Source organism: Gracilinanus agilis, chromosome 1 (genome assembly GCF_016433145.1).
Source record: "Gracilinanus agilis isolate LMUSP501 chromosome 1, AgileGrace, whole genome shotgun sequence".
Taxonomy (NCBI): Eukaryota; Metazoa; Chordata; class Mammalia; order Didelphimorphia; family Didelphidae; genus Gracilinanus; species Gracilinanus agilis.
In genome coordinates, this window is record NC_058130.1 from 754643439 (window position 1) to 754715527 (window position 72089).

At 42.0% G+C, this 72089-nt stretch overlaps 2 protein-coding genes across 2 annotated transcripts in view; both read right to left on the reverse strand.

Annotated features, from left to right (window-relative positions):
* Nucleotides 1–4930: 4930 nt before the first annotated feature.
* P2RX4 (purinergic receptor P2X 4) lies at nt 4931–39409 on the reverse strand. The gene is made up of 12 exons (XM_044673416.1): nt 39238–39409; nt 28957–29104; nt 20818–20889; nt 20589–20661; nt 19939–20035; nt 11971–12051; nt 11428–11569; nt 10360–10496; nt 7490–7583; nt 7284–7349; nt 6034–6129; nt 4931–5207 (listed from the first exon to the last, which is right to left on the reverse strand). Exons 1-12 carry the CDS (start codon nt 39369–39371, stop codon nt 5178–5180), a joined length of 1170 nt encoding a protein of 389 aa, XP_044529351.1. The 5' UTR covers nt 39372–39409; the 3' UTR covers nt 4931–5177.
* Nucleotides 39410–62813: 23404 nt separating this feature from the next.
* P2RX7 (purinergic receptor P2X 7) overlaps nt 62814–72089 on the reverse strand; it is a 43298-nt gene continuing 34022 nt past the window's right edge. Inside the window, exons 9-13 of the mRNA XM_044658776.1 lie at nt 70144–70234; nt 67337–67402; nt 67100–67249; nt 64066–64167; nt 62814–63368 (exon numbers count right to left, since the gene is read on the reverse strand). Coding sequence (XP_044514711.1) covers nt 62814–63368; nt 64066–64167; nt 67100–67249; nt 67337–67402; nt 70144–70234 — 964 coding nt within the window. The remainder of the gene's footprint in view (nt 63369–64065; nt 64168–67099; nt 67250–67336; nt 67403–70143; nt 70235–72089) is intronic.

The window sequence follows — 72089 nt, forward strand, 5'->3', positions numbered from 1 at the left end:
GAGCAAATCAAGGTGGGGATTAACAGAAGTGCAGAAATCGGGGGCTCTTCTGCCTTGCAGTAAGAAATCCTCCCTCTTCCCCCAAGACAATCCTGGCCACGCTTTCATAAGGCCACAGATTTGGAGCTGGAGGAACTGAAAGGCCACTCGGTTCATTTTTACAGATGAGGAAACAGGTCTGGAAAGACTTATCTAAGGTCACACAGATAGTACATGACGGGCAGGATTAGAACTCTGACACTTTGATTCTCCATCCAGTCCTTTTTTGGGCACTGTATCGTGTTGAACCAGAATAAGAAAGGAGAGGTAGAGCCAAGATGGCAGCATAGTAGGAGTGAAAGCTTAGAATTGCTCTGAGAATCCTCCCAGAATGATAAGAAAGCGGCTTTATAATCAGTCTACAAGCATTTGTTGAGCACCTACTATGTGCTAAGGGTTGGGAACTCAAAAGGCAAAAAAACTAGTCCCTAAATGATATGCAAATAATCATGTATATACAAGGGTAAATTAGAGGGAATATTAAAATATTTTCAGATGAATCTAGAATGGGGTGCTTCATCTTTGTGTTCTGGACCCCTTCGGTGGTTTGGTGAAGCCTATGGACCCCTTCTCAGAATCACTAAAATAAAATGTATAAGATTGCAAAGGAAATCAATTATATTGAAATGCAGTTAACAAAATTATTATTTTTTAAAAGTTCATAGTCCTTCCCCCTCAATTAAGAATCTTTGGGGGAGGGAGTACAGCTAGGTGGGTCAGTAGATTGAGGTCCTGGGTTCAAATCTGGCCTCAGACACTTCCAGCTGTGTGATCCTGGGTAAGTCACCTAACCCCCATTGCCTAGCCCTTACCACTCTTCTGCCTTGGAACCAATGCATACTATTGACTCTAAGACGGAAGGTAAGAGTTTTAAAAAAAGAATCTCTTGGGGGCAGCTGGGTAGCTCAGTGGATTGAGAGTCAGGCCTAGAGATGGGAGGTCCTAGGTTCAAATCCAACCTCAGACACTTCCCAGCTGTGTGACCCTGGGCAAGTCACTTGATCCCCATTGCTCACCCTTACCACCCTTCCACCTAGGAGCCAATACACAGAAGTTAAGGGTTTAAAAAAAAAAAAAAAGAATCTCTTGGGGAGGGGTGGTTCCTTCCTAGCTGTGTGATCCTGGGTAAGTCATTTAACCTCCATTGCCTAGCCCTTACCAATACTTCATATTGATTTTAAGACAGAAAGATAAAATTTAAAAAGAAACAAAAAAGAATCTCTAGTTAGAAAGTTGGAAAGTTTTCAAAGGAGGATTGCACTGGCTAGATCCGGGCCCCAGGAATTTAGCATAGTTGTTCTATAGGCTGCTGGGGTTATGTTTTCGCCACCCACCTCACTCTAAACCTGAATCTAAAAGGTCACAAAACCAGATGGCATGGCGTAGTGGATAGAATACTCCCGACTTGGGCTCAGGAAGGCCTGGGTTCATTTTCTATTTCACCGTGACCTTGGGTAAATTCCTTGGCTTCTCTGAACCTCACTGGCAAAATGCTGGGGCTGCACCCCATCCAATGTCCTCCAAGTTACCTTCCAGCTCTGAATCTCTTAGCTGCTTCTAACCTGAAGTATCCCTTGGACCTCGATTCTTCCCTCCAACACCATCTTTACCTTCCATTTTAGAATCAATGCTGTGTACTGGTTCCAAGGCAGAAGAGTGCTAAGGGCTAGGCATTGGAGGTTAAGTGACTTGCCCAGGGTCACACAGCTAGGAAATATTGGATGCTGTTCTTGATGGAGGGGACAGAGACACTGTCAGGGTGGCAGCATGTTACTTTATTAACCATCCAGCAAAGAAGCACAATATTTAAGTCAGGTAGTGGTCTTGAATCATCAGCCCAGGAGCCACCTTGGATGTCTGGTACACCTATGGGTTAACATTCCAAAAGGCTACTGTTTCACTATCTCTTCTTTTGCCTTTGTCTCACCCAGAGAGATGATCCTTCTCCTTGTCCAGGCAAACCCTTCTGTATGCACGAGTGATTCCATTCCATCCCATCTTCTCCAGAAGATCACGCCCTCTGTTAATTCCACTCTCACTAATTTTCAATCTCCATCTACTGGCTGCTTCTCTATTATCTACAAACAAGCTCCCATCTTGCCCTGCTCAAAAGTTCTCCATCTGGGGTCAGCTAAGTGGCTCAGTGGATGGAGAGCCAGGCCTGGAGACAGGAGGTCCCGAGTTCAAATTTGACCTTAGACGTTTTCTAGCCATATGATGCTGGGCAAGTCACTAAATCCCAGTTGCTTAGATCTTAACTCTCTTCTACCTTGGAATAGATACTTAGTATTAATTTCCAGACAGAAAGTAGGGGAATTAAAAAAATTCATTTGATACATTCATTTCCAATAGTTATCATCCTGCATCTATCTCTCCTTCCTTTTATGTCTAAACTTCTTGAGGTACCCTACGATCTATCCTTCCATTTTCTTTCTTCTCAGTCTCTTTACTCTCTGTAGTATGGTTTCTGAGCTTATCATTCCACTGAATTTGCTCTCCCCAAAGTTACCAATAATCTCTTTTTTAACCCTTACTTTCCATCTTAGAATCAATATTATGTATCGGTTCCAAGGCAGAAGAGTGACAAGGGCTAGGCAATGGGGGTTAAGGGACTTGCTCAGGGTCTACGGCCACATTTGAACCCAGGACCTTCCATCCTCAGGTCTGTCCCTCTATCCACTGAGTCACCTACTGCCCCTCCGATGACCTCTTAATTGCCAAATCTAATGGTCTTTTCTCAAAATCATCTTCCTTGATCTTTCTGCAGCCTTTGACACTGCTGTTGACCAACACTTCTAGGTCCTTCTACTTCCCTGATTGTTCCCTTTCTGTCTCTTTTACTGGGATCTTCATCCAGATGACACCTGCTAAGCTTGGGTGTCCTCCAGAGCTCTGTCCAGGACCCTCTTCTCCTTTAATATTCCACTTAGGGATCTCATCTGCTCCCATGATCATCTCTAGGCAGCTCTAACATCTTGCTCTTGATCTCTAGTTTCACATCCTCACTGTCTATTGGAAATCTCAAAGTACTTGCCTTTGAGATATATCTTAAAGGGAACACATCCAAAATTGGATTCATTATCTTTTCCCCAAACCTTCCCCTCTTCCTAACTTCTTTTTTACTGCCAAGGACATCCTCCTCCTCCTCTTTGTCACCCAGACTTACAATCTAGGTATCGTTCATTCCTCACTCTCATTCCCCTCCTCCCCATATCCAGTCTGTTGCCAAGGCTTGTTGATTTTGCCTTTGTAGTGTCTCTGGTATATTCATCTCCTCTCCTCTGGCATTGCTGCCATCTTGATGCCACCATCTTAGTGCAGGCTCTCATCACCCTATGCCTGGACTACTGAAGTAGCCTGCTCTATCTCAAGATTCTGTCCAAGCTGGGGCAGCTGGGTAGCTCAGTAGATTGAAAGCCAGGCCTAGAGACAGAAGGTCCTGGGTTCAAATCTGGTCTCAGACCCTGGGCAAGTCACTTGATCCCCATTGCCTAGCCCTTGTCACTCTTCTGCCTTGGAACCAATACACAATATTGATTCCAAGACGGAAAGTAAGGGTTTAAAAAAAAAAAAAGATTCTGTCTAAGCTACCCTCTACTCACTTACTGAACTGATATTTGTAAGGTAGTCCAGATGTCCCTCACCCCCTCAAAAACTCCAGTGGCTCTCTGTCATCTCCAGGATCAAACAGAAAGTCCTCAGTCTCACTTTTAAAGCCCTTTATAACCTGGTCCCTTTCTACCTTTCCAGATTTCTTACACTTTACTCCTTAACATGTATTCTTTGGTCCAGTGACACCGGCCTCCTGACTCTTCCAAGAACAAAACACTCCATGTCTTTGCTGTTGCCTGTGCTGGAATATTCTCTCCTCCTCTGCTCTGGATCCCCCTGGCTTTCTTTAAATTCTCTCCCAAATCTCGAATCCTATCAAAAGTCTTCTCCAACTCCTCTTAATTCCAGTGCTTTTGTTGTTGTTAATTATTTCCCATGTATCCTGCCTCTAGCTTACTTTGTTGTTTATATTTGTTTTTATGTTGTTTCCCCCATTAGATTGTGAGCTTCTTGAGGGCAGGGACTTTTTTTTTTTGCCTTTTTTGCTGCTTTTTGGTCTGTCCAAAAGGCAGATGATGATAGGTGACCAGAATTCAAGAAAGAGACTACAACTGGAGAGATATATCTGGAAATTATCTGTAGAAAATAAGTCATTTAAACCTTTTCTCAAAGGAAAAGGCACAACAATATAAACTCTATACAACAGAGGTAACGGTGCTGGTGAAGACACTGGATATGGAGTTGGAGATCTGGGTTCCAATCTTGACTCTGCTAATTACTACCTATCTGACTCACAACAGTCATTTATTTTTTCTGAGCCTCAGTTTCCACACTTGCCAAATAAGGGGAATTCTATTCAATTCATTTCAACTAGGATTTCGACTAAGATTCTTTCCAGTTCTATTTTGGAAACTCTAGCTTACAGGCACGCAATGTAGACAACTGATAAAATAGATCATACTCATTTTATTTTTTAAATCTCTTGTTACGAAGGAATCAGAACAAGGACAAATACTCCTAAATAAACATTCATAATAATGTGGACATTTCTCTGGCTCATAGGAAATAAGTGAGCTGTGAATAGCTCAAGGGACTTTCTTTTCCCTCAAAATGATTTAAGCCTGTGTGTCAGGACTAAGAAAGGCTACTGTCAGAAGCTGGGAGAATGGTGCCTTTTCCAGAGGCTAAGGGAGCTCAAAGCTTTGGAGGAAAGGAAGCATCAAAGTGGTAATAGAAAATGATTATCCAATGTTCCATCGGATGCATCAGTGTTAACTGTGCTGGGATGGGGCCAGCAACCTTCAGGCTATTCTCTGTTAAACAGAAAAGAATGCCAACCTTGAGCAGCAAAATGAGACCAAGTCACAACCCATTTACTCGGCAAACAAACGTACAGCATAGGACACTTGGGGAGGCAATCTTGGAGATCTAGAAGGAGGCAGTGAGTCGAGGCTGCTGGAGGAGGTCCGGCCTTCTCCGAGGGGTGGCTGATCTTCCCTGCCTTGGCATCCTGCAGAGGGGAGCACCCCGACTGCAGTGTAAGGCCGGGGCTGATTCCAGCCCTGGGTGCCACAGGGCTGACCTCATTATTCGGTTCTGAAGGCTTCATTGAGACCCTGGGAAGAAACACAAGTTTCTCATTCAGCAACGTGTTGGCCAGCCTTATGGGCATACTCTAAGGGACTGAATGCATTGCTCTCTTTGGCCTGTGTGCGGCTCTGATTCTGGGCAGACATTCTGGTCTTAAGAGCCCCAGCCCTACTCTTCCATCATCTCCTCGATGGCCTCATCGACTGTCTGAGCATCTTCTCCTCTCCTTCTCTAAGTCTAGAACCATAATCAGCAGTCACCATTTCTGGGTGTAAGGTGTCTGTCTAGCCTCCATCATCATCATCATCATCATCCCTGCAACTATCAGGACCAAAATGCCCCTTCCTGGCCACTACTCCCCTACACGGGCTGTTTCCCCTTAAAGAATATAAGCTCTGGAGACACAGCATAGGGCATCAGGCTTGGAGTCAGGAGGACCTGGGTTCTAATCTGGTCTCAGACACTTCCTAGCTGCGTGATCTTGGACAAGTCACTTAACTCCAGTTGCCTAGCCCTTGCACTCTACTATCTTAGAACTGAAATTAAAACAAAAATTAAGGGTAAAAAAAAAAAAGAACGTAAGCTCCTTAAGGGCAGGGCCTGCTTTTGCTTTTCTATCTGCATCTCCAACACTTTAGCACATACTAAATGCTTATCTTATCTTATAAATAAATCTTATCCATACTAAGTGCTTAATAAATGCCTTTTCCTTCATTTATCCATTCCTTTTGGAGCCCTCAACAATGACGGTCCTAGGAACCGAGTCATTACCCAAGTCATTTTTCTCTTCCCCCAAGAACCTAAGAAGGAAAGTTAGAGTCTGTCTCGGCTCATTTCTCTTCTGGAGTTTACCTGATCATAATCTTCTACATATTTGTATTTCTTCTCTCGGTAGTAAAATTTCTTCTTCATGAAGTACAGGACTATAATGTCACACAGGACTGTGGCCTGAATTGATGATGAAGAAAAAACAGAAGGTGAGAGGGACTTCTCCTTTAACTTAATAAGCCTATCCACTCCCCTCCCTACATAATAATAACAGTCAGCAAACAGTACATTAAGGTTTGCAGAGCACCGGACATATTATCTCAATGCATCCTATAATCTTGGGAGGCAGGTACTGTTGTTATCATTCCCATTTTGTTATTGTTTAGTCATGTCCTTGGCAAAGATAATGGAATGGTTGGCCATTTCCTTCTCTAGTGTGTCCCCATTTTACAGATGAGGAGACAGATTGAGGAAAGGGAGGTGATTTGCCAAGAAAGTCCCAAAAGAGGTCAGGAAGATCCAGTCATGACTAAATCCAGTGAACAACAACCCAACTAGGAGCATGGGGCAGGAGTCATACTTAGATCTTTTGGAGTAACTCCTTTCCTGTCTACTATGGAGCCACCCAGGTGTTTATGGTCCCTAAAATCTCATATCAAAAGGATTCAGTGGATAGAGAGCCAAGCCCAGAGACGAGAGGTCCTGGGTTAGAGGTCCTGGGTTCCAATCTGGCCTCAGACACTTCCTAGCTGTGTTACTCTGGACAAGTCACTTCACCCTCATTGCCCAGCTCTTACACTCTTCTGTAAAGTAAAGGTTTAAAAAATAAAGAGTTCAAATCTGGCCTCGGACACTTCCTAGCTGTGTGACCCTGGGCAAATCACTTAACCCCCATTGCTTAGCCCTCACCACTCTTCTGCCTTCAAACAATACACAGTATTGATTCTAAGATGGAAGGTGAGGGTTTCAAAACAAAACAGAACAAAGAGTGCATTCTAAGAGTTCATAGACAAAAAGCACCTCAGAGGCCATCAGGTCTAATCCACACCTAAACAGTATTCTTGCCCCCAACATTCCTCACAAAGGTCATCCACCCTCTGCTTGGTGACCCCCAGGGATAAGGGCTCCCTCCTTTCCTAGGTAGCTCATCCTACTTCAGGCCGGTTCCCAACCTCTGGGAAGGAGCCTGGGTGTTATTAAGCCCAGCATGCCTGCGGGGAAGGAGAAGCAAACTTAAAGAATGTTGAAATCAAGAGAGATGGGGCCGGCCGCCTTCTGCCCAAGGGTGTGCTTTACCTCTCTGGGTGAGCACATATGGCACCCGGGGGTCTTACCACTCCAAGCAGGGCCAGTCCAGAGCCGATGTTTATCATGGTGGGGATGATATCGAATTTCCCAGCCTGACAAATGAGAAACATTTGAGACTGGGTTGAGAAAAGAAGAGAAAAAGGTGGGCAAAGCGTCTCTGTCTCAGAGAGGGCTCTGTTGGCTGGTGCTGGGCGGAAGACCCTCTGAGAGACGAGATGGATTTCCACTCTACCTTTCCAAAGACGATGATGTCAAAGCGAATGCCATACGCCTTGATGAGAGTCCGAGTCTCGGTGCCATTTGCGTCCTTGTAGTATTTGGCAAACCTGGGGAGGAAATGAGGATGTTTCAGCACAGCCCCAGGAACGTCTCCTCAATTTGCTCATGCTCATTAGCAGGTTAATAAGCAGCCGTGGGAACCGTGGAATCGGTTTAAAAGTTACAATATCATGCAACCGAGGCAGGGCCTTGCACACACGAGGTAGAGGAAGGTGACTTGACAGTGGAACAAAGAGAGTTGAGGACATTCTTGGGGAGCGGAGAGCATTTTCTTTCTAAATTTACCTGAGAGACCATGACAAACCTTTCCCCACCACTTGGGTATCAGAAGTTCCTTTCTCTGTTCCCAGTGTGGTCTGGCCCAATTCAAACCAATTCAACACACATTGATAAAAGTCCCTACTTTGTGCATAGCACCTTTCCAACTCATTTGTCACTGAATGTTCCTTCCAATATAGTTAAGTCCAACCTGTTCACTTAAAAAATTAAAACATTTTACACTTGTAAAACTCAGTGGAATTGCTTGACAGCTCTAGGAGGGGGGAGAGCAGAGAAGAGAGAAAGAAAACAAATCATGTAACCATGGAAAAATATTTAAAAATTTTTTAAAAAGAGGGGGAAAAAAGGAATTCTGATAAGATTGTCCAATGAAGAACCTGCAAAAGTAGGATAAAGAAGAGGTGCAAAACAAAGACAATTTAATTCTAAAAAAAATTAAAACGTTTTAAAAGTAGCAGCAACTAGGGGGCTCAGTGGATTGAGAAACAGGCCTAAATTAAGGAGATCTTGGGTTCCAATCTAGCCTTAGACGCTTCTAACCATGTGACCCTTGGTCAGTCACTTAACCCCCATTGTCCAGCCCTTACCACTCTGTTGCCTTAGACTCAATACCCAGGATTGATTCTAAGACAGAAGGGAAGGGCCTAAAAAAAAAAAAGTAGCAAGTAGCTAGTTAGATGGACTCTTTGGTCTGCAGCAGAAAGGAGCCCGATTCCTTTATACTTATATGGAATGACCTACTGAAGAAGTCACTACCAGAGGCAGCTGGGAGGCTCAGTGGATAGAAAGCCTAGTTTGGAGGGGGAAGATCCTGGGGTTCAAATCTGGCCTTTGACACTTCCTAGCTGTGTGACTCTAGACAAGTCACCTAACCCCCATTGCCTCGCCCTTACTGCTCTTCTGCCTTGGAACCAATACTTAGCATTGATTCTTTTTTATTTTTTATATTCAGAGAGATTTTATTTTCCCAATTACATGTAATAAATTTTCAACATACATTTTCCAGAATTATAAGATCCAAATTGTCTCCCTCTCTCTCTTCCCTCCCTCCTCCTCCCAGAGATGCCAAGCAATTTGATCTGGAAAAGATCAAACTGCTATGTACATCAAATCAAATATCAAATATATATACATAAAGAGATCAAACTGCTATGTATATCAAATTAAATATATATATATACCCATTTCCCACTTGATAGACATTCTCTTGGTTTCCTGCTCTTTGCCATCGCAAAAAGAGCCTTAGCATTGATTCTAAGACATAAGGTGAAGGTTATTAAAAAAAAAAAAAAAAGCAGCCACCACACCTCACGGCCTTCATTCATATATATGTATATGTATATATGCATTTTATTTATATGTATTATATGTGTATATATACATATACACACACACACTTTTATTTTTGTCTTCGTTTTTAGAAAGAAAAAGGGGCAGGGACAGAGCCATGTACTGGAAGCAGCACGGGGTGCCCCGGCTCCCGAAGGTCCCCCTGCCTCCATTTAATGCCATGCAGTGACTGCACTGGTTGGCGAATGGCCCTCTGGGGCCGCGGCTGGCTCTCCCCAGCTCTAGCACACAGTAAGCGCTCAGCAGCTACATCCTGCATGAATGGATGTCGGACGGCCGCAGAGCCAGCCGGGAGGCACCGCCCAGCAATTCTGAAAACCAGGAACAAGTGTGGACAGTTGGGGCGAGAGCCAGGCCCTCCGCGGGGGCGCAAGCAAACCCCTTGGGAGCTAGGCATCCCCCAAAGGGCCCTGAAGGCGGAAGAGGGCTTCCTCTGAGGGCCGGGGCGGCCCATCTACCACCAGAGGGAGCTCGCGGCCCAGCGTCCTGCCCAGAAGGCCGGGAGCCATTTTCCAGCCGGGCATCTGCTCTGGTCCGCATGCAACAAGGGGGAGGCTGTGCATTAAAGCCAAACCGGCCCACGCTGGAAAGGGGGGAAACAAAAATACCCGGTTCTAGGCGTGCTTTCCCGAAATGTCTGTCTCCGACGCGGGCCACCAGGCCCCCCCAGACTAAAAGCGGGGCGCTGTCAGCCCCGATGGGGGGAGGGGTCCCTCTCGCTCCGGGTTCTCGCCCCGGGCCAGGACTGACTTTGTCTGTGATGCGGACGCTCCTATTTCATAATTGGTTTTCTTCTTGCATTTCGGTTCACGATCCCCACCGGTCTGGCCGAGGGGTCCGGCCGGGACCCAGGAGAGGCGACGAAGTTTCAGGCCGCCTCTGCCAACGCCTGCATTTTACCAAGGCAGAAGCGGAGGTTCACCCGCGGGCAGCGGCTGGTCCCCGTGGCACAGCCGGGATTCGAACCCCTCTAAGCCCACCACTTAGGCTACAAAGCCTCCAAAGGCGCGCTCCAAACTCGGCCTGGATTCATGGGCAGCATACCTGGCGGGTGCTCGAAGGGCGCAGGCGGGAGCAATGGGTGGTGTTTGCCAATTCCCAGCGGCCCCCCTGGACCTCCCGAGGTCACGCTTGTTCGGTCTCCCCCCCACCCCCCATCCGAACAAATAAGGACCGGATCCCGTGACCCCTCACCGGAAGTTATAGCCTGGGGACACCGTGTGGTTCGAGTCCTGGTTGTCCAGGCGGCGAAAGGAATACTTGGGCAGGCAGTGGGAGGAGGCCCGGTCCAGGTTGCAGTCCCAGTTGATCTGAATGCCCATGATGCCCCCCTGCATGTGCCAAAGCAAGAAAGTGTGAGGAAAAGCTCAAGCCAGCGCAAATCTCAAAAGGGGGCAGCTGGGGGGCTTGGTGGATGGAGAGCCAGGCCTAGAGACAGGAGATCCTGGGTTCAAATGTGACCTCAGATACTTCCTAGCTGTATGGCCCTGGGCAAGTCACTAAACACCCATTGCCTAGCCTTAACCGCTCTTCTGTCTTGGAACACAGTATTGATTCTAAGTTGAAAGGTGAGGGTTAAAAAAAAGGTGTGGGGGGGCTAATATTGAGGCCACCTGACCTCTTAAAAAATTAATACTTATTAAAACAACACTTACCTTCTTAGTATCAGTTCTCAGAGGAGAAGCAAAGGCTAGGTAATTGGAGTTAAGTGACTTGTCCAGGGTCACACAGCTAGGAAGTATCTGAGGCCACATTTGAACTCAAGACCTCTAGACTCCAGGCCTAGTACTCTATCCACTGAGCCATCTGCTGCCCCCATCAATACTTTTTTTTTTTTTTAAAAAGGTGGTTGTTGAGTCATTTTAGTCATGTCTGACTCTTGGTGACCCTATTTGGGGTTTTCTTGGCAGAAACACTGGAGTGGTTTGTCATTTCCTTCTCCAGCTTATTTTACAGATGAGAAAACTAAGACAAATAGAGCTAAGTGACAAGGTCACACAGCTGATTTGTCATTTCCTCCTCCAGCTCATTTTACAGATGAGAAAACTAAGACAGAGTTAAGTGACTTGCTCAAGGTCACACAACTGAACCATATTTGAACTCGGGTCTTCTGGACTCCAGGCACCACCCAGCAGCAACTAAAATCAGCAGAGTTGAGCAGCGGGTAGTGGCTCTCAGACCTGGGAAGGTCTTCTCTGTGGAGTCGGGCTTAGAAGTGTTCTTCCAGGGAAGAGCTGGGTCAGAACAAAAGCCTGCGCTCACCTCCACAGCCATCTCCTGGAAGCTCTGTCCTGCGCTTTCCGTTATCTTGCCAAGATGGAATATGGGGCAGAACGGGTCTGTCTTGGCGTCATAGATGCATGACTTGAGGTAGGTGGCACTGGTATTGGGAAGGATATTCCTCCTGGGAGGGGGGGGAGCAAATGGGAGATGCAAGGTAAAGATGGGTGGGGGGGAGGAGGCGTTAACAGGCAGCCTGCCTCGAGACACTGGCCAAGCTATCCAAGTCCTTCCTACTGATGTGCTTCAAGGCCTTTACCTCTTTCTCTTGGTGCCAACGGGTGACCCAAGTGGCTTGGGAGCCAGTTCTAGAAGACACTTTGCCACCAGTACCCCAAAGTCACTCCCTGGTGGTCAGCCCTCTGGTGATGAGGGTCCTCTGAATTTAGAGGACCAGCCTAGCTAATGATGGGCACCGTCCACCTTTCCAGGTTGGGAGGACCAGCCAGAACATATACCTGGCTGGGACAGACATCAGCACCCAGGGACCCAGGAAATGATTTGAGTGGAGGCCCCAACACTTACTTGGTGAAATTAAACTTGGGATACCAGATGTGGTTCTTAACCAAGAGGGTGAAGTTCTCTGCAGCCTTCAGAAAGGCAGGTCTGAAATCACACACACAAACACAAAGGTGAACAGAATTCCTCACATCTTCAAGTTATGGCAGCCTCCCTTCACCTTCACCTTCTCTCAAACAGGAAAAGCTCTATTTGTCGCCAACTGTACAAAAGAGTGGCTTTTTTTAACACTCAAATTTAGAGATTTCCTAGCTCATGAGCATGGTGCCACTAGGTGGTAAAATGGGCTTCGGAATCGAGAAGATTCCTCTTCACGAGTTCAAATCTGGCACTAGCTGTGGGACCCTCAGCAAGTCACTTAACTCTGTTGACCTCAGTTTCTTCATCTGTAAAATGAGCTAAGAAAGGAAATAATGGAAAACCAAACCAGTATTTTTGCCAAGAAACCCCCAAATGGGTTTGAGAAGAGTCAGAGAGGACTGAAATGAAACAAGATGTTTCTGAGCTCTAGGGTGAAGCATGTTCCATTATAACAATTTTTTTTGCTGGGAAGAGAGGGAACAAACAAGTCTGAGTATTAATTGATGAGAGCTGGGCCATCTGTTGGATATTCATGCCAGCATTTACTGTTGGCCCTTGGGGTTTGGTAGCAGGCATACATCTCTAGATAGCTTAGGCAGAACTGGTTTTACAAGTTAAACCAAAGTTAAATCTGCCTGCATGCTGATACCCTTTCCTGATGGGCACACTGTAAGCATGATGCCCTCGACACTGTCTGTTACCAAAGAAGGACAATCCTATCAAAATCCAGTTATTTTCTGTTTACCAAGGTTCAAACTATCCTAAGACAGTTAGCTTTCTTTCCCTTCCTCCCTCCCTCCTCCCTCCCTCCCTCCGCCCTCTCTCCTTCCTTCCTCATTAAGAAGGCAGGAAATATGATACCCATTATATATATGAAGTCATGTAAAACATATTTCCACGTTAGCCATATTGTGGGGGGAAAAATCAAGAAAAATAAGAAAATGAAAAACAATATCAGAGTTCATCAGCTCTCTTGAGATAGATAGTATTTTTTAAACCCTTGCCTTCCATCTTAGAATCAATACTATGTGCTGGTTCCAAGGCAGAAGAATGGTAAGGGCTAGGTAATGGGGGTTAAGTGACTTACCCAGGGTCATACATCTAGGGAGTATCTGAGGCCACACTTGAACCCAGGACCTCTTGTCTCTAGGCCTGGGTCTCTATGTACTGAGTCACCTAGCTGCCCCTATGGATAGCATTTTTCATCATGAATCCTTTGGAACTGTCTTGGATCACTGTACTGATCAGAATAGATAAATCTTTCAAAGTTGATTATTTTTATAATATTGCTGTTACTATGCATAATGTTCTCCTGGCTCTGCTCAATTTGCTTTTGCATCAGCTCATATAAGTCTTCCTATATTTTTCTGAAACCATCCCCTTCACTCTTACAGCACAATTGTATTCCATTACAGTCATATACCACAACGTTGTCCAGCCATTCCTCAAATGATGGGCATCCCCTCAATTTCCAATTCGCTCTGGTTCTTGGGTACATTTCTGTAAGGGAGCCAAGTCTATGAGATCCCTCTTGTGATAAGGCATGGCCCTAATATAAGCATTATGAAGCAATAATATCGGTCATTTATTTAGCACCTTCTGCATGTCTTTGAGAGACACAAAATAAGAGGTGACAAGAGTTCTTGCCCCAGAACTTAACAGAATACCAGCTACAAAGTAGGTGCTTGTTGACTCAGTGGTCTGATAAGTAGAGAGCCTGGGATATTTATAAAAGGTGTTATGAGGGCAGAAATGACAAGATATAATAAGAGATTTGACATGTGGGTTGTGTACAAGTAAGGAGTTGATCATGGCCCTGAGATTATGAGCTTGAGTGAAGGAATCATTAGAAGGGAGTTGGGAAGAGGAAAGATTTTTGGTGGGGGACTGGATGAGATAATGAGTCCCGTTCAAACATAATTAAAAGATATAAGAAGATTTAAGGAGTAGAATCTGAATAGGTCAATTCAAACTAGAAAAGTAGAAGGTAGGAGAGGAAGAGATAAGGGAAGAAAAGATACATGGAACATCTGGGGGGCAACTCAAGTTGATGGAGTGAGAAGAGACTCGAGGCAGGCAGACCCAAACAGGGCTATTGCAGTAAACCAGGTATGAGGTGATGAGGATCTGTACTAGAGGGCTGGTGGTGTCAGTGGACAGAAGGGGACAGATTCAAGAGCTTCTGCAAAGATGCCATGGACAGGTCTTGGCAACAGCTTGGATATGAGGATGAGAGATAATGAGGAGTCCAGGATGACTACTAGGCTTCAAGGCTGGAGGACTGGGATGACGGGGGTGCCTTCTACCATTATGGAGAGTAGGAAAGTTGTGCCATGACTTGCTTTCAAATGTGAGCCTCCAGATTTTGCCACCTCTTCCACAGAGCAGTGACTTTTCTCTCTCTGGAGGTTGATCTCTCTCCTAGAGAAGGGGAGGAACCCACAGAGCAGAATGCCTCTTCACACTCTGTTGGGGGAGAGAAGCATTCCTATGGGAAAAAGAAGGGAGGCTTCAATGGGGAAAAATGGGATCTGAGGTGGAGGAGGGAAGACTCTTGTCTTGTTGGGATTTTGGTGCATCTCCTGCCCAGAGGAGAAAGGAAAATTAGAGCTTAAAGACAGCCTTGGGGCCCTTCCTAAGGAAGGAAGAAGGGAAGAGGTGTAGGAGCTAGTAGGTGAGAGAGCAATCATTCAGGTAAGTCAGAGGAAGGAGAGAATGGCTGGACATGGTAATTCTCTCTCCCTTTGCTGATCCGATTAAGAACCATTAAGTGGTCTGCTGTCTTCCTGGGCATGTAACCAAGGCAATCACAAGGGCTTCCCAAGTCTTTACCCAAATGGATGACGCCTACAGAGTGCAACCACTCACTTCTGGTGATTCCCATGGATACTAATGACATTGCCAGAAGGAAGCTGGAAAGCACTGTGAAAGATTAGGAAGTTCTGGGCAAGAAAGGGAAGATCCCTGGGGACACCGGTGGTGTTTTCCTCACTGTTGTTGCCCCTAGAAGGCAAAGGATGTAGAAAAGAAAGAATAATTCAGGAAGTAAACAGCAGCCAAGAAGGTGGTGCCTGGGAATAGCATCTGGACTTCTGGACCACAGCTTAAAAATACAGGGTGATGATTCCTGGCTCAAGAGAGAGTACCATCTGCAGAAGGCATCCAAGAATGGATTTTGCAAATTAAATCAAAAGGGCTTTAAATGAAGAGGGATAGGGAGGAAGAAGACTGCTTGTGTGTATCCTTAGGATTAGACACCACACATAAGGGTTGAAAAGAAGAGCAGCTCAGAAAGCCAGAGGTGCTCAGAAGATTTATTAAGTACCTACTGTGTGCCAGGCATTGTGCTAAATACTAGGGGTACAAAGAGAGGCAAACGACAGTCCTGCCTCTGAGAAGCTTGTGGTTGAATCAGGAACACACATGACAACAACAAGCTACACACACACACACCATATACATGCACACACAAATTGGATAAGTTGGAGATCGTCAACAGAGGGAAGTTAGTAGCACTAAGGAGGTTTGGGAAAGGCTTCTTATAGAAGGTGGGATTTTACCTAGAACTTGAAGGAATCCAAGGAAGCCAGGAAGAAATGAGCTGTTGGGTGGAAATGATGGGAACTTTGGATAAAGTGATCACTTCCTTCTCCAGCTCATTTTAAAGACAAGGAAACAGGCCAACAGGGTTCACTGGCTCTTCCCCCCCCCCCAAAAAAAAACAGCTTTAATGTATGATCGATTACATTTGTCCCAAAAGATCCCAACTCTTTTGTTGGAAAGTTTCATACCCATAATGGCTATAGACCCTACTTCATTAGAAGTTTGTTCCAAAATTTGTTATTACATGTAATTGGTTAAAAAAAAAAAAGAATTCTGCTCCAAGGAAAATCAATTAGCTTGGCATAGAAATACTACACAGTAGTGACATAGGGTTTTAATTAATCAGACATTTGCTTCAATTAATCAGAGCTCTTTCTCTGCAAGAAGCAGAATGACCAACAACTTCTTGAACTTGTCTTAATGATAATTTCATCCTTCAAAAAGGAGAGGAACTAACAAGGGGGAAATTTGGTTCTGGATTGCCAAAGTTACCTTTTAAGGGCCAAATCCAGTGTCCTTTTCCCAATTCTCATCCGTACTGACCTCTCTGCTGCCTTTGACATTGTCAGGCACCCTCTTCTCCTTGATGCGTTTTCCCATCTAGGTTTCTGTGACTCTGCTTCTCCTGCTTCTCCTGGTTCACCGACTTCCTTTTTAATTTCTTTAGCTGATTCTTCATTCAAGTTATGCCTGCTGAATATGGGTGTCCCTCACAACTATCTCATGAACTCTCTTCTTTTCTCTCTTTGACTTGGTGATCTCATCAGCTCCCAAGGGTTCAATTATCTCTATGCAGATGATTTCAAGATCTAGATACACAGCCTTCATCTCTCCTGAGACTCAGTCTTGTATCACCAACCGTCTTTTGTCACCCCATCTCAACTGTTGTTGTTCAGTCATTTGTCGTGTCCAACTCTTTGTGACCCCACTGTGGGATTTTCTTGGCAAAAATACTGGAGTGGTTTGCCATTTCCTTTTCCAGATCATTTTACAGATGAGGAAACTGAGACCAACAGGGTTAAGTGACTTGCCCAGGGTCACACAGATAGAAAATGTCAGAGTCCAGATTTGAACTCAGGTCTTCCTGACTCCAAGCCTAGTGCTTTATCCACTGAACCACCTAGCTATCCATCCTGTCCTACAAGTATCTTAAGCTCAACTACTTATCTCCCAACTCTGCCTTTTCACTGGCTGGAAGTCCCCCCCCCCTCTTCTGATTCTGGTTTCCCTGGCTTCCTTCTAGACTGAATTCATACCGCACTTTCTGTAAGAAACCTTTCCCAATCTCCTTACTTCTTGTGCCATCCCTCTGTGCTTATCTTCCACTGACAATGGACAGATCTTATTCAGACCTAGTAACTTACATTCTGTCTTCCCCAAAAGAATGTGAGCTCCTGGAGGGGAAGGCTTGTTTTTCCTTTTCTTTGTATTTCTAACATCTAGTAGAGTGCCTAGCATATATAATAAACAAAATCTTGGCCAATCTGATCACTAATAGGAAGAAACTAGCTGTGGGTGGAACTGATGGGAACCTTGGATGAAATGATAGCTTGTGAGACAGGAGAGGACATCTAGGCTAAGTCTGACACACATCAAATTTGGGGAAGTAGATTTCAAAGATTTTATCAGAGGAAAGGAGTATCCCATGAACTCAAACGCCACAGAAAATCAGTTCTGGAGAGATGGCTAAATGCTCAAAAATGAAATTCAAAAGACCCAACGAGAAACAACTTTAGTGAAGAGGGGAAAATGGGATGTCTTAAGAGCCTGATATAGACCCAGAGGGAACCTGTCAACCAACTTATATTTTTGAAAACTACATACAGAAGATGGTCACAGGATGACAGAAAGAGCGGGGCACAGTCCTGCAAAATCAGTGTTAGGAATGCTAAAACTCAGAACGAGCCAAAGTTGAGAAGGGAAGCTGAGGACAACAAGAAGAGTTCTTTAAAGACTCCACTGGGAGAAAGAGGAAGATCAAATTTTTGCTTCTGTTTTCTCTGCCAGAGAGAAAGACCTCTGCACCAGAGAAAACGGGACAAGACTGAATAAAAAACAGCTAATGCCCAAGACAGGTGATGAGAGAGTAAGATGCACCAATCTGCCCTTGATGAATTCAAATCACGTAGGCTGGATGAAGTGCATTCCTTGGTCCTGGGAGACCTGGTGGATGGGACTGCTGAGTCATTGTTATGGATACCCTAATGGACATGGAAAGGGGGAGAGGTACTACAAGATTGGGAAAGGGGCAAATAATCTGGTTTTTAAAAAGGGGGGGAAAGAGTAGAGTCTGTCAGTTAGAGGCCAATAAACTTGACTTTTATTCCTGAGATCTTTGGAGAATAGACCATGAAAAAGCTTCTCAAAAATGGAGAAGGGAAAGTGATGGTTACCAAGGGCCAGCATGGTATCATCAAGGACAGGCTAATCTCATTTCCTTTTTTGAAAGGATGGAATGCTGTGTAGAAAGCTTACTTTGATTTTAGTAAAACTTCTGATAAAAGTACCTGCCTCATATTGGAAAAATAAATGGCAAACCAGTCTAGTATCTTTGCAAGAAAATCACAAAATGGGATCAGAAAGGGTCACACACAACTAAAAACATGAAACAACACCCACCTCATGCTCTTCAGATGAAAATGTTTGGATTATGTGACAGCTGGATTTAGAACTGGTTAGGAGTTGAACTCAATAATTTAAAAAAAAACTTACTTTCTGTCTTAGAATGGATATTAAGTATTCATTCTAAGGCAGAAGAGTGATAAAGGCTAGGCAATGGGGGTCAAGTGTCACACAGCTAGGAAGTGTCGGAGGCCAGATTTGAACCCAAGACCTCCTATCTTTAGGCCTGGTTGCCCCTCAAACAATAACTGTCAATGGTTCAATATCAATATTCTAAGAAATCTCTAGGGGAGTGCCTCAGCAATCTGCTTATTCCTGTGCTGCTTAACATTTTTATCAGTGATTTGGAGAAAGGCAGAGCTGGCTTGTTCATCAATTGTGCAGATAATACCAAGAAGGGAGGAGGAGCTAACATAATGGATGAAAGATTCAGGATCAAAAAGGATCTTGATGAATTACAAGCATTGGGCTGAACCTCATAAGTAGAAATAAATGTAAAAACTTATGCTAGGGTCCAAAAAAAAAATAAATGTTCAAGGTGGGGGAGACACAGTTGGATGGCAGTTGTTCTGAAGAAAATCTGAGTATTAGTGCATTACAGACTTAAAGAAGGCAGCAAACCTGTCACCTTTCATGCACTGGAAACAGTACTTTTATTAATTTTTGTTCCCCATCAAGAATGGCTGAACAAATTGTGGTTTATGATGATGATGATGGGATACTATCATGAAATAAGAAATGATGAGTAGGATGATTTCAGAAAAAGCTGGGAAGAGCTATAGGAACTGATGCAGAATGAAATTAGCAGAACCAGAAGAACATTGTATATAGTAAAAGCAATGCTGAGTGATGATCAACTGTGAAAGACTTAGCTATTCTCAGCAATATGATGATCCAAGACAATTCTGAGGAACTTAAGACAAAAAATGCTGTCCAAAAAGAACAGCTAGAGATGGAAGGCAGATCAAAGCATACTATCTTTTACATTAGTTTACTTATAGTTTCATTTTGGGGTTTTATATAAGTATTTTCTTACAACAATGACCAATATGGAAATATGTTTTGCATGATAATACATGTATAACACAGATCAAACTGCTTACCAGTTTGAGTAGGGGGAGGTAGAGGGAAGAGAGACACAATTTAGATCTTATAATTTTGGAAAATGTATGTTGAAAATTGTTATTACATGTAATTGGGAAAATAAAATATCTTCTTAAAAAATGCCCCTCCTCCCCCGAGAGCTCATTAGCTTTTATGTAAACCTGCCATGCCACTGTTTTGACTCTTACTCTACTCAATGTTCACTAAAAACTCCTTGGGGTGTTATTTTTCATCTAGTTTCACAACTCTTCCCTCCAGAACTGGTTTGGTTAATTTTTTTGCACCTGAATGGTCTTTACACTTCTCTTTCATCTATAAAGTGAGCAGATTAGGCCAAAAGATCTAAGGATCCTCCCAGTTCAACACGTTCTAGAATCTCTTGCCCTTTCACTTTTTCTTTTGCTTCCTTATCTTGAACTCCTGCCTTGGCAACCTTTAGGAAACATCTGGGACACAGCCTTGCAGGATAAATATTTGTTGAATGGAACTAAATTCCTCCATTACAGTGGAGGTTTATGATCACTGGCCCTAGCCCCAGGTCTAAGCCAGTCTGTCAAGACTCACCGGGGTACATAGGTGTCATTCTCCACTGGACACCAAGCAATCACCTCACATGTCTTCACATGAGTATTATAGTTTACACATCTTCCCGTTGATATCCCTGCAGGTGGAAAAGGAGGAATAAGGAGACAAGTAACTCAGTACAGTGTAGACATGCCAATGGGCACCTTAATCAATTATAATCTTCCCTTGTTTACAAACCGAGCAATTATAACTTGCAAAAATCTGGTCATTGGTAAAAGGTTCAACTTCAAAAGAGCATAAGGTCAAAGTTCTCACAAAAGAGTTTTTTTCTCAAGGCAAAGAGCTATTTTCTGGGGTATTAAAAAATGGCAGAGGACCAGATATCTAGGTTATCAATCAAGTACTAGTCTTGTTATCAGACACTGCTGGGGAATCATGAAGAGTCCGTTTTCTTGATTTGAGAAGGGATAACCCTATGCTGAAGTAAGACCCATAATAAAGGCTTTTCCCCACCACAGAAGGTCAACTGGAGAGAGACTCGATTTTCTAAGTGTTAATGACTGCTGTTGTGATCAAACACTTGCCTAATATCCAGTCTGACAAAGAAAACACAGACTTTGAACCTACTGCTGTCCTACAGCCAGGAATCTTCCACTAAGAATATCAAGCAGATTCTACTTAGCTCATACCGTTGCTATGGACATCAATGGAGCCATGAGCACAGTCATCGTCTGACTTACACATAGTTTTGTCATCTGGAAGCTGAAGAAGACAAAAATGAGCAAAAATAAGGTCTCAGGTGGGTTTATTCTCTAAACCAGGGCCAGAACCCACATCTTGGCACCCCTGGCACCAAGACAGCTCAAAAGAATGAGGGCTAAGGATTGGAGTGGCATTGGTGGCCTGCTCAACACCTACCTCGGCACACGTGCCCTGCCTCTGATTCAAGGTAGCAATCATATTGGTCATGATAAACAGTGCATTCTCCTGCTGTAGAAAAGGGAGAAAGAAGAGAGGTTGGCAAACATCTATTGGCCACACATACAGAGACAAAAAAGTCAACCACCCATTTAAGTGCTAGGGACTGTTCACAAGAGCCATATTGAAAAGTAGTCTTGGTAGTCTCTACAAGAAAGGTTCACCATTCAAAGTAGCTTCAAAAAGCCATCTTTCCCTTTGGAGAAGTGAGCTGTAGCTTCTTTGCATAAGCCCTCACCCCAGGCACCCAGGTGCTTAGGCTCAGTGCTGATCAATCATCATAAACAGCATAATGGAATGTAGAAGAACAACTTCACAACCTACAAATCTCTTTGGTATTTTGCCCCAAATGTTGTCCATCCTTTTAAGTATACCTCATTTTGTCATTGTTGAGCCATTTCAGTTGGGTCAGACTCTTTGTGACCCTACTTGGAATTCCTTGATAGAGATACTGGAGTGATTTGTTATTTCCTCCTCCGGCTCATTTTACAGATGAGAAAAGTAAAACAGAGTTAAGCCCAGGGTCACCCAGCCAGGATGTATTTGAGGACAAATTTGAACTCAGATCTTCCTGACTCTAAGTCTGGTACTCTATTACCTAGCCTGTTCTTAGGACAAAATTCCTGGTTGTAGAATAAAAGTAGGATCAAAGTCTGTGTTTTCTTTGTCAGGGTGGATATTCACCAAGTGTTTGATCTTCTACCATAAGATCAAGCCTTTTCCTTTGTCCTCTCATTCTTTCCTTCCTCCCATGAAATAAGGGTTTGAAATCCATTCTTCTCATTCAATCACCTAACAAGAGTTTGCCAGACATCTGTTCATTTGACCTTGAATCTTTGTTCATCTCCTCTAGTCAGGTCCAAACAACCCCAGGACTGGCCTGTATCATTCATTCTGTAAGCATTTAATCACATTCACAATATTATGTATTATATTTTCAATTTGCTTTGGGAGTGAGTGTGTGTGTGTGTGTGTAAAGTTTTGTTTTGTTTTTTAAGCAAGACTGTAAAATAGGGCAGAGATCATGCCATTGCTTCTTTGGGGCTAACATTATCTAGGTACTCAATACATAAATGTAGAATTGAATTGAATGGTATTAGGAAAACAATCTGATGACCAAACTAGACAATTAAATGGAAAACAATAGCTGTGAAGGCATTTTGAAAAGAACTCTATAAGAGGCAGATAGGTAGCACACTGGATGAATACCAGGTTCAAGTTTGGCCTCAAGATGCTTCTGAACTGTGTGACCCTGGACAAGTCACTTAACCCCAACTGCCTAGTCCTTATCACTCTTCTGCCTTGGAATTGATTCCATGACAGAAAGAAAGAGATTTTTTAAAGGAACATTACTAATAATAGGGTAGACATTTTCCCCCCTCCTTCTCAACCCCAAATAAACTCTCTGGCATCTTATTTTAAATTCCTAAGAAGGATTTACCATAATCTTTTTATCAGAGGCTACTGAAGAAAATGGGGTGTCTAAGAAGAAAGGTAAGGAGTTTTAAGTAGGTAATACTAATGAAGATTGATGACCATTGAGTTCGAATTGGAGGCACCTTATTTTGAACTGGAATGGAACTTACAAATCATTTAGTCTAACCCTTCTTTTTAGAGAGGGAACCTGAAGGGCAGGGAGGTGGTAGCTTGTCTAAGGACACACTACAAAGATGGCAGAATAGATCTGATCTTAGTTTGAGGCCTAAAACCCATAATTTGGAATCAAAAAGAGATGTATTCGATAAATAGTAATTAAAATTACAGGAAAGAAGAGGATCAGGACATACTTAGACATAATGCAAAGTCCTCCAAAATAATGGCAGAGAACAAAGGGAAACCCCCCACTTCCCCCCTCCCCCCCTCCTCCCATGTTTAAGCTTTTGCCAAGTCAGGGGTGGAAACCAGTGATAATTGCTCTCCACTGAATTTTCCACATGACAGGAGGACCTTAATGTGAGGAAGGCTCTGAAATTTGCCTAACCGTGGCAGTTTGGGCAGGAGAAAATCCATCATGCCAGGGGTTAGGGGAAAGACCAAACAGCTTTATTTCAGTCCTCTATATTGTCTGATCAGAAGTGAAAGGACAGATGATTAGGAAGACTGGCAGAAAATTTTGGGAATAAGTCAAGGGCCCAAAGTGTCTGAGACTGGATCTGAACACAAGCTTTCCTGACTCCAGGCCCTGTACTCTATCTACTGTGTCACTTGGCTGCCCTAAGATAAAGAATACAGGCTCTGAAAAAAGAGAATGGCTGATTTGGAATTGGAAAACTATAGATGGGGAAGAAAAGTTGCTGAGTTCACCCAGACATTAGAGTGGTTGAGCTGGGATCCTTTCTACTTCTAGTTCAATAAAATCAGAGGATAAGATTTAGACATGGAAGAGGCCTTGGAAGCCTTCTAGTTCAAACCTCTTATTTTACAATTGAGGAACTTGAGAAATAAATGACTTATCCTATGTTGCACAGAATGACAGAGGCAAGATTTGAACCTAGATAATCTGAATTCTGATTTAATGCTTTTTCCATTATACCATGCTGCTTCCCTAAAATAAACTGAAAAGGAGATGAAGATATATGTGAAATGTAGTCCTGAAAACCCTTGGTTTGCCAGGTTTCATTTCTCTCAATCGAATAAACTGTCTGCACCCTAGTTTCTTTACTCATTGACCATGCTCTCATCTTGACTAAAGGACAGGCCCTGGAGGACTTAACCCTTTCTTAATCCAGGTTCTCAAACTCCTGTCCTGGGAAGCAATAAAGTGTTATCTTGACTGGTGGGTCCCTCATACAACCTCTGATATCTAAACTGGTTCCACCCAAGTTTTACTTTTTTACAACAAATATCTTCTCCCCATCTGCTTTGCAGCTAAGCAGGTATCTTCCACTTTCCAGTTCTGGAGCCATAATAATGAAAGTGATATCACATCACCACTGGAAAGGTTGGGCCATTCTGTATGTCTGTGGCTCCACTTCCCATCCCTAAAACTATTCAAATCAAACTGTCCTTCCTTGGCCATCCTTCCCATATAAGCCCAATAAGAATCCTGAACTGTCTTCACTTTTGCATTTAGACAAACAGTGCTTGGCACAGAGTAAGTACTTTAAAATGTCTGTGCTTTTAAATCCGTTTTTATTAGTGCTTAGTATTCTGCTCCACATTTCATATTGTTTTGGTTCTATTTATTTCATTCCGCATTAATTGAATGAATGAATGAATGTAATAGCATTAAGTTCTTCCTCCCTGGCCCTCTTTAAGACCCAATTAGAATTCCGCTCTTTACTGTACAACAGGTAAGATTCAGACCTGAGCCTTCTTGACCCCACATTCAGCTCTCTATTATCTGTCTTGTGCTGCCTTTCTACAAGAGGACTTCATTCTCAGAAGCAAGCTACAGTCAAATTAACAAGCATTTATTAGGTGCCAGTGACATGGCGGGTACTGGGCTAATCACAGCACCTTCAAGGTAAGCTCCAGTATCTGCAGAGAAAGTTGAGTTTTCATAAAAACCCTGTGAACTGTCGATACCATGTCTAGCTAATCATAAGGTCCATTTTAATTCCCTTCATAAAACATTCTTCTTCTACACCTGACCTTCGTACTTGAAGGATCCATATTTTCCTCTGAATGGGCACTTTCCACCTTTAAGATTTTGTGGCCAAAAAATTAATCATCTGATGTCTAATTAGGTGATGAGACCCCCAACTCACCAGGTTGGTCCTCAGATTGAAGACCAACCGGTACCAATGGCTTCCTATCCCAAAGAAAGTTGAGGGAATAGGAATAGGCTTGAAGATGGGAGGATTTGTGAAACTCCAAGTTACTTCCGCATATTTTTCTGTGAATAATTTTAAATCTCCCAAGAGATCTGAGCTATGTGTTGGAAAATTATCATGATTTGATGGACCCATATGGACGAAACTCCTTCCTCCCCTGCCCCCCCAAATTCTTCGATTATTATCCTAAGCTAAGTGTGGCAGCTTATCTCCATTTGATTACACTTTTTTATAAACTACATGGAGCAAAACATCCAGGTTTCTATTAGTCTAAAGAGGAGAAAATATAAGCTGTGAACTGTCAATGTTTACTTAGGATATTTATTCTAATAATTTAAGAGATCATGGCGGAGGCAATCAGGTGGCTCAGTGGATAGAAAGCCAGGCCTGGAGATGGGAGATCCTGTGTTTAAATCTGGGCTTGGACTCTTCCTATCTGTGTGACCCTGGGCAAGTCACTTAACCCCCACTGACTAGCCCTTACTGTTGTTTTGTCTTGGAACAAATATACTATTGATTCAAAGATGGAAGGAAGGTAAAGGTTAAAAAAAAGGGGGGGGGGAATCAAAGCTAGACAGAATTAGCCTTCTGTTTTGACTCATACTGGCTTAAAAAATTATTGATATATTTTGTTTTCACATTGTCTAGATTTCTCTCTGTAGCCTTTCTCCTTCCTTCCCCCCTAAATCATCCTTTATATCAATTTTTTTAAAGAGAAAAGAGAAAAAAAAATTCAGTAAAAGCTGTCAATATGTAAAAAACAAATACTCTGATATTAAATGCAAAGTTCCACACCTGTGGATCCCCCCATATTTTCAAAGAGTAGAAGCTTTTCCCGTCTCTTCACTGGGGTCTACTTGTTCTTTATATTTCCAAACATTCATTTTCTATTGTTTGGTGGTGGTGGTTCTTTCCAGTTACACTGTTGCTGCCATGTATATTTTCTTGGCTCTGCTTACTTTGTTTTGTATTAGTTCATATACATCTCCTCTTCAAGCTTCTCTACATTCATCATTTCTTATAGTACAGCTACATTCTATTTTGTTTGTTTAAACCCTGATCTTCCATCTTAGCACCAATACTTTGTATTGCTTCCAAGGTAGAAGAGTTTTAAGAGTTAGGCAATGGGGCAGCTGGGTAGCTCAGTGGATTGAGAGTCAGGCCTAGAGACAGGAGGTCCTAGGTTCAAATCTGGCCTCAGACACTTCCCAGCTGTGTGACCCTGGGCAAGTCACTTGACCCTAATTGCCCACCCTTACCACTCTTCCACCTAGGAGCCAATACACAGAAGTTAAGGGTTTAAAACAAACAAACAAACAAAAAAGAGTTAGGCAATGGAGATTAAAGTGAGTTACCCAGGGTCACACAGCTAGGAAGTGTCTGAGATCAAATTTGAACCCAGGACCTCCCATTTCAGAAATTTCCTAGCTGTGTGGCCCTGGGCAAGTCTCTTAACCTCCATTGTCTAGCACTTACCACTCTTCTGCCTTGGAACCAACACTAAGTATTGATTCTAAGACAAAAAGTATGGGTTTAAAAAAAAAACCAAGGTATAAAAGGGGTTAGTGTGGCTAGATAGAAGTTAGTGTGGGTGGTACTTTAGTAGACTGTTGGCTGTATGACCCTAGGCCAGCCACCTAGTTCTGTCTGTTTCAACTGTCAAATGATTTGGAGAAGGAAGTGGCAAACCACACCAGTATTTTGTCAAGAAAACCCAAAATGGGGTCATGGAGAGTCAGACACAACTAAAATGACTGAACAACAACCACCACCTCAGCTGTGTATCAAAGAGGGAAGAGACTGAAACGTTAGTCTGCATAAAGATGACTGTGCAGAAAAAGAGAATCAATGGTGTTGTCAGCACATGCCTAGGATATCATATTCACTTGGAGAATTGGGGGTGGGAAATGATATCTTTTATTTATGAAAGCCACTGAGAAACTAGAAGAGACCCAGAGGAAAGTGGCCAGGATGTCAGAGGGCCTGAAGATGACCTTGTCCTAGGACAGTCTGTGGACAGAACTGGTGTGATTTAGCCTGGAGAAATGAAGACCCATAAGGAAAGGGTTGTGAGGGTAGCCTTCAGGTATGTGAAGGGCTGTCTTTCTATAGAGGAAGCTTTTAATCTGTTCTGCTCAACTTGGAACAATTGGGTAGAAACTACAGGGAGATCGTTTCTAAATTTGATATAAAGAAAGAATTCCCAATGATTAAAGCTGTAGTGGCTGAAATAGTAAAGCTGTAAAGCTAAGTAAGTCTTCAAGAAGAAGCTGGATTTGATTTAAGGCTGGACCAAAAGACCCTGAGATCCCTTCTCATTGGAGTATGAGACCTCAGAAGAGGCAGAGCATGTCCTTCTTGGGATACAGTGTTGGAACAGAATGTAGCATTCAAACTTCCCTGTTCTCCCCCTGTCCCGACCTTAACAAAATAAAATGAGCATTTCTATATACACAATATAATAAGAAATGATAATACATGAAACTGTGGATTTCTGTTAGGTACTGCTTGCTCTTCTTTTTTAATTTTAATTTTTTTTTAACCCTTACCTTCTGTCTTGGAGTCAATACTGGGTATTGGCTCCAAGGCAAAAGATTGGTAAGGGTGGGCAATGGGGGTCAAGTGACTTGCCCAGGGTCACACAGCTGGGAAGTGGCTGAGGCCAGGTTTGAACCTAGGACCTCCTGTCTCTAGGCCTGACTCTCACTCCACTGAGCTACCCAGCTGCCCCCTCTTTAATTTAATTTTTAAAACATTTTCCCATATTTCCATGATTCATTTTCTTTCCCTCCTCTCTTCCCTGCCCCCTCCCAGAGCTGACATTGCTCTTCTTTTAAATAGATGATACATTCAACATGCAACTTTCAAAGCTATCCTACTTGTTGGTGTTTCTTTCAGGCATTCTATCTGTTCTATTCTGTGCATTAAAAAAAACTAAACAACCAAACTCTTACCTTCTGTCTTAGTACCACTTCTAAGAGTGGCAAGGGCTAGGCAACTGGGGCTAAATGACTTGCCCAAGGTCACACAGCTATGAAGTGTCTAAGACCATATCTGAACCCAGATCCTTCTGACTCCAGGCCTGGTGCTCTATCCTTTGTGCTATCTGGCTGTGCCTGTTTCTTACATGCAAAAAATAAAAAAAGTTTTAATTAATCTTCTTTTCTCTTACTTTTTATTACTTTGTTCCTATCTTTCTTTTTCCTTCCACTTACTTCTTTTAGAAATAAAGAAAAAAAAAGCCTTTGTAACAAATATATACAGTCAAGCAAAACATATTCCTATGTTGGCCATGTCTGGAAATGTCTCCTTAATCAGCATCTTGGGTCTATCAGTTCAGGAAATGGGTGGCTCCATCAGTCCTAGGAAACTGTATAGAGACCAGAGTCTCTGAGTCTTTTAAAGCTGTTGTTTTCTGTAATGTTTTTGCCATTATACACGTTGTCTTCCTTCCTCTGCTCCCTTCACGTGTCTCATCTTTCTTGGTCAGCTTCCTTCTCATTGAATTTACTATCTGTTATTAGTCTACAAATGTCATTCATAGGCTGATATGCAGTATTGCATTAATTCAGGTACAGAAGATTAACTTTCTTTTGGTTCCCCAAAAAACCCTCCAAAGCACAATAATTCTGAATGCCCGACATCTTGACTTCTCTCAATATGTCAGGTTCTAATTGTTTTGTTTAGCTTTTAATCTTTAAAGCTTTCTAGATGAAGAATTAGGGCAGCTCAGCAGCTCAGTGGATAGAGTGCTGGACCTGGGTTCAAATTTGACCTCAGAACCTTCCTGGGCTAGTCGTTTAACCCTAATTGCCCCTAGTCCTTGCTAGTCTTCTTAGAATGGATATAAGCCAGAAGGTAAGTGTTAGGGGGGAAAAAAAGAATTGACAATAAATTCCTCTGCTATTCAACCAAATGTCCTCAGAAAAATGCTAAATGACCATTCATATTTGCTGTTAGTTTGGCTCGTAGTGGACAGATGGACAGCTTTGGGTCAGGAAGACTCAAGATTCAAATCCTGCTCCTGACATATAAGAATCTGAATTCTCTGATTCCTCAAGGCTGTCAATTACACAGGAGTTTCTGATTTCTAACTCAGGAAGGAGATTTCCACATCAGAAACTCGCCACCCACTAATGAAGTCACATGTCCAAACCAAAAAAACCAAAAACAACAAAAAAGTTTTGTCAGCAGGAACTTACAGTGGTCAGGGATGGGATAATCATTAAACACAACTTAAAGGCAAATAATGTAACCCAAGAGCAGGTGCGGTTATGTAAAAGAGACAAAGCTGGAAATACACCTGAGCCGGAACCACGTAGTCGGCCACATCCCAGATCCGGATCCCCAGGTCCGAGGTGTTGGTCAAGGCCACACCTTTCATCTTTGTGGTGATGGAACTGACGACTGAGTCTACCTCTTGGTAGCCTTTTTCCCACACAAACACCCATCTGGAAAAGAGAAGGCTGGTTGTAGGCAGCTTTTCACAGGGGACTTTGTACAGCAGGGCTGATACATTCTTTCTTTCTTTTTTTTTTTTTTAATTTTTTTCTTTAGAATATTTTTCCATGGTTACATGATTCATGCTCTTTCCCTCTCCCCCAAACCTCCCCTAGCCGATGTGCAGCTCCACTGGGTTTTACAGGGCTGGCACTTTCTACATGTTAATTGGGTCATTTAGATAGAGTTTGAAGGGACTGTGGAGATCGTCTCTTCAAAGCCCCTTATTTTACAGATGAGAACACTAAATGAGAATTGGCCGAGCTGGAATTTAATTCCAGGCCTTCTGACTACAAATCTAGAATTTTTTCTAGATAGGAGAAAGCATCATTTCTATATGTTAGGCCCTGGGAATTCAAGTGAGGGCAAGCTCCTCAAGGAGCTTACAGTTTAATGGCAGAGATGACTTATGAAAGGTAACTGGAAGGGGTTGGGTAAGCAAATCCAGGGGCATTGGATGGGGATGACTGGGAAGTAACCATAGAGGCATAATACAAGATATTGGGACAGCTAGATGGCACAGCAGATAACACTCTGGGCTTGGAGTCAGAAAGATTCATCTTCCTGAGTTCAAATCTGGCCTCAGACATTGCCTAGCTGTGTGACCCTGGACAAGTCACTTAACCTTGTCTGCCTCAGTTTCCTTGTCTGTAAAATGAGTTGGAGAAGGGAATGGCAAACCTCTCCAGTATTTTGGCCAAGAAAATCCCAAAAGGAGTTACAAAGAGTCCTATAGGACTGAACAACAGCACAAGATAAGATGAAAGTTCACCTATCAGAATCTGGTAATTCAGTGCAAGGTTATAGGGGATGAGGAAAGGTGGGAAGGTTAGATAATAAGATGAGGAGATAACCTATTGCCTCTGGGAACTTTTGTTTGTTTTTGTTTTTCATTTTAAATTTTTTATTTTTTAAAAATTTTTTTCCATGTTTCCATGATTCATTTTCTTTCCTTCCTCTCTTCCTTCCCCAGTCCCAGAGCCAACAAGCAATTCCACTGGGTTGTATACTTGTTATCACTTGATACCTATTTCCATATTATTCATTTCTATAATAGAGAAATCTTTTAAAGCCAACCCCCCCAATCATATACCCATATAAACAAATGACAGATCATGTGTTCTTCTTTTGCATTTCTATTCCCGTAGTTGTTTCTCTTGATGTGGATAACATTCTTTTTCATAAGTTCCTCGGGAATGTCCTGGCTTGTTGCATTGCTACTTGTAGTAAAGTCCATTACATTGGATTGTTCCACAGTGTTTCACTTTCTGTGTACAATGTTCTCCTGGTCCTGCTCATTTCACTTTGTATCAGTTCAATGAGGTTCTTCCAGTTCATATAGAAACCCTCCAGTTCATCATTCTTTACTTCTGATAGCTAGGGACTGGAGGCCTCCCATTTGATGGCTATTTAATAGTAATGCCAACAATGCTACATTTGCAGGAATTTCAAAAATAGATAGGATAGTCCTTGGCCTCAAGGAACCTAAGTTCTAACAGATTCTTAATTCCATTATGTCTGCTTTCCTTGTCTGCAGCATCCCCTCCCACCTAGACTATAGCCAGGGCTGTTGGTGGGTCTCCTAGCCTCTAGTCTCTCCCTTTTCCAGTCCATCCTCCATTTGTCACTAAAGTGATTTTCCTAGCATGCCATTCCCCAATTCAAACAACTCCAGTGGCTCCCTATCACACCCAGGATAAAAGATAAATCTTGTTTGGTTTTTAAAGCCTTTTACTTAACCCCAAATGCCTAGCCTTTATCATTCTTCTGTCTTGGAACCAATACACAGTATTGATTCTAAGATGGAAGGTCAGGGTTTACCCAAAGGAAAAAAAAATTAGTCCTTTATAACTTGCCTCAGCCACTGTATGTGATGAAGTAGATAGAACACTGAGTTTGGAGTTGGGGAGACTTGAGTTCAAATCTAACCTCAGATCCTTAGCTATATGAACCTGGGGAAGTCATTAAATCTCTATTTGCCTCGGTTTATTCAACTGCAAAATGGGGACAATGATAGCACCTAACTGAAAGATTGAATAAATGAGAAAATATTTATAAAAAGTGCTTAGCACAATGCCTGGTACACAGCAGGCAATATATAAAAGCTTATTCTTTCCTTTTACTTCCTCGGGCCAATGTTTCTGGTTCTCTTACTCCTTAGACTCCTCCCACCCTCCCCTCTACCCCATACCTATTCTGTGATTCAGAGACATTGGCCTCCTTGCTGTTCCTTGAAAAAAGATTCTCTGAGTATTTTCTCTGGCTGTCTCCCATGCTTAGAACAATAATCCTTCTCATCTCTAACTCCTGGCTTCACTGGATTCCTTCAAGTCCCAGGGAAATTCCCATCTTCTATAAGAAGTCTTTCCAACTCCATCTTAATCCTAATGCCCTCTGGATATTGATTATTACAGTTAATCCTGTCTATATTTTGTTTGTACATAGTTCTTTGGAGTTTGTCTCCCCCATTAGAATATGAGCTCCTGGGAGCAAAGACTACCTTTTGCCTTTCTTAGCATATAGTAGGCATCTGATAAATGCATATTGACTGATTATTTTAGAAATAGTAAGTATTTAGGGGCAGCTAGGTGGTGCAGTGGATAGAGTGAGGGGACTAGAGTTATAAAGAAATATCTTCTGGAGTTCAAATCTGATTTCAGACACTTATTAGCTGTGTGACCCTGGGTGAGTCACTTAACCTTCTTGGCCTTGGGTTCCTTTCTGTTAAATGAGCTGGAGAAGGAAATGGAAAACCATTCCAGTATCTCTGCCAAGAAACTTCTACATGGGGTTATGAAGAATCAGATATGGCTGAACAACAAGAAATACTTTTAAATTATCCTAGTCTTAAAAGCTTTGAACTAATCTGAAAGTGAAACTCTTAACCTCTAACTATGAATTCTGAAACAGTTGCCTTTGCTTTGTATGGTATATAGACAAGGGTAAGGAGTGGAGAACCTGGACTCATCCATCTCAGCAGCAGCCCTTAGCATATCAGAAGGGTGAGGGGAGAGAGAAGGAGAGAGAGGGAGAGAGAGGGAGAGAATTTCAGAAATGGTGGGGAGGTCAGTCAGTAAGAAATCATAAAGCTGGGAGCTGAAAAATCTTGTGTGAGAAACAGCAAGAGGCCAGTGTTGCTAGATCAGAGTACTGAGAAGCTAGGAGATTTTATATCTGATCTTGGAGGTGGCTATTGCACCTTATGCTTAAGATTAAACACCAATTAACAATAAAAAAAAAAAGCATATAGGTTCAAATCAATCATACCTTGGCTATACTATGTGATGGGCTACTGAAAATAGTATTTGGGGTTTGTAAATTCATTTTGGTCTTTGTTTACTGACTTCATTCAAAATGATTGCTTTTTGTCTGAATATAAGATGTATTGATAGATATACTAAGAAGAGCCATTCTCCAATAGACAGCTGAAGTGTATGAATAAGTAGTTTTCAAAAGAAGTGATATCAATAATCACTAGCCAAATAAAAAATGCTCTAAGTCACTAAGAAAAAAATGCAAATAAAAAAACTCAAGTTCTGACTTATGCCATCAAATCAGCAAAGACTGGGTTAGCTAGGTGGCGGCATGGATAGAGTGCTAGGCCTGGAGATGGGAAGTTCTGAATTAAAATCTTGCCTCAGGTACTTCCTAGCTATGTGACCTTGGGCAAGTTACTTGACCCCATGTGCCCAGCCCTTACTGCTCTTCTGCCTTGTTCAACTTGAACACCTGATAGTTAATATAGATTCTAAGACAGAAAGTAAGGATTTAATTAAAAAAAAAAAAGATTGGCAAAAATGACCAAAAAAAAAAAAATGATAATTGTTGGAGAGGCTTGGGGGCAGCAGGCACACTTAATACACCTCTGATGGAAATGTGAATTGGTCTAATCACTTTGGAAAAGTCTAAGTTAGTTAAAATCTACATACCCACTGACCCAGTCATACTACCAATAGGCTTTTATCTCCAAAAGATAAAAGGCAGAGGGAAAGAACCCCACATGTACAAAATGTTTATAAATTGCACTTTTTGTTACTCTAGGAAAGGATTTGAAACAAAGTAGATGCCCCATCAATTGGGAAATGGCTGAATAATTTATGCTGTGGCCATCAATCAGCAAGCATTTATTAAGGGCCTACTATGTTCCAGTCACTGCAAACATTAATATCAAAAATGAACTTCCTACTTACAAGGAGTTTATATTCTAACAGACAAGACAGGTATCTACGTGAGATGGTTGGTAAGTTATCCTTCATACTGTAAAAGAGAATTCTTTGTTCTTTCTGAGTTTACACCTGTGAAAGGGAATCCTTTATTCCCTTCGTTTATTTTAAGTTAACACTTTGGTTAATAATAATTAAATACCCCTACTTAGTACCTCACCAGATTGTGAAGACAGGATTCACTCTCCTTTGTCTACTTTTGAATTGAATCAACAAAAGCTTGAACACCTGATTTAGCACTAAGTGGAGGAGCTCTCCACCTTTTCAACTCAATCAGCCAGGAAATGAGAATTCACACCTCAATCAACCAGGAATCTGTGAACTCTTTTGATGAGTATTATAAGGATGATATTAGAAATTAAGTCTTATTACATTAGTTTAGAGATAATTGGAGAAGCTGGCTTGAGGAAGAATTGGAGTTTGAAACAGATCTGAAACTGTCAGTTTCAAATGTTGACTGTATGGGGGAGGTGTAAAAGTTTTTCAGTGGCAGTTACTCTCTGGGAGTGGCAGTTGCTCTGAGGGAATTGGCAGTTGCTTTCTCTCTGAGTGCCGGGAGCAGGTGACATCTTCTTTTCTCTCTCTCCTCACTGTCTGAAGGTAGAAGGAAAGGAGGGAAAAACCTGAAGGAGCTAAGTGACTTCCTTTTCCAAGCTGAGAAACACTAATGACTGTCTATTGCTGTTTCATAGATTGTTCTATCTCTGAAAAGACCAAAGAAAGACCCAGTCTTTGGTTTGGACTCAGTCTGCTAAGGCTCAGAGTCCTAACTTGGTTCTTGCTGAGGCTTAGCCAGCTGGCCTTTGTTATTTTTATAACTTGGAGACAAAGTTAAGAATTATATACTTCTTATAAGGATAATAGTGTGAGTTTATTGTAGAATAGGGAAAATTTGAGTTAGTCAGATCAGGAAGGATCAATATAGCCTGTGAAAACAGAAGTGGTTCCTTGCGGAATCAGTGAGTTTTATTTGGGTGGAGTTAGAAATCCTTTTATATCCTTATATTCTCAATAGTTTATTTTTATATAACAAGGGTCTCCTTATTGTCCTTGCACCTGGTCCTGAAGAGAAGTTCACTTATGAGCTTCACTACACTTATATAAACTGGAGATACTTTGTAAACACAGCAAGCAGAGTATCTAATCAGTTCCCATTATATCCATAATCAATTCATTCACTTATTATTTTTACAGTATTCACCTCTCCAGAAAGTGAGAAGTGGCTCCCACAAACACTGCCTCCTGGGCAGTGCTGGGCAATTTGGAAGCTGTGATTGGCCCTTGTGAAAAGGGGAAGGGAAAATAAGTCAATATAAGAGGCCCTGGATTTCTGGGGTTAGGAGAAGTCGATTCCAAGGAAGTCAGCTTCAAGAACTAGGAACAAAGAAGAAAGTCAGCCTCAGGAATCACCTTCAGCTCAAGTCATCATCTTGACCTGCCTCTTGGAGAGATCTTGGGTGAGTGGATAGTTGGTTTTCCCTTCCTGTCTTTTGGAGAGAGTTTATTCTGGTTGAAGATCAACAAGTTCTGACTGAGTTAAGCACTGGAGCAATATTTAGTTAGATAGGCTAATGTCTTCTCTTTTTCTGCTTTCACTCTTTCCACCTCTTCTATAAATAAAAGCTATTAAAGTCATTTCGACTTTTAGCAATAATACTTTGAATTGGCAACCACCATTATTATTTCTAATTTTCATATATTTTAGTCAAACCATTAAAATTTAATCCTACAATACTCAGAGGACCAAAATGACACCACTATGTTGGGGTCAATGTCATTGTATAGTGTGTCTGATTGCTGCTGATCAGACCAAAATGAACTCAGAAGGCTCTACCATAGGTTGGCATAAATAGTCTATATAAACATTTTGAAAGGAGATGTCTTAAATTACCACGTCATGAGCTACTGCAATTCTGCTTATGTGAACATAATGGAATAGTATTGCAATTATATAATGGGATATAATTGGATTATTATTTAATGGGATATAGTGAGAAATGACAAAAGAAATAGATTTAGAGATATCTGGGAAGACTTGTATGGGGATCTAGGCGTGAACTTATCATTAAGGTGTAAAAGATGTATTCTAAGACTGACTCTTTTGAACAATATGCTCATGTACCAAACTTCATGATTGATTACTTAAGCCTTGTAACAAAGTGTAACACTGAGCTTATGGCATGCTGACCACTCACTAAGCCTTCAGTCCAAAGGTTAATTGGACCTCTGGGCAGGGCACTGAGTCCTAAATGATCTTATCTCCTCCTCTTTGATCTGGTGGTTGTTAACAGAGCCAATGTCAAATTCTTTGCCATGTCACATGTTCATTAACTACTTCCCCTCACCAATTCCTTGATTCTCCAATAAAAGATTGGGGACACATATAGTGCTCTCTTTCCACCATCAGAGGAGCATGCACGATGGAGCTCATGTTGAACTCTGTTTCTGAGTCTTTCTTCCTTTATTGTGTTCCCTCTCTCTTAATACCCCTTCACCCATTTTCCCTCAGTCTCCAGCTTCCCTTCTCAGGTGTTCACCCACGAATATATTAATTTGTGGCCGCTGGACAGCTACAACTTGTATGAATTGACAGAGAAGAAATTGAGCAGAACCAGAGGAAGAATTTATACAATGACTAGAATTAGGTAAACAACTTGTTAAAGACTTAAGAACTCTGATCAATGCAATGACCAATCATGGCTCCAGAAGGCAGATGATAAAGGCTACTTCCCATCCCTAGGTGGAGAGGTAAGGGACTAAAGGTGCAGAATGAGATAGATTTCCTTCCTTCCTTCCTTCCTTCCTTCCTTCCTTCCTTCCTTCCTTCCTTCCTTCCTTCCTTCTTTCCTTCTTTTCTCCCTCCCTCCCAGCCTTCCTCTTCCTTCCTTATTTTCTTCCTCCTTTCCTTCCTTCTAAAAAACTGTTAAGGGTTAGTCAATTGGGTTGCCCAGGGTCACACATTTGGGGAGTATTTGAGGTCATATTTGAATTTAAGTTCTCCCAATTGGAGACCTAATGCTCTATCCATGGTGCTATCTAGCTACTCCAGATATGCATTTTCTTTCTTTCTTATTTGTTGCAAAGATATTTTATTTTCCCAATCACATGTAATAATTGCTTTCAATATATGTTTTCTAAATATGATCCTATGAAAATAGAATTTTGTACCCCTGGACTTCATTTCCCAGAATTCTTCTTTTGTCCCCACAATGCATCCTTACGTTTTGGTGATAAAAGTTTGCTGTAACCCTGATTTTGTCCTTTTTCTTCTTCCTTCACTCTCCTCCTCTTCCCCCTCCCTCCTCCTCAGGTTATCTCTTTCTCTCCTGCTTTTCTTGGTTGGGGCAACTCTCTCTTTGCTAAGGCTATCATTTTCCTTTACTTCAAGTTATTAATAAATCTTATAAAAATATAATACTTGGACTAGTGGATATTAATTTTTAATCTTACAATCCAAATTGTCTCCCTCCCTTTACTTGGAGAGGGTAAAGCAATTTGATCCGGGCCAAGATATATATTTTCAAATATGACCAATGTGTGATTTTGATTTTACTTGTTATAAATATAGATCTTTATTTTTTGCTTGGGAGAATTATTATAGGTGAAGAGTGATAGTGATGCAAGAAAATAAAAAAAATAAGTGAACCTTAATGGAAACATTAAAAATATATAGAAAAGAGCAGAAGAAACTTCATTTTCAGAAAGGGACACAGGATTGGTAATAAGTTAAATTTAACATACACTTTAAAAAACAAGTTGCAGGTAATTATTCCTGGTTTCATATACATTACTGTTTTTCTGGTTGTATGTGGAAATGTTTCTGTTTGTCAAGTTTATTATATAAAAAAAGAAAATTCTTCCCTAAAATGCTGCTTTTTGAGAATTGTTGAGTGTCATCATGGACTTTGCCAAAAACCAAATAATCATTGAGGAGAATTGATCCAGAAATGTAATTGAAGAACAGAAATTCCCCCCCCTTGATCTCCCTGAAGAATTTTGACTTGAGAAACCAGAGTAGATAGCCATGATTAAACCAGACAAGCTAAACTGAGATTTTTCCCTTTGATCCATAGGAGCTTGTCGATATTCTAAGAAGGATCCAGACAGGTCTTAGCTCCTCCTTACACAGGACTAAAACGTCAGAAGAAGAATTGTCAAAGTACCAATTCATTAAGTTCCACACTTGGGGGACCTTATCTGCACGTGTGTGTGTGTGTGTGTGTGTGTGTGTGTGTGTGTGGACAGCTTCCTCATCTACACAGGTGGGTGCTTCATTTACCTTTCTCAACTTCGTTTGGGAGAACATCTGGGTTCCCAGCTCAGGCAGGTGAGCTACCACTAACATTCAAAAGCAAAACATGCCAAATGCAGCGCAGTTGCTCTCTTTGCCCATTTCCAACCAGTGGCCAAGTCCTGTCCTTTGTAACTTCAGATCATTTCTCCAACTTGCTCTCTTCTCTCCTCTGGTGCAGACCCCCACCATCTCACCCCTGGGCCATTGCCGGAAGGTCGCCTTGGCTCAAGGTCTCCCCACTCCACTCCATTTTCCACTCAAACTGATTTTCCTAAAAGGAAGATCTGACCCTATCACCACCCTCCTACTCACTCCATGAATTCCAATGACTCCTCTGCATCTCCAAGATCAAATATAAAATCCTCCACGTGTTATCCAAAGGTCTATACAACCTAAGCCCCTTCTTACACCTTCCACTTTGCCAGCTTCCCTCCCATTCTCCAACCCGGCCGTTCTGGCTTCCTGGAGGCCTGCTGTGTTCCTTAAACAGGACACTCTGTCTCTAGGCTCTGGGGAATTTTCTCTGGCCAGTTCCATGCTTGGAATGCTCTCCCTCCTCATCTGAGCCTTTTGGCTTCCTTCAAGGGCCCGCTAAAATTCACCCTTCTACAGGGAACCTGACCCACCCCTCTTAATTCTAGTGCTTCCCTGTTTATTGTTTCTTACTTATCCGGTCTGTGGGTTGTTTGTGGTTGTCTTCCCCACTAGCTGGGGAACTCTTCGAGGGCAGGGACTCGTTTTTTTTTGCCTTTGGCGTTTAGCACTGTCTGGGCACACAGTAGGCGCTTAATAAATGCTCGTTACCAGACTCCTTCACGAGTTCCTCAAGGACATCGGCAGGACTTGGGGCGAGAAGGCTGTAGGTGGGCATTACGAACGGCTCGGGCCTGTGGCAGAGATTTGGGGGTCCAGAAGCCTCAGATTGTTAGGCGGAAGGAAGGGCAGGAAGAAGAATGGTAATAACAAAAGAGCTGGAAGTGGGCTAAGACTTGTCCCTTCTCGCTAGGGCAGGGCTGGGGCTGCGAGCGAGGAGGTGTAGGAGGAGATGTGGAGGGGGAAGGATTTGGGGTGGGAGTCGGGGCTGGACCGTGTAACCCCAAAAGATGTGGGGCCTCCTCCCCGCTTGTCCCCCACCCCTAAAACTGGGCGGGGTAGAAGTTACTGCACAAAGATAGCCACCACCCCAGCCCCGGGGCTATCGTTTCCTTGGGCTTCCCCACTCGCGACTACCAGGCCCAGGAAATGCCTTGATGGGAGGGGCGGGGTAACCCCCTCCTCCTCGCGCGCGCTACCGCAGGAGGCGTGGCCAAGATTAACCCCTTTGTCTCCTTCCCCACGTGCCCGCAGGGCCCGATCCCATTCCAGGTGGGCGCGCGCTCCGGACAGGTTCGGGGCAGGCGGCTGGGGCGCCCTACGGCCAGGTCCCGGGGGGTCCCCAGAGCGTGGAGAGCGAGGAATAATGGTCCCATATGAGCTAGTCGCACGCCTAAGCGGGCAGCGCACAGCTGGAGGTGTTTGAGGGGGCGCGCCCCGGCAGTTCCCCCTTGGTCTGGGCGCGGGCGCTTACCCGATGACGTAGGCGAGGATGAGTAGCTGCACAGCTCGGTTCATGAGCCCTACTTTGCGGCTGCGGATGAGCACGATGCGCGGAGTGTCATACTCGAAGAAGAAGCTCGACAGCGAGGCCCCGCAGCCGGCCATATCCCACCGGGCTTCAGGCCGAGCCTCCACACTCTGGCCTCCAGCTGCAGTGGCCGAGCCAAGTCAAGGCGAGCGGCCGGGCGGGGCGGGTCCGGGAAAAGGCCGCTGCGGCTCCGCCCCGCACCCCACCCCCAGCCACGGTCAGAGCCGTCCGTAGATGCGGAAAGTCACCAGCCCCTTCCCCACGAAAACTGAGGCCTCTGGGTCAGGGGTTAGTGGGGAGTTTGAGCATGACCTGGAGGATTGAATTAGGGGAGGGTTAAGAGGTCCGAACTTGTGATTTCATCAGTGTAAGGCTCCCATCGTGTTATCCCTCTACAGGTGCCCAGCAGCAACTAGCTTGTAACCGACACTGAACCTCCTGGGACCCCTGAAAGTGACCCTCCTAGGATCACCCGAGCCTTCCTGCACTGATGCTGCCCCTGCGCAGCTGTAAGGGGGCAGACATAAGCTCCTTTGAAACACCAGGTTAGGGTTAAAGTCCATAAGCAGAGATGAGTAGGCCTAGGTGGACCCAAAAGTTGGTCCCACGTTTCTCATGGAACCTTATGATCTAGAACTGGAGGGGATCTTAGAGACCCTCTAATTCACCTCTCTCTGTCTCTGTCTCTGTCTCTGTCTCTCTCTCATTTCTACATAAGGAATACCAATAAAATTCCAAGTCCCTTCCTGCTCTAAATTCTACAACCCGTTTTTGAAAGCTGATGTGTATGTGTGGATGCTGAATAACTTAGATACGGTGAAAACTGTGTTTAAACCCAGCAGAGGACCATCAGAGGGTGCCATCACAGACTCTCCCTTAACCCCCACAGGACTATTGACTGCATCGAAACCCTGAAGATGCTGATAATAGCTCACCTATGTAGAGAGTTTTAAGGTGTACAAAGCATCATTGCTACATGATTCTAACCTTCCACTCCACCAAGGCCAACATCTTTTAATTCCTTTTTCTTGGACTATTGAATTTCCGCAGAAGCATCTGAGCTGGTTGCTAAGCAACTGATCTCTGGTGATGCTGAGGAGGTTTGGGGTCTTTCCTCCTATTGGCTGAGAAGTTCCCAAGGCAGTTCCTCCCAGGGCCTGGGCAACAGATTCAGCCAATTTGCTAACCCCCAGTTTATGGGCTAATAGGAGAGGCTAACATTTGTCTGTTTTTACAAGCACCTCCAGGAGAAGATGACCCCAGAATTTGATCTCTAATCCGTTTGTGACTGATGGGTAATTTATTCCATGGTAGTTGCAAAGAGAAGGGCAATGAGGTGGCACAGTGGATAGAGTATTGTTCCGGTGGGCTGACATCCTCCTGAGTTCAAATCTAATTTCAGAAACTTCCTATCTCTACCTGGGTGGAGAAGGGGGAAATCTTTTATAGGGTGGTAGTCTGGGATGAAGTAAACTATGTTGCCTCTAATTGGTCAAATTTGGGGTACTTGTGTCCAGATGATTGGATGTCCCTAAGGGGGTTGGGACTCTCAGTCTCTGGGGGTGGGAAATTCTCAGGCTTGGTGGTCAGTGATGTAGGAGGTTATTTGTCTAGGTCTGACAGCAAAGTCCTGATGTCCTGCCAGGTTTTATGGGACTTTGTCTCACAGTTTGAGCAGGTTCTGGGATGGGGGAGGGCTATTGGCTTCAGTAAAGATTGGGGAAAGGGGGCCTTTGGTCCATGGTCTATCAGAGTCTGGACTGGGAGAAACTCTTTTGCACCTAACCTCATCTTCTAAACAATTCTATCATGCCAGATCTGGAATAAAGGGCTAAAATGAAAGAAAAAAAGAAACTAAAATGGTAGAACTGGAAGGAATCTTTAGGTAGAGGATGTTAGAGTCAGAGGAGAGAGAAGTGGGGCCACTTTGCTCATTTGACAGCTGGGGATGCTGAGGCCCAAAGGCTCAATGGCTTGGCTGAGATCATACCAATAAGTAAATGGCAGAGTCTCCCCTCTTAGACTATAAGCTCCTTGAAGGTAGGATTATTTTATCATGGGCCCACAGAATAGAGATGGAGGAGGACTTAGAATCTTAAATGTCAGGGTTGGAAAGGAACTTAGAATATAGAGTGTCAGAGCTGGAAGGGGTCTTGGAACATGAATGTCAAAGCTTGGAGAAGCCTTAGAACAAAGAATTCCAGAGCTGGGAAGGAGTTTAAAACACAATGTCAGAGCCAGAGGCTCAATTCTCTCATGAGGATGCATTAAGATGGATGGGAAAACTGAGAACCAGAGACAGGAAAGTGATTTGCTGAATCATACAAGTATAAAGCTGCTCAGCCACTATTTGAACCCCGATCTTCTAAACTCCCTGCTTTTTAGGCCATGCTCCCTCTCTTAATTGCCTCTCTATTCCTCTGGATGCCTAATATCAGACCTTATGGAATGGGTTGAAATTCAGCTAAGCCTCCTTGCCCAGGGCAGCAGATCCCAGGCAAGCTGTAGGGGGATTAAGTGAGCCTGCAAGGGCAGCTCATTCCTCTCTGCCTGGCTTGGGTTCTTTCTTTTTCTAAGAGAATCTCTTTCAAAGGGAACCTGTCAAAGAAGGGAGTAAGGGGGAAACAGCCTGAGATTGTTGACAGGCTTCTTTGATGAGATCCGGGAGGCCATCATGGTTCAGTGGACCTTCCTGCCATTTAAGTGACTTTCAGACAGCTGCACCAGAGGGTTGGACGAGTGCTTCTCTGGGATGGAGCCTGAGATGGGAAGAGGTGGAGGGAGAAGGGAAAGAAAAGGGAAGAAAGAAGGGAGTTTGAGCATGGGAGGGGGGAGTAGAGGCAGACACACAAGATAAGGTCCACTTAACAGTGCACTTAAGGACTTTCATTTCACAATTGATCCATACATAAGTCCATGAGGTACCTAGCTCTGGTGTTGTTATTTTCTCTTTACATTTGGGAAAATAGAAAGAATTAGAATGTTAGAGCTCGAACAGGGAATATCAGAGCTAGGAGAGACCTTAAAACAGGGAATGTCAGAGCTGGGAGGGAGCTTAGAACAGGAAATGTTAGGGTTGGGAGAAAATGGAGGTTTTGCAAAATTAAGTGACCATGTCAAGGTCACTTAATCAGAGTTATAGACTGAGTTCTCTGACATTAGATCAAGTATTCTTTGAACTATACCAGTGATTCCCAAAGTGGGTGCCACTGCCCCCTGGTGGGTGCTGCAGTGATCCAGGAAGGCAGTGATAGCCACAAGTGCATTTATCTTTCCTATTAATTGCTATTAAAATTAAAAAAAAAATTAATTTCCAGGGGGCTAAGTAATATTTTTTCTGGAAAGGGGACGGTAGGCCAAAAAAGTTTGGGAACCACTGAACTATATGATGCTCCCTAGAGGGAAAAAGAGAAAAAGGCTTAAAAATGTCTCCATCAAAATTATTACTCTTTGTTCCTTCCCCTCCTATTTACTAAATCTAGGGAGGATGAGCATTTAAGAATTCAGATGTCTAGATCACTTTACCCAGTATGAGTTCTGATATTGAGCTGGAAAGGTCCTTTGAGATCATCAAAACGGGTCCAACCCCCTTATTATCAGGAGGAGGAAACCTTACAAAGCATTTTCCTCACAGGCAGACTGGTTAACATGGGAGCTGAAGTATTTTTATCCTTTTTTTTACCTAGAAAGAAAACAACAGAGCAGTCATGGGACTTGGGCCTACCCTCTAGCTGGGTAGGATCAGAGCTGGCTCCTGACTTCAATTCAAATTTTCTTTCTAAAACACCAAGAAAGTACCCCACAGAAGACAGGACCCGCCAACCCCAAAGGCTCTCTCTGAACCCCTTAGGAAGAGCTATTTGTGCTTTGTCAGAATGGGCAATAGTTGAAGTTGTTTCATTTGCAGTCTAGGGTGTTGAAGAGCAGCTTCCAAATTAGGGGGGGTTAGCAAAATATTGCCAGGGTCATTTATTGTATCTTCCTCAGTCAATAAATATTTATTAAGTACTTTCTATGGGCTAAACATTGCACTAAGCACTGAGTATACAAAGGAAGTCAGGGGCAGCTAGGTAGCCCAGTGGACAGAGTGCCAGGCCTAGAGCTAAGAGGACATGGGTTCAAATATGACCTCAGATACTACCTGTATGACTCTGGACAAGTCACTTAACCCAGTTGCCTACCCTTTGCTGCTCTTCTGTCTTAGAATTCACTGTAATGGGATAAATTCCTGATGTGAATAAAGGTGAAGATAGATGATCTAGAAATATCTTCCAGTGATCCACTGAATTGAAAGGTGGAACAGTTCAGAAGCCTTTAAAGTCAGGACAGTTCAGATGACCAGGATTCAATAAGTAGACTGCTAGGAACCTCTCCACAATTCACTGATTTCATTCAACAAATATTTATATCCACAGCATACACAGTATTTGACCTCTGAGGATACATTCTTTCTGGCCTTGAGGAATTTACAGTTGAACATGGTAGGTAAGTACTCAAAAGAAGTAACAAGAAAGTTAAGCATTTATTAATCTTTCTATGTGCCAATGACTGTGGTGAGTGCTTGCAATATGAATCAAAAAAACAATGCAGACCATGCCTTTGAGGAGCTCACATTCTAATAGGGGGAAACAATACACTGGTGCTTTAGCTACAAAGGGTCCTTGGAGTATAGCAGCAAAGCAGATAGGAATTCATCTACTGATGTCATTCATTTCCATCGATAGCAATATCTGTTTTAGATAGACAAATGCTAAAGGAACACTAATGCATTATTGGCGGAGTTGTGAATAGATCCAACCATTTTGGAAAACAATTTGGAACTATATCCCAAGAGCTTATAGAACTTTACATCCCCTTTGACCTGGCAATACCATTACTAAGTTTGTAACTCAAAGAGATCAAAGAAAAAGAAGGACTTATCTGTAAAAAAATATTCATACAAGCCTTTTTTGTGGTGGCAAAGAATTGGAAATTGAGGGGATTGACCATCATTTGGGGAATGGCTGAACAAGTTGTGATCTATGATTGTGATGGAATACTATTGTGTTATAAGAAATGATGAGCAGGATGGTTTGAGAAAAATATTGGAAGATGTCTATGAATTGATGCAGAATGAAGTGAACAAAACCAGGAAAACATTGTATAGTTACAGACATATTCTAATGATGTTTACTAGCTTAAAAACTTAGGGGGGCAGCTGAGTGCCAGGCCCAGAGACAGGAGGTTCTGGGTTCAAATCTGGCCTCAGATACTTCCTAGTCGTGTGACCCTGGGCAAGTCACTTAACCCCCTTAGAACCAATTGGTTCTAAGACAGAAAGTAAGGGTTTAAAAAAAAATTCAACTTTAGGTGTTCTGGTCAATTGAATGATCCAAGACAATTCTAAAAGACTCATGAAAAACTCTGTCTACCTCCAGAGAGAGAACTGATGAACTTCAAGAGCAAATTGAAGCATAATTTTCTTGCTTTATTTTTCTTGCTTTTTTTCTGCAACATAGCTAATATGGAAGTAGGTTTTGCATGATGTTGCATGTATAATTGATATCATATTGCTTGCCTTCTCAATGGGTGGGAGGGAAGGAGAGAATTTGGAATTCAAAATTTAAAAAGAATGGTAAAAATAACTTTTTTTAAAAAGGAAAAAAAATGTTGAACCATTTGACAGTGCCAAGGAATTGAGTGGCAAGACCTAACTCTTTGTGAGGCTTTAGTAGCTGAGCCCTGATGCATTCAGATGAGGCACAGGCCACAATTACCTCTTGTGGTTTCAGCTGTGGGTTTCAAATTTGAGTATACTCATCATGCAGATTCACTTTGTGTGGAAAAAGAAATGTGAAAAACAGGAACACTTTAAGCTTTATTGCTTTTCTGTGCTGTGTCTGTTGTGTGTCAATGTGTCTGTTTTTGAAAGCGTATTCATCCAGGGATTAGCATTGTCTCTTTATTGATCATACATACATCTGGGCTTTTGTTAGGTATTATAGATGCCTACAAAAATAAGAGACAAGATTTGGAAGGGACCTTGAGTTCGAGTCCAACGCTTTCATTTATTGAGGGTGCTACTGAGTGATTGGTGGTAGGAAGAACTCCCACATAAGCCCAGATCTTTGATTTCATATTCAGCATTATCTCCACACTCCCTTGCTACATAGGACCTACCAATAAGACGTTTATGAATCAAATATTCAAATGGATTTTGTGATCTTATCAATCTGGGTTTTCTTTCCTAAGTTCTAGATTGCAGTTTATATACACTTGTCTAAACCGTAAGACGTGTCTTTGCCCTCCCATTATTTTGCCACAAGGATCCCACTCTGTGTGCAGGGAGAAGGGTTCCTTGATTTCTCTTGATATCCCAGAGATACCAATGGAATAAACCAACTATCTAGTAGCGTAAGCCTGATCTCTTGCCACATGGTGAGCCCGTCTTTCTCACTCATACATTTTTTTAGAGACATATTTCACTGCCAGCCTCCTGAACAGTTGCTTCTCTGTAAGATATTAGAATTTCTCACTCCCACTATGTACCTTTTTAGTACCCTCTGGGTAATAGTAATTTAAAACTCTTTGGAGGCTAGACTTTCATGAATCATAGCTGTAGAACAGTGATTCCCAAAGTGGGTGCCACTGTCCCCTGGTGGGTGCTGCAGTGATCCAGAGAGTTGGTGATGGCCACAGGTGCATTTATCTTTCTTATTAATTGCTATTAAAATTAAAAAAAAATGAATTTCCAGGGGGCTAAGTAATATTTTTTCTGGAAAGGGGCCGGTAGGCCAAAAAAGTTTGGGAACCACTGCTAAAGAACAACACTTGTTCTATTATATACATTTGTGATGGAATACTATTGTGCTATAAATTATATTATATTATGAAAATGGGCCTGGCCTCTGGTAGTTATTCTTATTCAAACTGGGGCAGCTAGATGTCCACATAGCTGGACCTGGAGTCAGGAAGACCTGAGTTCAAATGCCGTCTTAGATACCAGCTATGTGACCATGGGCGAATCACTTAACTGCTTGCTTCAGTTTCCTCATCTGTAAAATGAGCCAGTGAAGGAAATGGCAAACCTCTGTTATCTCTGCCAAGAAAACCCCAAATGGGATCCCAAAGAGTCAGACACAATTGAAACAACTGAACAAGAACTTATTCAAACAGCACAATCCCAAATATGTCTGGAGAGGAAGAAGAAATGGAATTGAAGGGAAAAGAGAGGAGAAAGGCAGCAGGATTGAATCAGATCTATAATGAAGATTTGTGTTAGAGATGACAAAATTTTAAGGGAAGGTATCAAGGGACAGAGTCACAAGATGCCTTAAGAAGGGAAAGAGGCCAAAGGCATGGAAAAGAAATCTCAGATATCCTTATTACTCTGGAAGTATCAAGATGACCTATATGCCTACTTTTCTTTTTTTTTTTTCAAACATTTATTAATATTCATTTTTAACATGGTTACATGATTCATGCTCCTCCTTTCCCCTTCGCCCCCCCGCACTCCCCCCACCCATGGCCAATGCACATTTCCACTAGTTTTGTCATGTGTCCTTGATCAAGACCAATTTCCAAATTGCTGGTAGTTGCATTGGTGTGGTAGTTTCGAGTCCACACCCTCAATCATGTCCACCCCGACCCATGCGTTCAAGCAGTTGTTTTTCTTATATGTTTCCTCTCCTGCAGATCTTCCTCTGAATGTGGGTAGCATCTTTACCATAAATCCCTCAGAATTGTCTTGGGTCATTGTATTGCTGCTAGTACAGAGGTCCATTACATTCAATTTTACCACAGTATATGAGTCTCTGTGTACAATGTTCTTCTGGCTCTGCTCCTTTCGCTCTGCATCTGTTCCCGGAGGTCTCTCCAGTTCGCCTGGAACTCCTCCAGTTTATTATTCCTTTTAGCACAATAGTATTCCATCACCCGCATATACCACAGTTTGTTCAGCCATTCCCCAATTGAAGGACATCCCCTCTTTTTCCAATTTGTTGCCACCACAAAAAGCGCAGCTATGAATATTTTCGTACAAGTCTGTTTATCTATGATCTCTTTGGGGTACAAACCCAACAATGGTATGGCTGGATCAAAGGGCAGGCTATATGCCTACTTTTCTATCTCTCAAAAATTGTTATTCCAGTAATGTACATGCCCTTCATTAAAGTATTGAGAAGGAGGGAACAAACCACAATGTTCCACAGTAGCCTGAAACTTTATTATTACTGTTGTGAGGAAGATTAGATTAGTTAGTAATTAAGAATTAAGGTGTATCTAGCAAGAAGGAGCTGGAGCTGGGAATTCCAGGATGGAATGAAGGAGCAGGAAGAAGGGACTTGGGCTCTGAGAGGGACTCCATTAGTGGTGGGCAAACTGTTGCCAGCCCAGGGAGATCTCAGACCCTGTTTCCTGATTTCCTTGGGATCCTGAGTGGAGATGGATTTTCAGCAAAGAGGAGAAGATCTACAGAGCAGAACCAAGCAGAGGAGGAATTTGAGACCTGGTGGACAGCACCTCAAGTTCACTCACTCATCTTGGATATCTTGGACCACCTAGGATTTTGGCATCCTGTGAACCTCTTTGGAAAATTGTGAGAATCCTCAAAGCCACCCCTCTGAACCATAGCTGTGCTGATTCAAGACTGGCTGGCACCAGGATTGATTCAGCCTTCTAGAGACTCCACTGCTCCTTGGGCCCTGCTTGTTAGATCACTTAGATTTAGAATAGAATAAGTCCTCCCTTTGCCCTGTGGTTTTATCCTTTAGGTTTTTTTTTTTTTTTTTAATTTTTTTTTTTTTGTAGTATTTTAAACCCTTAACTTCTGTGTATTGACTGATAGGTGGAAGAGTGGTAAGGGCAGGCAATGGGGGTCAAGTGACTTGCCCAGGGTCACACAGCTGGGAAGTGTCTGAGGCTGGATTTGAACCTAGGACCTCCCATCTCTAGGCCTAGCTCTCAATCCACTGAGCTACCCAGCTGCCCCCTATCCTTTAGGTTTTAAGAATCCCTATCCCACCTCTATTTAAGTTAAGTATAATTAAACCCTGTTAAAACCTTTTTGCCTTGGGGCAGCTGGGTAGCTCAGTGGATTGAGAACCAGGCCTAGAGATGGGAGGTCCTGGGTTCAAATATGACCTCAGACACTTCCCAGCTGTGTGACCCTGGGCAAGTCATTTGACCCCCATTGCCTACCCTTACCACTCTTCTGCCTTGGAGCCAATACACAGTATTGACTTCAAGACAGAAGGCAAAGGTTTTAAAAAAAACCTTTTTACCTTGTCTGTTGGATTCAAAGCCTCTGGCCCAGGGTGACAGTCGATCAACAGCCATTTTGTCAGTTAGCAGCAGCTTGGCTGTTCTGGTCTCCCTGTCCAGGTCTAGTCTCTCCTACAACCCAGTGTGTGTGTACCCACAATCATTTGAACTTATTATAGCATCCCTGGTGTCTCCATTATCCATTACCTTTAATTACCATTTCTACATTACACAATTGACTGAAAGATGTTGAGAATATAAGATCAACTGTGCTTTATTGCTTGTGGACCATCAAAAAAAAAGACATTTGATTTAATAGAATAAAACATTGTTTTAGAGGTCTTCCTCCAACAAGATACCTCCTACCCATGTGGAAGAGTGAAACCCCCACCCCAACTAATTAAAAAAAAATAGAAGACCCAGCAGCTCCATTGAATCAATTAACCAAATGTGTTAACTAGGTATGAATACAATCCTTAATTAATTTGAAAGGATTAGTGTACTTTAATCATTGGATAAAGACAGATGATGTCACAAAGGAAATTTCTTGTAATTGGCTGAAAGAATATACCCACCAATGGGCCTATGTCTGAAACAACAAACCAGGTTGATATCCTGGAGTCAATGAATGCTAGCTGACTGACTGACTGACTGATGACATAGGGGCCTGAGAATCTCTTGTTCTATCCCCACAAATGGTCATCTGGTTTTTGTTGTTGCTTAGTTGTTTTTGACTCTTTGTAATTCCATTTTGAGGTGTTATTTTAAGGTTGATTGGAGAGGACTCTCAGAGCAGTTCCAGCTTTCTGTGCTTCTACTCAACCATCTTGGCTCTTCCCTTGGGTTTTTCTTGGTAAAGATTCTGTAGCTGTTTGCTGTTTCCTTCTCTAATTTATTGGACAGATGAGGAAATTGAGGCTCACAGGGTTAAGTGACTTGTCCAGGGTTACACAGCCACTAAGTGCCTGAGGCTGGATTTGAACTCAGGTCTTCCTGATTCCAGGCCTGGCACTTTATCCATGATGCCACTTACCTGCTCCATCCATATTCAGTTTTTGCTTGAAGATTTTTATGAAGAGGGAAGAGGGAGCTACTATCTCAGAGGTAGCTTACACACATTGGGGCAGCTCTCATTGTTAGAAAGTTTTTTCTTGTATCTGAGGTCTAATGGAGAATTTCCACTGTGTCCCTAAAAGGGAATTGCTTAGGAGGAGATAAGATGTATCTTCCATTAAACTATGTGAGGACAGGCACTGTATTTTTATGTTTCTTTGGATTCCCAGTGCTTAGCACAGTGCCTGGCACATAGTAGGTGCTTAATATATTCTTGTGAAGTGACTGACTCACTAGTACTAGCAAAAAACTAGTCATAGAGAAAAGAAGATTTAGGGAGTATTTAAAAAAACTTTTTTTTGGATGGGATCTGTGATCGAATTGGTGTAAAGAGACTCTTGGTAAGAACATACCTTCTTCTGATGCAGATTTTCAATTGTCTGCCAACCCTAGTCTATGAGAATTATCAGGGAGCATTGAGAAGGACAGAAAATGATAAAGTGAGTTTCCCAGGATCACTCAGTCAAGATGGTTCAGAGATGGGACTTGAAACAAAGATGGAGGGGGTAACTAGGTGGCTCAGTGGATTGAGAGCCAGGCCCAGAGATAGGAGGGCCTGGGTTCAGATCTGGCCTCAGATACTTCCTAGCTGTATCTCCCTGGGCAAGTCACTTAAACTCCATTGCCTAGTCCTTACTGCCCTTCTGCCTTGGAATCAATACATAGTATTGATTCTAAAATAGAAGATAAAGATTTAAAAAAAGAAAGAAACAAGATGGAGACCATAATGACAGCATTAAAATATGGCTGTCATGTAAAATTCAGCACCACAACCAGGGATGTATTGATTCTGAGAGAGTAATGGATCAAAGAGTTTAATTATAATTAGCACAGGATAGAGAGTGATTTATGGTTTCCACAAAATAAAGGATGTATCTCTTCCTACGATGTTATTGTTATGCAATAAGTTAAAAAAGAAGATGCATTTTTCTTGTGGGAGAAAGCATAGGACAGCTCCCCCAGGCTCTCATCATCATCATAGTCATCCCTCCTACAACCCCAATGAAGAGTGAGGAGAAAACAGGAAGCCGACTTAAGGCCAACCTGAAGTTGAGAACAGTGACCCCTTTTGGGGTACCCAAGGGTAGTGGTAAAAATGTGCTGGGAGGATGCCTGGAGATGAGGTTCTGGGAGCTCTTGGGCCAATCAAATGCAACCATAGGAGAATAAGACTGCACAACTCAAAGAAGCAAGCAGTTTCCATTCCCATGAAGCCAGCGACAACCCAGTTTCCCAAAATATCACAGAAGAGCAGTAAAAATGAAAGATCAAAGCATCTCATCCTTTGAGAGAATCTGGCCCAATTAATTTCATTCCTAACTTTGGATCCTGGTAGCATCCTTTAGAGGATAGTCATAATTATGCATAACACTTTCTATCGTTAAAATGCAAATCTGCTCTTAAAAAAAAAGAAAAGAAAAGCTATAACTGGTGCTTAGGATAGCACCTGGCATATAGTAGGAATTTAATAAATGTTTGTTAACTGATTGTTGACCACTTGTCCAATTGGTATATCTTGGAATAGAAACATGGAAAAGATAAAGGTCCCTGATGATAGCTAATATTTACATAGATCTAATAATGATAATAAAATAACATTATTGAGTATTTAAATAATTTAAGTTTTTCAAAGATCTGTTATCTCATGTAATACCTTGAGAGGTAGGTGCTATATTATCAGTCCCCTTTTACAGATGAGTAAACTGACATATTGAGATATTTAATGACTTGCCTGAGATCACCCAGTTCATGTCTGAGGCAGAAATTGAACTCAAGCCCTCCTGATGCTAAGTCTAATGCTCTATCCACTGCACCACCTTATTGCCTGATAACATTAATATGTAGCACAGATTTTTTTTCAAAAAACCTTTACCCTCTATTTTAGAATTGATACAAAGTATTGGTTCCAAGGCAGAAGAGTGGTAAGGGTTAGGCAACTGGGGTTAAATGACTTGTTCAGTGTCACATAGCTAGGAAATATTTGAGGCCAGATTGGAACCCAGGACTTTCCCCTACCCCCATTTCCAAGCCTGGCTCTCACTGAGCTACCACACTGCCCTACCACAGGATATTAAAAATTTGTTTCAAAATAGTCCTAGAGCCATTAAGGGATAGGGAGTAGAACAGTGATTTCATTAGTATAGACAAATTCCCAGGTGAGTAAATTCTCATTTATCAATGCATTCTCTGCTCCTTCTTGGTAAGTTAGGGTTTTGGAATGTTGGGGATAGACCCTATAGACCAATGATTCTCAAATCTCTTTAGTCTCAAGACCCCTTTAGACTCTTAAAAAGTTATTGAAGACCCTCAAAAAACTTTTTGTTTATGTAGGTTATATTTATTGATATTTACCATGTTAGAAATAATCCTTATAATATCTAGCACTTATATAGCATTTTAAGGTTTGCAGATATTATCTCATTTGATCCTCATAACAATCCTGGGAGGTAGAAGCTGTTTTTTATTTCCATTTCATGGATGGGGAAAATGGAGGCAAGCAGAGTTTAAGTGATTTGCCCAGGGTCACAATCCAATAGAAAGTCATAGCAATGGAGTGATAATGGACTTCCACTGTCTGGATGTCTGCAGGAGCTCTTCCTTTGCCCAAGGAAGAGTAAATCATCAATTCTTGCCTCATTATAATGATGATTTCATTCTTCAAAAGATGTAGAAGTAGCATAGATACTTTCCATTCTGAACTTGATTTTATTGCAACAAGGATTTGCAGTAGAAGAAGATGAGGATCTGCTCAGTGTGAATGTGTATGCATGTGTGCGAATGATTACTCCATTATAAGGTTTGTGGTAGAAAAGGACAGTCAGATGTACTCTGACATATATCTTAGACTTTAGGAGAGGAGCCTTGAAAAGACTCTGAGAAAGAATTGGTCACATTTAATAGCTTAATAATCTACACAAGAAGTCATCTAAGGAATGGGAAACTCATGAATGCTATTCTGAAAACTCAAGAATAAATTATGGGAAGGTGCCTAAAGAGATCTATATGGTTGCACAGGGAACTCATTGACCAGCTCAGATTTTTTAAAAGATAGAAGTAGGGCCAGGTACCTGACAATAGATAACAAAAGAGGAATACTCTAAGAATGGTGGTTTGACTTCACTAAGAACAGGTCATGTCAGACTAACCTTACTGACTTTTTTGGTACAGGGGTACTAGACTAACAGACAAAGGGAATGCTTTAGGTGTAGTTGACCTACATTTCAGCAAAACATTTGACAAAGTTTTTCATGCTTTATGCCATACAAGAGTAGTATTATAGAAAGAATCATTGGCTTCTAATTCTGATTTTCTGAGATCCTATTGGCCATATTTGTGCCCCACTTTCTTCATCTTACAGGGATTCTTAACCTGGAGTCTTTGAGCATTTTAATATTTGCTTACTGTATTTCAAAATTATTGATTTCCTTTGCCAGCCTACGTATTCTATTTTGCACATTTGGAACCACTATTCTTGTGGGAAGCCAATAAGAGAAACAGAGTTTCAAATAGATGAAAATCTGAGACTCCTCTTTTGACCCCTTTTATGATCCACACCTTTTCTTATTGAAAAACATTATAGCCTCTAGGAAAACTTTAAGTTCTTAGTAAACCAGCACTTAATGAATTAACAGCCTTTTTTCACTCAGCAGAGTAAAGCTGCAGCTGTGGGTATATCTCTCTAACTACTCCAGGCGTCCCAAGGTCACGGAGTGGCAAGCTGAGGCAAAATAACTTTTAGATAAAGTGAGGCTCATTTTTAACCTTGAGACTTTTTCTCATCCGGCATTATCTTCATAAGAGAATTCTTTGTAAAACTGTAACTTTATTGTGCTTTGATATGACATAATTTGTGTGTCTGTGCAAACGTGAAGTTTTGGGGGGGGTTCTTTTGTGTGAAATGAGTCTTGAAGTATATATAATAAACTCCATGCTGCAAGAGACAGAGCAGCAGCATGAGCTAATGGAGAGATCTTCTGTGTCCATTACTTCCTTATCAACTAAACTGTCTTTATCAGATTATCCGGAGATGATAGATAGATCTTAGGATATTCTGAGAAAGAGCGCATGGGACTAAAGATTGCCAAAGAGGTTTAGGAAATGGAAAATATGAAGAACCTCTGAGGTAGAAAATGAAGGGGTTGGACTAGACCATCTAGGTCAATTTTGAACCCAGAACATACATTTGTATGCCTAGCTCTCTCTCTATCCACTGAGACACCAGCTTCCCCTAAAAGTATTTTTAATACAAATATTCCCTCCAGAAACCAATGTGTTAGGTATTGGGAATAACTTACATTTTCTTAGCTGATAATCTTTTTAATACTATTTTGAGAAGAGATTTTCTGGTTACCCATAGGATGTCACCCTTTTATCTTTTTACAAAGTCTGTTTCTTGTTGCTTGGTTACTTAGTGAAACCAATTACCTCCCATTTTAGTCTTAAAAAAATATCATCATCAGAACTGCCTCTGTTCTCCAGAGGACCCATTGGTTCATAAGGAGTTATCTTTGCTTGGAGATTTTAAGAGTGTTTACTAACATCTACTGGGCAGATTGCTCCTTAAGGGTTTCCTAAGCACTCCCTTCAGGAGTCAGGTAGGGCATCTCAGTTCATGCTCTGGCCTCCTAATAATTGACAAAGTCAAAAATTGGCAGAAACCAAAGGGACTGACACTGAGAGGCTTTCTAGCCCAAGATCGTCATTTTACACATAACAAAATGAGGCCCAGACTTGCTTCTTTTTTTTTTTCTTTAGGAAGTTTTGGATAAAGAACTGGACTTAAGTCAGCATGAATCAGTCACTAATCTTGCCTCTGACACTGGCTGCATGGAGAAAAGATTGTTGGCTTCCAATTCTGAGATTCTGGGATCCTATTGGCTAGATTTCTGTCCTACTTTCTTGTCATTTAGAGATGCTTAGCTAGAGGTCCTTAAGCCTTTTAACATTTGATTATATTGATAATATTTGGCAATGACTTCACCTTCTTCATCAATAAAATGAGTGGGTTAGGCCTCATAGGGTCCTTAAACTCTGGAACATCGGTCTGGGGAATAAAAATAGGATTAGGTTTCTCTATTCAGAGCTGATATTTTTACAAGGCTCTTTTATACTGGGACTATTGTATGCCCAAGTGCCTCTCTGAGCGTCACTAGTGTGTTTCCCTAACAAATTACAAGTCTGTACAGAGCGGGAAGTTAGTTTGGCAAGTATGTTAGGTGCAAGGAGATTCCTGTCAGATTAGGAAGGCAGATTTTTAAAAAATCTTTACCTACTGCCTTAGAATCAATACTAAACACTGGCAGAAGAGTGCTAAGGGCTAGGGGTTAAGTGACTTACCCAGTCACACAGCTAAGAAGTGACTGAGGCCAAATTTGAACACAGGATCTCCTGACTCCAGGCCTGGCTCTCTATCCACTAAGCCACCTAGCCACCCTAAGACTGACGTTTGTTAAATGTTTTGTCAAAGGATCCTAGATCTAGGGCTAGAAGGGGCCTCAGAGACCAGCTAATTCAACCCTCTCATTTTACAGATGAGGAAACTGAGGCCCATGGATAACTTGTCTAAAGTCATGCAGATATTAAAAAGAATAGCCAAGATTCAAATCTAGATCATCTGACCCTAAATCCAAACCTCTTTGCATCATACTTTGTTTTTCTTACTCAAATAGGGTCCAGGCCTGGAAGGCTCGGCTAGCTTATGGCTTACAGAGAAGTAGTATGATATACTTGCCAGACCCTGACTGAACAGATGCTATCTGTTTGCAGTCAGGATACAGGGACTCATTCCTCATCTTGCCATCAAGGATTCAGAAGCTGAATTTTGGTTGGCTATGATGGGGCCAGGAGTCTAGGCTGCAGGGCCGATAGATCTCACTTCCTATAATTCCACCCTGGAAAAAGGAAAGCAGAAGGTAATGTTAAGCTCTGCTGGGCATGGTTTTCATCTACTAAAAATGGCAGTCTAATGCTTCAGCATGCATGGGCCATGCTTTGCTGGGGACCATGTATTTTTCTATTTTTGATTCTTTTCTCTTTTCTTTTTAAACCCTAACTTTCTGTCTTATAATCCATCCTAAGTATTGGTTCCAAAGCAGAAGAGTGGTAAGAGCTAGACAGTGGGGATTAAGTGACTTGCCCAGGGTCACACAACTAGGACTTGCCTGAGGACAAATTTGAACCCAGGTCCTCCTGTTTTCAGGCCCGACACTCTATGCACTGAGCCATCTCACTTCCCCTTTGGACTCTCTTCTCCTTAAATACTTTCCTCCTCCTCAAATCCTATTTATCTGTTAAGGTCCAGTGAAAATCTCAGCCATCTATGAAATCCTCCTTGACATTCTCACACAAAGTGCCGTCTCCCTCTGGAGACTCCCTTAGCTCTTATTTGCTACTTATTAAACTTGAAATTTAGTCCCTGGGACCCTACCTAGCCTTTTTTCTGAAGCCATTCTGATGGGAAAAATCTACCCTGGGGGGCAGCTGGGTACCTCTGTGGATTGAGAGCCAGGCCTAGAGATGGCAGGTCCTGGGTTCAAATCTGGCCTCAGACACTTCCCAGCTGTGTGACCCTGGGCAAGTCACTTGACCCCCATTGCCTAGCCCTTACCACTCCTCTGCCTTGGAGCCAATACACAGTATTGACTCCAAGATGGAAGGTGAGGGTTTAAAAAAAAAATCTACACTGCATGTAGAACAGGTTGAATTGGGGTATGCGCCATGGAGTATGTCCTCCTCAGACCTCTCTTCATTTCTCACCTGGCTGTAATAATTTTGGACTTGAACTTTCCCACCATCCCTCTGTACCAGGTACTTTTCTCCCAGCTTTTCAGCTTTCTTTTTTATATTGCCTTCCTGCACCAGATTGTTAAATTCCTCAAGGGCAGGAGCTGTCTTTTTAACATTAGTATCCCCAGTACTTAGTCCAGAGCTTGGCACATAGTAGGCATTTTATAAATGTTTATTCACTATTGGCTATTGGCATGGGGATGGGTTTGTAGGGGGGGCCATTCTATAAAGCATACATTGGGCAACCGTGGCAATTTCCAAGGTCTTCCAAGTCCTTCAAAATGGAAGGACTTGGTGCTTTGGGATGATGCAACAGATCCTGAATGGTTGGTTGGTATTCCTGGTCCTGTGATTGCCTGGGGGAGGGAATGCTACATCTTCAGAGCTTGGCCACTGAGCCAAGAGGAGTCATCCACTCAGTAGGTTTTCCTCCCTCTGTCTCTCTTTCTTCCTTCCTCTTTGTATCCATGTCTCACTGGAGACTCTAAGTCTATTGATTGGTGGCTCCTCTCTGGGTTCTCTCTAACCATGAATTCTTGAATTGCTAGATGGGATGTGTCCTAGTGGGCAAGTAGTCCAATTGGTAGTTGCTATAACTTATAGAGAGGTGTGTGAAAAGAGAAATCCCTTCTTCCTTCTACTATACAGCCCTAGCAGGGCACAGGGACCAAAGTGAACACTCTTCTGATCCTGAACTTTTTTTTTTAAACCCTTACCTTCCATCTTGGAATGAATACTGTGTATTGGCTCCAAGGCAGAAGAGTGGTAAGGGCTAGGCAATGGGATCGAGTGACTTGTCCAGGGTCACACAGCTAGGAAGTGTCTGAGGGCAGATTTGAACCCAGGACCTCTCATCTCTAGGCCTGGCTCTCAATCCACTGAGCTACCCAGCTGCCCCCTGATCCTGAACTTTTAATCAACTATCTGACCCCAGAGTTGGCAGGCTAAGATTTTTCCAGGTATCCAGGGCCAATTTTCAGTCAATCAATTCCAAACCCCATTTCCAACTTAGTTGTGGAATTTATTCATACTTCATAAAGAGATTGTCTCGTGTAGCCACATTTTTATAGTTAGTTAACTAACCGTGTTATTGGATTTTGGGGTTCTTTGGGGTTCATTGAGTCTTAATATTCAGGTCCATAATATAAACTTCTGTGGACATTTGGATCTCATTTCAAACTACTTTTCCCATGATTCAATGGGCTTCTTTCTTACGTAGACAGAGGTATAAGACTCCTGAGGTGATGGGGAGACGCTCTCTTTCGTAGGAGGCAGCCAGGTGGGCAGAAGGTAATGGCGGGCGATTTGAATTAGATCTTAGCAGGCACGTGGCCTTCTTAATTACCAATATGCCTTTAAATAAACGATTAATACTTTTAAATGTATCCATCTACATCAATATTATTTGTAACATAACCCAAACTAATTAACACACTAATGCCACATTGCCTCTGTTATTTGTTATCTTTGCTTTTTACATATCAACCAGAAGGGAGTAGAGGAGTGGAGGGGAGGAAACCAGCTGATTAAAGATCCAGTAATGTCCTGTGTAGTTGGCATAGTAGGTAGAGCTCCAGGCCTGTAGTCAGGAAGACTCATCTTCCTGAGTTTAAATCTAGCCTCAGACACTTATTAGCTGTGTGGCCCTGGGCAAGTCACTTCACTGTGTTTGCCGCAGTTTCCTCATCTGTCAAATGAGCTGGAGAAGGAAATGGCCAACCATTCTAGTATTTTTGCCAAGAAAACTCTAAATAGGGTCCTAGAGAGAATCTGACAAGACTCAAACGACTGAACAACCAATGCCCTATGTGTGAATGCTCAGCTTTCCTCGTCTCTATCACAAACTCTAGGAACGTATGATCACTTTTGCCCGAGGTTCCTCTCATATTTGTCTTAGTGGACACAGTCAAAATTTTGTTAGAATTAGATCTCATTCTGAGTGACCTCACATGGGAATTATTTTTTTGGTTCTTTACATTTTTTCCCCATTCTTCAACATAACAGCACCCAAAACCTAAACTCAACAAACATCAAATAAAACAAACTTTTCCATGCTCAGAGAACAGAAGATGATGGTACATGGAATGGGAGTTTTCTGTTATATAGACAGAGATTGTTTTTCTTTTTAAGAATATCATAAATTCCATATATAATTTTCAAAGCTGTTCTATTGGTCAGTGATTCCTTCTAGATTTTCTTCCATTCTCTTCTAATTTGGGGAGGGGAGGGGAAATCTGTCCATCTGCCTTTCCCATCTAATTGCCCTCCCCCATATTTTCTTAATATACTACTCAATGTTCCCTTTTATCCATTCTGTTTCTTTTGGTTAAATTATACCCGTAATAGTATCATAATCTAGCCATGGTCCTCCCACCCCTATCTATTCTCTGTGATATCTTTGAGGTCACAGTTACCTCCTTGAGATCTCTAGCTAATCTTTGGTTATCTGTGTAGACACATGGGAAGCCATAGGTTTTACAACTGGATCATTTCTTGGATTTTATATCTTTTTTTTTTTTTTTTTTTTTTTAAACCCTTGTACTTTTCGGTGTATTGTCTCATAGGTGGAAGATTGGTAAGGGTGGGCAATGGGGGTCAAGTGACTTGCCCAGGGTCACACAGCTGGGAAGTGGCTGAGGCCGGGTTTGAACCCAGGACCTCCTGTCTCTAGGCCTGACTCTCACTCCACTGAGCTACCCAGCTGCCCCCTGGATTTTATATCTTATAGACTTCTAGGTATCTCAAATGTTCAAATATTCTTCTTCATTGTAGTTACTATATATGGGATCTAGCTGAGGAGATCGAGACTGGGCCCATGATTTCATTGGGAAAGAGAATTCCTGGGTCAGGAATCTCCCTCCTCCAGTGCAGAATGGCATTTTCTTTGCAGTTTAGAATCCTAGAGGGTAACCAAGATTACTATAGAGGTCAAATGACTTGCCCAGAGTCATACTGCCAAGATGTGTCTATAAAAATATAGTCTTTCCCCTCTTCTATCCTTTTTAATTAATCTAAACTGACATGCTTGATTCATGGTGGATCCTTTATAAATGTTGGCTTATATTGAGTTATGTAAACTTGGAGGGAGATCACTATTGGAGTGGCCAGAGATATGAAATATATATATTATATACTTGTACTATATATGATATATCATGCAATATATTATACTATCAGATCATGTTACATATACTATTACATACATATACATTTATCAATGACTTACATGAAGGCATAGATGTGTTAAGTGCTTATCAAATTTGCTCCTGATTCACAGCTATAATAGCAAACATTTTGGATGATAGATTCGGGATCCAAAAAGATTTTGACTGACTAGAGTGATGGACTGTTTTGAATAAGGAGAAATCCAGTGGATTTTAAAGTATGCACATCAGGGTTCAGAAGCTAGGTTGTTCAGTGGATAGGAAGCCAGGTCTGGAGATGGGAGGGCCTGGGTTCAAATTTGGCCCTAGACACTTCCTAGTTGTGTGACCTTGGGCAAGTCACTTAATCCCTGTCGCCTATCCCTTATCACTCTTATGCTTTGAAACCTAGTATCAATTCTAAGACAGAGGGTAAGGGTTTAAAAAATACATGCATACATGTCAAGGTGAGAGAAATATTTGAAAAAACCTGGGGGTTTGAAGGGAATGAAAAGCTACATATGAGTCAACCATGTGATATGGAATCCAAGAAAGTTGGTGTCATCTTGGCTGCATTAACAAAGATTCAACTCTCTGTACTTTGTGTTCCTGAGAACAAACCTAGAGCTCTGTACCAGACCCCAAATTTTAAGAAAGATATTGATGAACTTGTGTTTTCAGAGGAAGGAATCTAAGATGGCAGAGGGCCTCCAGGTCATGGTATATGCTTAGCCCAAAGAAGAGGAGAATTGGAAGGGATATGATAGTGATCTTCAAGCACTTGAAGGGATGGCAGGTGGAAGAGGGATTAGATTTGTTCCATTTGGCCCCAGAGGGCAGAAATAGGAATAGTGAGTGAGTGGAAGCTTCACATGTAGGGTTGATGTGAAGAAAGACTTACTGACAGTTATAACTATCCCTAGAGCAATGAGTTGTCTCAGGAAGTAGAAGGCTCCCCTTCATTAGGGATTCTCAAAGAAAGGTTGGATGGTCACTTGTTAGAGAAGTTATATTAGAGAATTCTCAGTTTGGGCTGGACTCTTTGATTTCTGAGGTTTCTTCCAATTTGGTGATTCTGATCTTTACATTTATATAGCAGTTAAAGTTAAAAAAAACATTTTTTTTCAGTTCCATGTAGAAAAACTTTTTGACAATTATTTTTTGACATTTTAAAATTCAGATTTTCTCCTTCCCTCCCTTTCTCTAACTCCTGAGGCAGTGAATAGTCTCATATAGGTTATGCTTTGTACTTTCATTATACAGCACTTTTAACTTTGAATCATAAAATCATAATTTTTAGAGTTGGAAGCAACTTCAGAGGTCATTGTATCCACCCGGCCCTCTCATCTATTGGCCAAGAAACTGAAGAGTAGAGAAGTCAAATGACTGACAAAAGATCATATAAGCAGTATAATCGTCAGAGGCCATCTAAGCCAAGAACTCCTATTCCAGTTTTTTTCAAAGAATTTTTGTGAATATCCCTTTGATATAGTGACTTGGTTTGGGAATTCATAGAACTTTTTAGGGATAGAAGAAGTGATCGGATGCTCCTATCCACTTTCCCCACTATTGAGTAGTAAATGCTTTCCAAATGAGTAATTGCATGGAAAACCATTGGCTACACCAGAGAAATAAACGACAGCTTATGTATAAAACTTACACTTCCAAAAGAGATTTATTAAAGAATATTTTATAACCATCAGTACCTTCTATCAGAAATGAATCAAAGAAAGAATACAACAAACACTTCATTTTTCACATGCATATAGAAGAAAGAATGGATCTTGATTTGGGCTTGTAAGTTGTCTTTTATTCAGCATCTGCAACAAGCAAGCTCTAGCATCTATAGATCCATTGTGAGACACAGCAGCAAAAACCAGCTTCTAAGCTTTTGCATGATATATAATAAGTCCAATTATGTCATGAATAAATGACACTCCATCAGTTTTTTTTAGCTCCCAGGGATTCTATCAGAAGCAATGGTGGAGAGATGAGAAATAAATTGCTGCTACTGCTCTAAAATCAAATTTTGAAGTCGCTGAGCACTATAACTGATGGGGATGGGGCATGTGGCTTTGGATGACCTCATGGATAGCCTTGTAAGTGTATTATCCATCCTAGGGAAGCAGGGGCCTGTCCTCATGGCCTTGGTTTGGGGTCAGTGGGACCTTTCTTCTCTCTCTGGTTTCAGGGCTGGGGTTAGCAAATAACAAAGAAAGGGCACTATTATGTTTTTATATAGCCTGAATTCTTTAACCCTTCACTCTCTCAGGCTAGCATCTAAACTGTCAAGTGTGGTACATTTTTTTTGAACAGGCAGATGGGATTAAGCAACTTGCCAGGGTCACACAACTAGGAAGTATCTGAGGCTAGATTTGAGGCCAGATCCTCCAGGCCTGGTGCCCTATCTACTACTGTACCACCCAGCTGCCCCTAGTGTAGTACTTTTTTTAGAAGCACCAAGAAATCTGACTTTCACTCACAGTTTTTATTTAGGGTTTCATATATTGCAGGATCTTAAAAAAGACAGATAATAGCAAAAACAGCCAGCATTTACATAGTATATCAAGATTTTTTTTTTAAACCCTTAACTTCTGTGTATTGGCTCCTAGGTAGAAGAGTGGTAAGGGTGGGCAATGGGGGTCAAATGACTTGCCCAGGGTCACACAGCTGGGAAGTGTCTGAGGCCGGATTTGAACCTAGGACCTCCCATCTCTAGGCCTGGCTCTCAATCCACTGAGCTACCCAGCTGCCCCCACTATATCAAGATTTTAAAAAATCTTTACAAGGTGGCTATTATTTTACATTTTACAGAAAAGTAAACTGAGGCAGACAGTGGTTAAGTGACTTGCTTAGGTTCACATGGCTAGGAAAAGTATATGAGGGGAGATTTAAATGTTGGTCTTTCCGGACTCAGGTCCAGAACTCTATTCACTGCACCACCTAGCATACAAGGGTAGACAAGGGACTAAAGAAGATAACCCAAACTGATAGGCTGGGCAGGTATTTTTTTTCTTGTTTTATAGATATAGAAATTGAATTACAGAGGCTAAGGAGTTTGCTAAGGGTCAAATAACTAACTACCAAACTATCAGAATGAGAACTAGAAGCAAGGTCTCTTAGATCTCAGTCTCCTGTTTTTCCTACTGGATGTTATACATCTTGATATATACAGAGCTTCACATTGGGAAAGGATGTTTCATCATTTAGAAGCTTGTCAGATCTTTACATAGACGGTTAGATGGGCGAATCATCAGAAGAACGAAGGCTAGCTCTGCCTTTCCAGATGTGTCTTTTAGAATTCCTGAAGCCAGTGTACAACCCATTCTGCTTGGGAAAGTGCTCTCGGATCTTCCACCGGCAGCAGCTGGGCAAGATGGCGAGGTTGTCCATGATCTCAGAACCAAAGCGCCAGTCGATGTAGCGCTCGTAGGCACAGCGCCGGAGCTGGTTATTCAGGGAATCAGCATCCATCTCCAGCAGGGGCTCTTGGTAGAGCAAGATGAAGCGCAGTGTGGCCCTGGAGAGGATCAGCTCCCCAAATAGGGCTGAGGTAGTGATGCAGGGACCCCCCTTCCTGCGGCAGCAGAGCTCCTCCAGGTACTTGCTACTTTCTGGGAGCTGAGATGGGTGGCAGTGTCCACAGCAGCACCACTCAGGCCTTTCCTGGGAAGGAAGTCTTGGCTTTTCTCTAAGGAGCTGCATTTCTTCTGGTTGTGTAGGACTGGGACTGGTATCAGAGTGTGGTGGTGGGAACAGCTTGATCAAGTCTATGAAATCCCTTTGAGGTCTCTGTAAAACACAAAGTCTCAGACTCATCCAAAATGACTTGTTGCCATCCAACTACATAGGAAGTGAGTTTTTCCATTTGTATTTAGCTAAGAGATAAGGGATCTGAATTCCTTACCTGCCTCCTTACAGACATAATTCAATTTCAGTCAATTAGACAAACATTTATTAAATTCAAGGTACCTTGTTAGATTCTGGAGGCAAAAAAAAAAAAGACAGGGTTTCCCCATTTAAAAAAAAAAAAACAACACCCTTATCTTTTGTCTTAGAATCAATACTGTGTATTGGTTCCAAGGCAGAAGAGCAGTAAGGGCTAGGCAGTGGGGGTTAAGTGACTTGCCCAGGGTCACTTAGCTAGGAAGTATTTGAGGCCAGATTTAAACTCAGGATCTCCTGTCTCTAGGCCCAGCTCAATCGACTGAGCCTTTTCCAATATATTATTCAGTTTTTGCTGAACTGATTTTTTTTTCTCCCTCTTTTTCATTCTTAGCTGTTGATGGGGGCTGGGGTGTATCCCTTAATCATTTGAGTGGGCACAATCAATTCATGCTTCTTTTATTGTGTTCATCTCCAATGCCTGACAGAGTACCAGTCATATAGTAGGCTCCTAATAAATATCTATTGTTCATTTGATTGATTCTCAGCAAAGAAAACATACAGATACACAAACACATCCATAAACTTAAATAGTTTCACTTACTGGAATTTCTTTACCCTCCGTATATTGTAAACTGCTGCTTAGTGACTCTTGGTCCACCATCCTAATGTTTGGCTCATCCACAAAGGAAACATACTTTACTGACTAGAGTAAAAAAAAAGGAAGAAAAAAACAGCCAATTAGTAATTATGAAGACTTATCAGATTGAGGTCATCTAGCAGAATGGGACAGTGAAAAGAGCATTGGGTCCAGGGTAGTGATGGTGAACCTTTTAGGGGGGCAAGTGATTTAAGAAATGTCCTCAGGTGTACATGGAGAGGGGGAGGGGAGCATCCTGGTCCCTCATCCCTCTGATTTTCTAGTAACAAACTCTGGTGAACTGTGCTGGGGCAATGGCAGGCATGCCCACAGAGAGACCTAAGTGCCCCCTCTGGCACATGTGCCATAGGTTTGTTACCACGGGTCTAGGGCCTGAAGATCTTAGTATGAATCACATCTTTGCCACCTATTAGCTTGTGACCTTCGGCAAGTAACCTTCCCTCTCCAGGCCTCACATGCCTCCAGTACTTAGCACCAGTGCCTAGCACAGAGTAGGTGCTTTATAAATACTTGTGAATTAATTGATTAATTAAAAAGGGGGTGATAGATTAGATGAAGTCTCTTAATCCTGTGATTTTCCTTCCATGAGAAATCACTTTTTTAGTCATTGTCCCAAGGCAAGTATTACCCCTGTTTTATCTCCCAAGATATCGAGACCCACCAGGAGCATTCATTATGTGCATCAGTTCAATTCCCAAGTCCATCAGTAAGTCTGAAATGGAGCCCAGATCCTTTGACTATCTTATGGGGAAAAACCTAGGAGTTTAATTAAATATTTATCTGAGTTAAGAAGGGTGAGTAGGAGGCAGGAATGGACAATAGTCTGGGACCAAACAAGTTAGGGAAACTGGGTTTAGCTATTTGGAAATGACAGTTGACAAAAGTGACAGTTAGGCCTTCACTGTCACCCTGCTCCACTTAAATAGGGAGTCTGTGAAACCAGCAAGTAAATGACAAGAGGGCTTATTAACAAGTTTAATTTAAGGAAACTATAGTCTAAAGAAGGAAGAAGGGGTTTCTATTCTACCAGTCAATGGGCAAACCACAGGGTCAGGTAAGGGACTTATCTACACTGAACTGAGATCCAAAGCAAGACAGAGCCCAAAGAATAGCAGGACTGAAGTGGGTATCCTCATAGCAGAGTCCTGACATACTCCAGCAATGGTACAGCTTTCCCAGGTCTTCAGCCAGTACTCCTTCAATTAGGTAAGTCAGGGAGCTAAACCAACCTGAGCTGACCAGCAACTCAGGTTAGATTTTATAGTCTACCTAATCTCCCACAGGCAAAATCCTCCTTCCGGATATCAGGAAATCAGGGTACAAACTCCACTTCCTCTGAGGTCTCCCAGGATCAGTTACAATTTGTCCCCAACCACCATGGAGTCCATCTCAGAAAGCTCCAAACATGGCAACAATGCAAGATTATACAAAGGCCGGAGAAAGACTGAAATATAGCCACATTGTCCAGGGAAATGGTAATCATGGTAACCTGAATGGAGGGACAGCTTCATTATGAAGGTGTGCCTGAAATTCAGAAGTAATTAATCAAGGTAATGGGAATAAAGTGAATATTGATGAAATTGTATGTGTTAAAGATAATGATAATGTAATTGTGGATAATGGAAGTGGTGCATTTGGTGTTAATAATGATTTAATTGCTGATAATAAGAATTTAATTAATAATGGTGATGAGTTGATCAGTGTCAGTGCTTAGCAAGTATTTAATGGTTGTGATCTCATCATTATGTACAGTGAAGACTAAAGAAAAATGGCTGAATTCTTTGGCTGCTGTTTTGCAATCCAAGTGGCTGGTTCCCTGGCCCAAGAGCTCCCTTCTTGGCCAAATTGTGAGGCTTGTTTTTCTTGTCCTTCTGTTTCCCATTTTTGTTTGTAACCACCTTCTAAACAGGGTAGCTAGATGGCACAGTGGATAGAGCTCATCTTCATGAGCTCAAATCTGACCTTAGACACTTATTAGCTTGATGACCTTGGGTAAGTCACTTAACCCGGTTGGCCTCAGTTTCCTCATCTATCAAAAGAGCTGGAGAAGGAAATGGCAAACCACTCCAGTAGCTCTCTCAAAAAAAAATCCAAATAGGGTCATAGAAAGTTGGACATGACTGAACAATACCTTATAAACAATGGCATAGTCTAATCAGACTGCTGGACAGGTTTAGGAAAGTAGTCTGTGAGTGAAGAAGAGTGAAGTTCAATAGTAGATATTAGGGGGTAGCTAAGTGGTTCAGTAGATAGAGAATCAGTCCTAGAGAAGGAAGATCCTGGGTTCAAACCTGTTCCCAGAAACTTCCCAGCTGTGAATGCCTAGTTCTTATTGCTCTTCTTCCTTGGAACCAGTACTTAGTATCTATTCTAAGACAGAAAGTGTTTGGTATTTTTTTAAAAAGAGAGAGAGAGAGAGAGAGAGAGAGAGAGAGAGAGAGAGAGAGAGAGAGAGAGAGAGAGAGAGAGAGAGAGAGAGAAAGAGAAAGAGAGAGAGAGAGAAAAGAGAGCAGATGGGCAGTCCAATGGATAGATCACCAGGCTTGGAGTTGAGAGGACTTGGGTTCAAATGTGACCTCAGCTACTTTCTAGCTATGTGACCCTATGACCCTATGCAAGTCACTTAACCCCAACTGCCTAGCCCTTTACTGCACTTCTGCCTTGAAAACAATATCAATTTTAAGACAAAGTAAGGGTTTAAAAAAAAAGAATAATTCATTTGAGATTGAACCATGGACTCTGATGGCCTTTATGAGTTAAAATCCCTCTGCTATTTACCGCCTTTGTAACCTTCCCCAAAGTACTTAACTTCCCTCACCCTCAGTTTTCTCATCTGTAGAATAAAGGGTTTGGACTAGATGATCTCTGAGGTCACTTCTAGATATAGATTTATGAGCCTCTGGGTACTACCTTTTTTTTTTTTTCCCCAAATTTTAATTACATCAGTGCCCTGGCTGAAGAAGATGGTGGGCCTTACCGATTTTGGCTCCACAATGGTCTCATACTTCTTTTGGTAATAGTATTCATTGACAGAACAGGGCTCACAGATCTTACAACAGGGATAAAACCAGGATCCACAGCAGTTCTTTGTGTACATCTGAATAAGAAAGTCAATAAACACCGTGGCCTAGGGAAAAAAGGAATAAAAAAGGAAAGATTAGAATTCTTCTTGAACCAAAAAGGTTTCAGAAGTGTGGAAAATAAAATTGCTCACCAGACCAAAGTAGGACAGAGAGGAGCCAATGTACATGATCAGCTGGATGATGTCAAATTTTCCTCCCTTAAATAAAGTGGAAAAGGTTATTTAAAATTCAGGATGGAAGCTCCCAGACCCAAACATAGCCATTACCCTTGATGGATTGTCATGGGGAACACCCAGTGGATGGCAGAAATTGACAGAGCCATTAGCCCGCTCCTGGGAATTGGCACAATAAGGCCAAGTTGACAGACAGGGTGAGAGTGATTCAAAGGGTTCCAGGGTTTCATTTGCATATGCCTTGTTCCCATGATCTAGCATGGATCAATTTGGTCCTACTGGAAACTCTGATTGTAGCCAAGCAATTGAAGGAGAGGCTAGCACTGAATCAATTTTCTTTTAGTTTGCACAAACTATCCCACCCTGGATTTGCAAGATTGTCTTTGCTGGGACCAGTTAGCAAGGATGGCACAATTCCTATCTATATGTCTTTGTTATCCTGCTACCTAAATCCAGGTATAATTGGTTCTTTTTTTTTTTAAGCCCATATCTTATGTCCATTTTTTTTTTTTACAATGGGGATAAACCCTACCTTCCAACCTAGAATCAATACTATATATTTGTTCTAAGGCAGAAGAATGGTAAGGGCTAGACAATGGGGGTCAAATGACTTGCCCAGGGTCATACAGCTAGGAAGTATCTGAGGCCAGATTTGAACCTAGGACCTCTCGTCTTTAGACTTGGCTCTCAATCCATTGAGGCTGCCCTCTATACAATTCTAAGACAGAAGGGTATGGGCTAGGCAAATGGGGTCAAGTGACTTGTCTAGGGTCACATAGCCAGGAAGTGTCTGAGGCCAGATTTGAACCTAGGACCTCCTTTCTCTGGGCTCTTTATTCACTGAGTCACCTAGCTGCCCTGGTGTAATTGGTTCTTGCTTTGGGTGTCAGGTGTGAGTCTCAGTTTTCTTATCTCTAAAATGGAAAAAATAATATTGCAATTTCAGCTTCTTGGAGTTATTGTTAAATAATACTTTGCAGGGGGCAGCTAGGTGGCTCAGTGAATTAAGAGTCATGCCTAGAGACAGGAACTCCTCAGTTCAAATCTGGTCTCAGACACTCCTAACTGTGTGACTTTGGGCAAGTCACTTAATCTCTATTGCTTAGCCCTTACTACTCTTCTGCCTTGGAACCAATACTCAGTATTGATCTAAGATGAAATATAAGGGTTTTTTTTTAAACAAAATATTTTGTAGGCCATATAATCACTTTGTGAAGGAGTTAAAATAGGCTACTCCTGTGATACAGGGAACTCTTGGATGAAAGAATTCCCTTTATCTATGCTGAGAGAACCTTCTCTGTACCTCACAGTCTCAGAAAGGAGCCTGGTGGAGGCACTGGCCAGGATGGGTCAGAGGAAGGCCTGGAAACTAGATCTCTGAATCCAAAGTCAACTCTTTTAGCTACTCTGCCATACTACCTTGCATGAACATTGTTCTCATCATTATATTATTATTTGATGTTTATGATAAATGGTCAAACTTAACAACTAGCAGAATTTTCTTAAATTCAGGCATTTCAAATTCAAATTCAAATACTGGGCATGTAGCATGTAGCCTGGTCCCTGCTGGTGTGGAAGTTGATTGATGGATCACTTGAGTTTGGGAGTCCTGAGCTTCAGTAGGGCCAAAGCCAATGGAATGTCCACACTAAACCTGACATCAATATGGTGCCCAAGGAGGCAGCAAACCAGCCCAGCTAGGGAAAACAGAGCAAGTTAAAGCTGCTGTGCCTATCAGGATTGGAATTGGCCCTGGAAGAAGCTGCTGTATTTCCATCCCTGGAGAGATGAAAAGACCCAATCTTAAATGAAACAAACAAAGAAACAAACTAATGAATGAATTAATAAACAGCAAAAATGAATGAATAATAGACAAATAAAGAGATAAACAAATGTGTAAATAAACAAGCATTCAAATGTTAGCATTTCCTTGTCATCTTCCCTATAATTATTATATTGTTATATATAAATAAATTTATAATATATAACTTACATGTTTCATATCATATATTTTATAATTTGTAAATTATTTATACTACAAAATTATATATTATATACAAAATTATAAAAATAACTTACAAATAAATATAAATATATAAAATTATATATATTATAAAGCAGAAGGTTATTTTTTTCCTACTTACAATTATAATTATCTTGAGAGACTGATTTTGGGGTCAGAATATCAGCTTGTTGATTTTACCAGTTTATTGGCTAGGCCAGCATCATAATGGATAAAGTGACACACAGGTCAGCAGCCCACTCAAATGACCAGAGACTATGAATCTTGGTCAGGCAACTCAATAAATGGAATTTTAGGAGCTCTTTATTCAGCCCCTCCCTTGAACATCCCAAGACATCTCTAATTGGTGGATAGCGAGTTAAGAAGTTGTTCATCTAACTATCTACCCTGCCCTACCCCCTCTGATGGACTGGTGATTGTCACATAGCAGAAAGATTCATTCTAAAACCTTCCTTTTAGCCAGAATCTTGGGGAAGGAGCACATTCCTGGGGATTCCCAAGAACAATGGAAATGCTAGAAAACAGAGATACTGGATAGAATCTGTGACCCAGACCCCAGACAGAAGTATACGGAAATTCTCACTGGTCCTCATACAGAAGCTAATAGAGTATATAAAAAAATAATTTCTCACGCCCAATTTAATTGCATGAGAGCCAGAAATACATGAGTTCTTCAGAGAAGTTCCATGCATAAGCAGAGAGTGTGATGGACTGAGGGTTGGGAGGAGTAATGCTTACTTACTGTGCCAAAAACCAGAATGTCAAATCGGATTCCAAAAGCTTTGATGAGAGTCCTTTTCTCTATACCCTCTTCCTTGTAGTATTTGGCGTATCTGTGAATTCAAATTTAAAAGCCTCTGATGATGCTTTTGAGAGAATAAAAAAACAAAGAAGAGAATGTCCTTCCTTATGTTGGGATAAGAGTAGGATCTTGAATCTGATGGATTTGGGCGATGGGGCTAGATCACACTTAGATTTGCAAAGGAGTTGGACTTTATGGCTTATAGTATGGAAAATCTGGATCTGATTGAGCAATTTGGAGCTGGAAGAGACCTTAGAGCTCTCCTCTTTTTATAGATGAGGAAACAGAGGCAAACAGGATTAAGTGACTTGCCCAGGATCACACAGCTAGTAATTATCTAAGGGATTTGAATTCATGCTTCAGCTGCCTTCTCCCTCCTCTCTTATGAGACCCCTTCTTTCATTGGTGAGTTCCTCCCAGAATTCCCATTTTGAGGAAGGTCCCAGACGAAGTATGTTTCATCCTCCAGACACTATGTCTGCCTCTCTACACCTTCCTTTGATATGTTGTTTTCCTCTATTAGAATGTAAGGAAGAGCTGTCTTTTCTTTTTGCTTGTATTTGTATCCTCAGGACTCAGTGCAGTGCCTGGATATTGTTGCTGTTCAATCTTTTTAGTTATGACTGACACTCTGTGAATCCATTTGGAGTGGTTTGCTCATTTTATAGATAAAGAAACTGAGGCAAGCAGGGTGAAGTGACTTGCCCAGGATCATAAAGTTAAGTTTGCCATTTCCTTCTCTGGGCCATTTTATAAATAAGGAAACTGAGGCAAGCAGGTGAAGTGATTTGTCTAGAGTCACCCTGATAAGTGTCTGAGGCTAAATTTGAACTCAGGAAGATGAATCTTACTGACTCTAGGTATGGGACTCTATGTGTGGCTCCACCTACCTGCCTCATCTATGAACTAGGGGATAATAGTGTCTACCTCACAGGACTGTTGGTGAAGATCAAAAGAGATTAAAAAATAGTCTTCAAGGTAGAAGAGTTCACCTTTCTCTATAACTTTGAGGTTTTACATGAGAGGTAAGTATTATTTTCTTCATTTACAGAGGAAGAAACTGAAGCAGACAGTTGTGAAAGGACTTGCTAATTCTAACCTTGGGGGGTGGATGCAATTATTATCCCTATTTTAAAAGGGAGGAAACTGAGGCAGACAGAGGTAAAGGGGCTTGCTGGCAACAATTTTACAGTTGAGGAGCCTGAGATGCCAATAGAGGAAGAGGCTTTTTCAAGAGAACTGAGTGAATTAGCAGCAGAAATAGGACTAGTAACCAAGAAATTAATCAGCCAAAAGGTATTCATTAAGCACCTGCTATGCGCCAGGCACTGTGCTAGGGCCTGGGGACCCAAAAATCAACCAACAAACATTTATTAAATGCCGAATATGAGTCAGACACTTCAGTAAGCATTGGGGATACCAATATGATGAATGAAATAATCCCTGCCTTCAAGGATCTTATGTTCTATCAAAGTCTCTTGGCTTCCAGTCTACTGTTTTTATGGTCCCTGATCTTAAAGTCTTTGTTGACTAGCTGGCAAAATAAGAGAAATAATATAACAGGAAATAATGAAGATTTGCAAGAGGAAATGGCAAACAACTACAGTATCTTAGCCAAAAAAACCTCAAAAGGGCTCATAAAAAGTTACTGAGGTGACTGAGTACCGAAAAGGACTGAGATAACTAAACAACAACAATCCCACAATTCTTTGGAAAAAGCTGATTGCTCTTTGGGAGTGTCCTGACCTACTTTAATGAGAAAAAAAGGGGAAATTTACTTCACTGAAATACTTGGAGCTTCATGATGACAGAGTGTTCCCTTAATCTCTACTACCCCTATCCTCCATGATGGGTTCAGGGGGAATGGTGCTTCATCGCATTAGAAG

Excerpts from the sequence above, each read along its gene's own strand:
- P2RX4 (XM_044673416.1), bottom strand. The coding sequence starts at position 39,371 with ATGGCCGGCTGCGGGGCCTCGCTGTCGAGCTTCTTCTTCGAGTATGAC. Across the intron at positions 7,584-10,359 it reads TCCCCAGGCTATAACTTCCG|GTTTGCCAAATACTACAAGG; the intron begins GTGAGGGGTCAC and ends TTTCCTCCCCAG. Across the intron at positions 7,350-7,489 it reads ACATCATCGTCTTTGGAAAG|GCTGGGAAATTCGATATCAT; the intron begins GTAGAGTGGAAA and ends CTCATTTGTCAG.